A 72,089-nucleotide genomic window follows, 5' to 3' on the forward strand; every position below is an offset into this window, starting at 1 on the left:
GTGACTTCTGCATAGATTTATGGTCAGTGAAGCTCTTTGCACAGTGTTCAAAGCTTTTGTATGATGTCACAAGACCACTTGAAAACAAAACTCAGTGAGAATACAAATGGAATGCTGGCATGACCAAAAAAATTGGTCAAATTCACAAGATATGCTGGTGTCGAGACACTAATTGATCTTGATATCATCTTGGGCAAGGGCAAGTGTAATACTGATCACGTTTTCTTCTGTAATGAGCATTGTAGAAAGTAGAAACACTTCATCTATAGGATTCATGTACAGAAATATATCCGTGGAATTCTTGCTGCTGGGGATGAAACGCACATGATAAAACCCAAAATAGATAAAAATTCAGTTCAGCCTGGCTGACAATGATAACCCCAGTAACATCGGGAAAGAGCAATATATATGAGCTTCTCTCTTCAATGTCATCAAGTAAACAAAACTGATGTGAAAAATAGCTTTGTAACCTCAACAGTATGGTTGAAACTAACTGACATGAATCTCAAAGAAATATTTTCAATTATCACTGACACACAAAAGGCCAAATTCAGAGTTCGAGGTCTCGAGGAATTGATCCTTGGATCAAATGGTCTACTAGGGGAACATCTTTATTCATGCAACCGTGATGTAGTTTAACAAATAATACACTGTCATGTGACACATGGTTTAAGAAGATTGGGTATTTGAAACCATACTTGTTGAATAAATATTTATTCAACAATAGGACCCTAATACAACTGCCTGATGAACGAAGCAATTATGTGTAGTCAGATCGACTATCACTGTTTCACCATTTTCATTCTTCATACCTTTCTGTCTCATTGGAAATATTTTTTCAAAGCAATAATCTTGACACATGATGATATGGGCCTTCAACATTCCCCAGCATTTGCTAATACGAACGTTCAAAATACCTCAACATTCTTGATTCTGATTGAAATGGGATTTTCAGCATGCCCTAACATTTGTTTCTTGTTAATCTGAGCCTTCAAAATACCCCACATGGATCTGTCTGAAGGAACCTTTAAAATGCCCCAACATTTGCTGATACAGATGCTAAAAGTGTGCTCAACATTACTTCTTGTTGAGATGAGCCTTAAAAACTGCCCAAATATTCATACTGACATGAGCCTTCAAAATGCCCCAATATTCTATTTCTGGTTGAAATGGGCCCTCAAGATGTCCCTCTAAATCTGTCTGAATTGGGCTTTCGAGATGCCTCAATATTCTGCTTCTGATTCACTCTCAATGTATGTTTGATTGGAATATCATGATCCTCATGAGGTCCAACTTTGACAATGCACTGTTATGGGTACTTGTGGCTTTATTCGTGCCCCAAATCTGTTTATCTTGAATACTCTCATTCTGGTGTCACTGAACAGTAGTGTTGTCAAGTAACTGGAGGAATTCTCTTCTTTTTGTCACAGAATTAAGAAGTACTCAATCATTCTGACAGAAACGTCTGAGATATGTGTCTTCTGAATGAGGTGGCCATTTTCTGGATCTGGAGGGATTTAGTCGGAAATAGCGGTATAAAATCGCTTGGTAATCCATTCCAGGCTGACACAGTGGCTTATCATCTTTCATTGAAGGCTATCTCTGAAATATACTTTTAAGTGGTAGAGAAGCCAATTTTGGTGAACAGTAATCTGATGCAATAGCAAGACTACATATACAGTGGTACAAGCTCATCAAAATCCACACCCATGCAACATGTTAATTCTGATAACAACTCATCTGATTATGAAGCGATCTTTCAAGATGATTTTACAGATATTGATAGTTCTTTCTGATACCGAGGAAATCCTGAATACTGATTCTGATGAGGAGAATAAACTGTTATACTTGACAAAAATAGGATATTCAGAGGCTGAGGCTTCAATAGCCATGGAGAGATATGGTCCGAATTCATCAATTACAGAGTTGACAGATTTTATATGTGCTGCTCAAATGGCTAAGGGTGCTGACACACTTCTTTCAGTAGAAGATAGGAAGCAATTATGCAATGACCCCAATTACAAGCAAAGACGAAACTCTGGCTATGATTTTTTTGAAAATGAAGAAACAGAGGAAGCTTGAAAAGAAGTTTCTTAATGAAGATGATCATGCAGTTCATCTTCCTAATCTAATGATTGGTTTTGGGGTTTTTACCGAACCAGATCAGATAACTCAAAGAACACTTCCAGAAGATGCTATTGGGCCTCCTTATTTCTACTACGAGAACGTGACACTTGCTCCAGTTGATGTTTGGACCGAAATGTCACGGTACTTATACAATGTAGAGCTAGAGTTTGTAGATTCGAAGTATTTGTGTGCTACTGCACGGCAAAAAGGCTATATTCATAATCTGCTAATTGATAACAAATTTTCTCTTGTTCTGTTTTCTTCACGCACCATACATGATGTTTTTCTATTGTCAAAGAAAATGGTGGCCTTCTTGGGATCCAAGAACAAAATTGAACTGTTTACAAACATGTACAGGAAGTGTCAAATTGACAGAGATGATCTGTAAGGCTCTTGAAGCTTATGACGATGAGCCATCTTTGAGTGTCCAAAAGTATGTTCTTGATGAGTGCCGAAAATGGAATCTGGTATGGGTTGGAAGAAATAAAGTTATTCCACTTGAACCTGATTAGGTAGAAATGCTTATAGGTTTCCCTAAAAACCATACATGAGGAGCTACTAGAGACATGTTCTCCGGTGATATCAATGTCCTATCTTTTTTTTGGATCAGTGATGCAGAGGTCGCATTCTACTGTCTTGGCATATCTTTGAAAACAAATGTGCAAGAACTGAATGATGATCAGTTGGAGCAATTGATGAGTAGATTTTTCGAATTCGACCTTGTTGTCGGTGGCATCCAGCGTAACAACCTTACTGGAAGAAATAAAATTCATCATGATGAACTAGAAGATTTTTGTTGGTGCATTTTCTTGCAATGACTGCTCCGACAACTGTCTCTTATGCTGCTCCAATATATCACACTCTTTTCGAATCATGGAATGGTTTAGTTGACAGTAAAACTGGTCATCTTCAACTTTTGGAATCCTGTAACCAATGTTACCCTATATAAAAGGCCTATAAGGGTAGATTCTATTTCAATGTCTTATTTTGTGCCATAAGTCCTCAAATTCAAATTCAGCAATCTTCTGAAGGACATAATGGATATCATCTTGACAAAGAAAATGATCGGCATAGAAGAAGTAGCAATGATGTATCAAGACTTGAGCCAGCATCACGGTATAACCAGAGTGCAGGTAGTGACTTGTTCATGGCTCTATGATGTAATCTTCTAGAGAACATAAATTGATGGTTGGGGAAAATAATCTGTCTGGTGGTGCTTATCGCCCTCAGCATGAGATAAACAATAATCTTTCTTGATGAGCTGCTAATAATGTCATAGGAGAGTGTCACAAGTTCAATTCTCCAGACTTTCTGGCTTCTTGGACCACTTGCCTTAAAAAATGTGAAGTGCTTCATTATTCTGGCCTCGTTCATTCTTTTTCTACAACAGAGGTAGAATAAGCAACAATTGCTTCAAGGACCTTCCTCATTTGAGACTGTCCTGTTTGAAATTTTTTTTCTCCTTTCTTTATTGAAGAATGAAAGAATTTTGTAAAGTATTACCCCTTCCAGGTTCACAATATAATCAAATCATAAACAATGAATTTAAGAAATCAACTATACTTTTAAATCATTCAAAAATCATAGTCCTATGGCAAGTGTCAAAATTATTGACTGATTTGAGGTGTAGGTTAATTTTGGTAAAGTAGGTTCTTTCAAGTTGGTTCAGTATGTCGCTTTGGGCTTCCACTAACTTGAAGAAATGGTTGTTATGCTCATCTTGTAGAGATACTTCTTGATTCCAGAATCTCAGGAACGTCTTTTGGGATGTTCTGTGCTTCATTTAAGAGCTTAAGATCATCTCTTATGTCGTTTGTTGCACCATTCAATATTCGAGCCGCCTTTTTAGGTTTTCAACTCGAATCCTCCTTTGGTTTCAAGATGTTATTTAAAAATTTACATCTTGAACCCCCTTTATCATTTTTCATATAATGCATTAAAGATTTTAAAAACCAATTTTTGCAAATAAGAATCAATCTTGAGAGGCGGAATGAAATCTGAAGATATTCTCTTTTACTTAGAAATCCATGTATGATTAGAATGAACTTTTCAGGTACGTAACGTAGGCCATGGCTTATGGTTACGAAAGAAAGGGATAAAAAGACCCAAATAAGTGTTTAAAGGTAATCAAACCAAGGATCAATTTATTCTGATGCCTTCACCTTGCCTTGTTTAACTTGGATCTGCTTTGTTGGGGATTTTTTCATCATCTGGATCCCTCTAGACTGCCAAATTTTGGATTCATTTCCATTTTCTCATATCTCCAGCATTTCTTGCTCTTCTTGTTTATACTTGATCAACCTTGTAACTTGAGGCTCAATAAGTCACCCATCTTGATTCAATTTTCCTTTTTTTTTCTTTTTTTTTTCTTTTTTCATTCTTCTTTCTTTGCTGGATGAGTATAATACTTCAATTGCTTTGAGCATCTCCTTTTCCTTTTGCATTTTGGAGATTTTCCATTATTCTTGATTGGATTGATCTTCAAGCACTCTGTATTTGACATACCTTGTAGTTCAAAACTTTCTTGACTTTATGGAAACTTGTCTTCGTAATAAAATTGTATTGACAATCTTTATTCTTGTGAGCAAATATCCTTCACTTTACCCCCCAATGTAGAGGGTGATCCTTGGTTAGGGTTGAATTAGAAGAAAAATCATTCAGGCTTAAATGATGACAACAAAGGATATATATATATATATATTAAAGGATAAATGAAACAACGTCGTTCATCATCTCATACACATAAACCTTTGTAAAAAGAGGTATCTCCAGGGGGATGAATATTCAAGATTAACTTTATTTACATGAAAACAATGTAATTAGTGGATGATATATTTATTTCAATCAATCACCTCTTCTTTGAGCATGTCCCAATCACTTGAAATCATCTTCAATAAGTTGGTCCATGATGCCTCATCTCATCTCTTATTGTAGGAAAATTCACGGATAACTGAAAGTTTGGTTCTTTTGAGGTTTTTTTTATGATGGCATTGTATTTGGAAGGTCAAATGTGTGACTTTTGAGGTCATATATATGGTGGAAGGGGTAATACCATAAACCAACCAACTCTATCCGAGAAGGTAAACATCTAGAGTTGGTGTCTCAAAAATAGGTAGAGACATTTCTTCAGAGTCTCAGATAAATGTACGGTCAAAATTTGGTTTTAGTAAGGATCAAGTAATTGGCATTGGATGGAAGGTATAATTTTATCACTTGCCAAAGATATATAATTCTTGAAAAATTAAAAGAATATTTAATCTACTTGATACTCAATAATCTCAAGATTAAAAATTGATTCCTTGCTCATAACCATAAAAGCAACACACATTTATTTATTGCATAAAAGCGGAGAAAAGAAACAAAAAAACAAGTTCAAACAAGATGCTGAAAATAGAAAGTACTACAGTGGTAGATAACACTTCCACTTGTTTATGCATCATTACTCCTCTAATGTCGGGTGTGTACTTGGCCCAGGATTTTTATCCTTATTTGCCCCCCATTTCTTGATCATTTCTTGTGTCAAGACTCCCTTGTCGATGAGCGTCTCTATTTCCTTTAACAGTGACCAACAATTCTCTGTTGAATGTCCAGATACCCCCAAGTGAAAATTACAGAAGCTATTTTGATCATAGCAATGGGCATAAGGCTTTGGTGACACCTTTACCAATCTTGGTGTAATATATTGACCTTTAACCAAATGAGGGTATAGGTCTGAGATAGATTCTTGAAACACCTTCAGAGTTTTTCTCGCTCGCGAGGCTATCACCTTCTTTGATCGTTCTGAACGACTGAATGCTCTCATGTTATCGAGGGGGTTCTGGGTGCTCATTTTAGCTATAATCGGGGTAGTGTTCACCAGACTCCTTAGATTTCCCCTTGGGACCAAATCTTGAATCTGTCTTGAATTACCATGCTCTCTAATTGGTTCTTGATCATCAGACACTATCACATCGAACTCATCATTATCATTCAGAACCTTATTCACAGCCTTCACAGCGTGATCCTTTAAGGGTTTCTCTCCATGGAGTACAACATTTATCAGGTCCATTAGTTTTGTCATTTGCTCTTTTGAATTATTATGGGATTTTTTTACTTGATCAATCATCTCTTGTTGAGTCTTGATAAGTTGCTCTTGTAGTTTCTCAATTCTACCAACCATTGCTAAAATCTCATTCATGGTTCTTATCCTTGTTTAGGAAGACCAAGTTAGCTCCACTTTGATTTCAAAAATTCTGTCATGGAATCCTCCACGAATTACTCTCATGTTTTTATGTTTAAATGTTTGTAAAATAGTTTAAAACCAAATGTAATTATGTAAAAATGAAAATGTAAATACAAACATAAAAAATGAAAATGTAAATGCAAATGTAAATATGTGAATGTAACAATAAAAATGCAAATTGTATAGTACAAAAGCAAATACAAAAGTATAAATGCACAATGAAAAATGCAAAGATGCAAAATGCAAATGCATGTATGAAAAGGTGTTTACTCAAGAGTGATCATCTTAGAACAGATTTCATTGAACACAAAAGTTTCGGTACTTCAAACAAAACTTTACATATAAGGATATCTTTCACTCCTAACTTCTCCAAAGCCCAGTTAGTTTCCATTTATGCTCAAAAAGTTGAGTCTTCAGTCTGCTTCATCTCCTTGTAAAATTAGCTAAATCTACCACTTAAGAACCATATTATTTGTCTGGACTGCAACTTCTTCCATGGCATTCTCTTTCATCTTCTGTGTCATTTCTCGGAGTTGCTCATTTTCCCTTGTAAGAGAACCTTTCTGTCCAAGAAGTTCTTGAACAAGATCTTCATATATGTTGCAGTTCTTTTTTAGCTTGGTGACCCCTGTGATCCACTCTTCTGGGGTGTTTCCTATGCCAGCATTTTGAAATGCTTGACTGATCTTCTGAAAATCTTCATGCATGGTTTTTATTTCTGTTCTCAATTTCTTGTTTTGGTCATTCAAGTTCTTCGAATAACATGCTTGAGCTTCATAAAAACCTCCTCTACTCTGAATTCCCTGACTGATACTCTTACCATATACTGCTTTTGGTATCAATCTGGTAGGATCTTTGTGGAGTACTTTTGGTATTAATATAACAGGATCTCTGTGTGCAGAACTTCCCTCGATCCTCGTAGTTTCTTCAGGATATATTTCCTTGTCCGCATCATATTTTGTTTGATCATAAAACTTTTTGTCCATTTACGATTTCTTTCCAATATGATGAACAGTCTTTTCAGTAAACACCTTTTGGTTATGCCATGATCATGCAATGCAAACAAAAGAAATCAATATGAACAGATTAGAGCAATGTAACATGCATGAAAAAATAAGAAAAAAATAGAATAGTTAGTACCAACTAATGGAAAAAAATCTATCTATCAAGGTATAAATCTTAACCTCATGTTTTCAGTTCCATGCTTTGTTTGGAAAATTTAACCTAACCGCATGATTTCTAGTTCATATGCATTTATTCAGGAAAAAGAAAAGGAAATAAATTAAAAGCTAGAGCTTATTTCTCATTTGTGTATACCTACTGACAAAATTTCGACATGGTTTCAGATCGGGAGAGTTTCTAGGGTTTATTATATGCAGGTTTTCAGTTCTAGGAGTAAAGGTACTCGAACTATCCTTGTTGATGCTCCCTTGGGCTGTCAACCCTTAATCCTAGTCCATTACAGACTTAAGCGGATCGAGTTCAATTCGAGGGGATACATTTCTCTATGCCTGACACGGAGAATAAATTCTCATGAAGACATAGAGCATATGAACCCCGAAAGTTACTTGCTAGATCTGACACGGAGAATAAATTCTCACAAAGACATCGCTTTCACTCACACTTAAAAAGAGACAAGCTTGATTAGAAAGATTATATTATGTAATGCAAGTGTTGTGTGTGAGGAGAAATGTTCAAACCTCTAATAAATAAATAAAATAATTAATACCTGAATAAAATAAAAAAATATTAATAAAATAATATAAAAATAATAAGTAATAAAAAAAATTTGAAAGAAAAGAATTAAAAATTAAATATATGAATTTTTAATTTCTAACTGATAGAGATAATTTACAATTGGTTTTAAAGTTTGACTAATCTCCAGTGGAGTCGCCAAGCTGTCGTAACCAATTTTTGTCCGGGCACGAAATTTTTGCTTCGGCAGGAAAAGTGATATGAATAAATGGTTTTAAAATGTTTTGGGAGTCGCCATCGGCCTTTTGGGTCAGGTAGGTCGAATACATAAAAATTATCTTTTAAAAGAGTTTTTAATAAAACATCAGTTAAAAGATAAACTGATCTGCGTATAACCAAAAATTCATTTTTTTTAGAAATAAAAAGGGATTCGTGGTCGATTACGTTTAGGGAAGGATTAGCACCCCTACAACGTCCAAAATTGGTACTTTATTAATTATAAATTGTCTCTATTATTAGAAATTTAAAAATTCGAAGATATATTTAATTTATAATCCTATTTAATTTAAATTTATTACTATAATTTTAAGAAAATTTATTAATTTATATATATAAATAAGATATTTATTTATTTAGAAATATCAGAAAATGGCTTCTAGGTGCTTTAAGACAGATCTTTCCTTTGATATTAAAAAATAAATAAATATTAAAATATTTATCTAAAAATAATAAAAAAATAGATTAATATATACAATTTTATAAAAGTAAAATATTTATTTATTTAAAAAATCAGAAAACGGACATCTAGTTGCTTTAAGACTGTCCCTTTCTTTGATATTAAAAAATAAATAAATACTATTATAAATTTTTTATAAAATTAATCAAATAATATATATTAATATGATTAAAATAATAATAATAATTACTAATTTAAATATATAACAATAAAATAAAATTGCAATGTAATAAAAACAAATAAAATTAAAATTATATGATCAAAATATAAAGTATTGAAAATTAAAGATCAAATTCGAAATATTAAGAAATCTATATCCTAATAGTTTAATTTAACCTTAATTATTTATTCAGGGCTAAAATAAAATTTATAAATTTTTTTTGGATAAATCAAATTTTATTATCCAAAGAACAGTGTTCTGCTACAAAACAATCAATCAAACAATACAAAAGAATTATACACAACTGTTACAAAAGCAAAGATTGATTAAGTAATACCCCATGCATTACAAAGGTTAGAATTAATTCTATCAGCTCTATTAATATTTTTACCCTTAAGTTGGATTCGCACAACTTCAATAATAACGTTGAGCAATTCATTTATAGATCTGTGATGGTCTTTGAAGATTCTGTGATTCCTTTCCTCCCACAATGTGTAAATATAGGTTGTCCAAGAAAGCTTTAGAATTGTGGTGAGTAAGGATTTCCCTTTCCAAGTTGAAGAAGCCCAATTTACCATTTATTCCCAAGTTGAGGAAGCATTCTTCATACCATTAAGGGATAGGACAGAGCTCCAAAGTCGAACAGCAAGAGTGCATTGGCAGAAAATATGGTTTCTTGATTCTTGTTCGTCTCTGCAGTTAACACAGGTCCCGTCTGTTGAAATTCCTATTTTGAGCAGCCGATCTCTAGTAGGTAATCTGTTTAACAAAGACATCCAAGCAATCAAACTGAATTTAGGAATGTGCATGGGAAACCAAATAAGATTATGCCAAGGAACTTTCTCCCTTTTGATACGGATAGCCTCCCAAATATCTCTTTGTCCAAGAGAACTTGAAGAGGAGAAGATGCTGAGGGTAGTAGGACGCAATTTAAGAAGTCTATTAATACTCCAGCTCACATTAGAACCTGCAACAAAATTCCAAAAATCTTGATCTTTGAAAACATAAGTTTTTAACCAAGCCACCCAAAGCGAGCCATGACCCGCTAAGATTTTCCTAATAAGATCAATAGAACACGCTTTGTTCCAGATTTTAGTGTTCTTTAGGCCAAGTCCACCTTCCGCTTTAGAGAAGCAGATAAAATCCTAGCTTACTCGAGCACCTTTGGCAGGCTTGTCGTCACCTTTCTAGAAAAATCTGGAGCAGAGTTAGTCCACTTTGGCAAGAATAGAATGAGGAAGGATAAGCTGTCTGCACCAAAAATTCGAGACGCTGAAAAGGACAGAGCGGATAAGTTCAAGTCTGCCAGCGTAGCTCAGATTTCTAGTAGACCAATGGTGAAGCCTCTGTTTAATTTTTTCAATAAGCACGACACAATCCTTCTCAGTAAGTTTACGAGTAACAAGGGGAATACCTAAGTATCTCACAGGTAAGCAACCTTTTTTGAACCCAGAAATATGTTGAAATAGGTCCACTGATCTAGGAGAACAACCAGCAAAAAATATTTCACATTTGGAGGAATTTAGGTGGAGCCCAGAGATTTCATAAAAAGGTCAAGAACACTTAAGACACCCATAATAGAGTCAGCATTCACCTTACAGAAGATCATTAAGTCATCAGCAAAAGAAAGATGGGTAAGGTCAATCCTTTTACATTTTGGGTGGTAACCAAACACTCCTTTGGCAGCAGCCAAATTAAGCATCTTAGATAAAACATGCATGGCAAGGACAAAAAGAGTAGGGGAAAGAGGATCACCCTGCCTTAATCCCCTAGCTCCCTTAAAATAACCAATAAGAGAGCCGTTAAAAGAGATGGAATACCTAGCTTGAGTGAAACAAGTCTCAATCCAAGCAATAAATCTTGGAGGAAGATTGAGGGCTTTGAGAATAGAGGAAATAAAGTCCCAATGGAGGGAGTCAAAAGCCTTATGAAGGTCAATCTTCATGGAACATCTAGGAGAAATAGATTTCCTACCATAACCTTTGACCAATTCTTGGGCGAGAAGGGTATTATCAACAATGCTCCTACCCTTGATGAAGGCAGTTTGGTTTAAAGAGATAATATCAGGGAGGATAACATCCAATCTTTTAACTAAAATTTTAGTGATGGCTTTGTAAAAAACTGAGCAACAGGAGATAGGTCTGTAATCTTTGACAACTCGAGGATTTGGAACTTTGGGAACAAGGGCAATGACAGTGGAATTAAATCCAGAGTACATGAAGTTGTTATGAAAAAATACTTAACAGCAGCCAAAACGTCGTCTCCCACAATAGACCAAGCCTTCTTGAAGAAACAAGGAGAATAACCATCAGGGCCAGGGGCTTTATCGTTCCCTTGGCTGAAAAAAACATCTTGGATTTCTTTATTAGTAATGTCCTTAACAAGAGCAGAAGCAGCATCAGAAGGGAGAGAAAAATTCAACAGCTCTTTAAGGGAAGAAGGATCAATGCTTTTAACCCTGTTGTCAATAGATCCAAGCAAGTTAGAAAAGGAAGAAGTAACTTCCTTAGCCATATCATCGTAAGATTACAAACGATTGCCGTTATCATCAATAAGAACCCGAATGGTGTCTCTCTTGCTCTTAAAAGCAAGAATAGAATGGAAGAATTTAGTGTTCTTATCACCATTTTTAATCCACTGAATTTTTTCCTTTTGTTTAAGGAACAAATTTTCAGCTTCTTCAAGAGTCTTCAGCTCATCTTGAATGATAATCTCCTTTTCAATATCATTCTCACCTTTTAAAGTGCGGAGTTGTTGCAATTCCAACTCCGCTCTTTTAACTTTCACTTTATTAGAGAGGTTATTGAAGTTTTCTTTGTTAAACTCTTTAAGGGCTTCTTTGAGTCTTTTAAGCTTAGTAAAGAGGACACACATAGCATTACCAGGAGCATTAGGGAGCCAGAAGTTCCTCACAACATTCAAGAAGTAAGGGTGAACAGACCAAAAATTTAAAAATTTGAACGGTTTAGGTCTATTAATAGGAGACTCTTTGGCAAGGTTGACAATAGCCATACAGTGGTCAGAGATACCAGGAGCTAGGAATTCCACAAAAGAGAGAGGAAAGGAAGAAGCCCAGTAAGAATTAATTAGACCCCTATCAAGCTTCCTAGCAAGGAAAAAATCCTTCTGCTTGTTACTCCAAGTGAAAGTAGGACCAAAGAAAGGGTGATCAAGAAGATCTAACTCTTGAATAGTATCTTGGAAATCTTTCATATCAGCATTAATATAGTGACCGAGAAAATCATGATCAGAACTTTCATAAGACTGTAAGAAAGTATTAAAATCACCACCAATTATCCAGGGGAAATGACAAACAGAAGAATTTACATGTTTTAATTGGTTCCATAATTGCCTCCTAACAATTCCATCGTTGCTACCATAAATAGCAGATAAGAAAAAAATGGAGCCATTGTAGGAGCCCTTAACAGTGATAATTTGGTCAGAAATAAAAATAACATTGAAATCAAGACCTTTTTTCCAAAGCAGCCAAATTCTACCATTAATAACATAGTCGTAGTTAGAACATACATTCCAATTAGGGAATTTAGAATTTAAAATTTTCTCAGAATTTTCAGCTTTAACTCTAGTCTCCAATAAGCATAAAACGTCTACTTTATTCTGAGTAGCTCTATGAATCACTTTTTCTTGTTTGAGAGGATTGTTAAGTCCTCTTATGTTCCAAAAGCTTAAATTCATTGAGAATAAGAAGATCCCATTTCACCCCCCACATTTAGACTTTTAGATTTTTCAACTAGGTCTTTCTTTTTTGATTTTATTTCATTTACCAGATTTGCTACTCCCAAAGAAGCAGTTCTTACTTTTCTTTGTTGGTTATCTGGGGATGTAGGGATGTCATCAACAGAGGTTAATAGCTCGAATCTGTTTTTAGAACCAGCGAGAGGGACTTTAGAATTAGCCTTTGGAGGTCTTCCTCTACACTTTTTAAAAGGAGCAGATTGAGCATAAACAACTTCTAAAATTTCAATGTTTTCAGAAATGGTTTTAGGATTTACAACAGCAGAGATACTAGAAATATTAGAAGTAAAGTTATTTTCAGTAACAGCAGATTGTATCTCATTGCTAGTGCTACTTTTATCACAATTAAACCCATCAGTTATAGAGGAATTTGAAACTTTAACATCAGAGTTCAGATAATTACTAGAGGAATTAGCAGTAGAAGAGTTAACATGGCAAGGTTTTGTTTGGGCTGTTAGTTCATTAAGGTTAGAAGCAACAGCAGAGGGAAGATCAGAACCCTTATTTGCTGCTGCAATAATAGAACATTCCCCTATATGAATAGGAGAAATTTCAGCAACTATGGCAGGACAGACAGCATGGACATTGTTAGTAATATTAGGATCCTGTAAAGCTTCAATTCCTTCCACTACAGGGGCTTTAGAGTTAGAACCAGAAGTTTCTCTTCGTTTCCAAACTTGGCTAACAATAGATGAAGGGATTGGTTTCACGCACCCTTTTTCACTATGACCGAAAACTTTACACTTTCTACAAGCTTGAGGTAGCCAAGGAACCTCAACTAGAACCGATGAGGTTTGTCCATCTTTAAGCATAACATCAACATAATTAGGAATTTTATCATTAGCCCCAATTTCGACACATACTTTAGCAAATTCCAATATGGATTTAGACGCAGTTATAGTGTCCATGGAAATGGGGACACCTATGGCACTGGCGATATAGCTAATTCCAGTTCTAGAAAAAAACTCGAGGGGGATATTGAACAAATGAATCCAAACTGGAATTTTTGACAGATTAAAGCTTAGGGTTTTAAGATTTGGTTCCCATTTCCTTAGAATTAAGGGATTATTATGCACATGCCACGTACCATTCTCAATCACCCAATTCATAGCATTTTCAGAAGAGAAGGAGAATATGAACAGATTGTTACCTGCTGTACTGACCTGTAATCGGGAACCCTTAAGTGCTTTGCTCCATAGAGTGTTTAAAATTCGTTGGATTATGGCAAAGCTAGGAGAAACCCCAAGAAATTGTCCCACTAACGATAGTTTCCATTCGGAAATACCGGCTTCTAAAATCTCAGGAGGATAGAGGACGATCAGTTTACCTTCGAGAGACTTCGGAGGATAGAAATCGAGATCTTGGCCTTGTGTTCCCCCGAATAACTTCCTCCAGTCCATCAGAGGACTTGTGGAAAGGGAGGATTTGATTAAAAAGAGTTAACTACTGAGACGAAAAGAAGGGAATCGCCGGAAAACCGATCGGAATTCTCAGAGATCAATAAACCCGCTATCGTACACCCAGAGAATCCTACTATCGTGCGCCCCAACGGTTCTATTTGAGTAGAAAATTTATAAAATTATGAGGGACTAAATGCGATATTTATCCTAAATATATTATTTAATATAAAGGACTAAAATAAATAAAATTAAAATTAAAGAACCAAATTATAAAGATCTAAAATTGGATTCAGTGACTAAAATATAAAGTTATAAAATTATAATGGCTGTGGAAAGGGTTTTACCCTTGTCAAATTACACACAAGTCCTCCCTTAAACGACGCCGTTTAAGAGAGGGTATAAATACCCTATTATGGCTGGCCCGAAGGGCCATCTTCTCATTTCTCTCTTTTCTCTTCTCTCTCTAACTGAGAGAGATTAGAAACTCTCTGCCCTCTCTCTAGGCTTCTGTCGCCGAAGAGAGACCGATCATCGGCCGGCCGCCTTGCCTCGGCGTCGGCAACCACCGTCGGCCACCACCCATGGTGGCCGGAATGTATAAAATTACCTCACTTTCAAGATCTAACAACCCCAAAGCAGAATATGGCTTTCTTTTCTCCTAAAATCCCCAAGAATTTCCTAGATCTAGGTTTTATACCTTCGGGTTTTCGATGTTTCGACGGCGGTTTTGAAGTTCCGTTGAAGGTAAGCCACTCCACTATCCTCTCTTTTCTTTTTGCTCCCTGTCGTTTCTGGTTTGTGCTCTGTTTTAGGTTTGCTGTTGGTCTCTCCCTCTGTCTTGCAGGGAACGGTGGCTTTTATAGCCACCTAGGTGCTCCTCTTCGGACTGGTTAAAGAATGTAAGCCTCGGTGAGTCACCAAAGCTAGGCTGGTGACTCACCGTAGGGATGGTCGTGGGATGCCATCTGGCGATATGGAATTCTCGTTTGGTGTCGTGGCAACGACGGAGCGACGTGGAGGCTGGATGAGGCACATGGCAGAGGCGGCGGCTGAACATGGCCCTAGGGTTATGATACCCTAGGGTTTTTTTTGTTGGAGTCATTTGGGCCGTTGGATCAAAACTAGATCCAACGACAGCAAGTTGAGGCGGCTGGATGATGATATGGAAACCCTAATCTGGTTTTAGGGTTTAGCTGGGCCATCTGGATCTGGGTTACTGTTGGGCTTGATGTATCCGAGTTGGGCTTGGAACTGTAATTGGGCCCCAATTTTGACCTGTTTGTAATAATAATAATTTTAATAATAATAAATAATAAATAAAATAATAATAACAATAAATAAAAAATGGGTAAAAAAAATTAGTATCTTCAACCTTAATTTGGAATTTTGGATTTAAACAATTTTAATATTTGTTAATAAAGGGACCCAAAAGGAGATATATTTAATAATTTCTAACCCCCTTGCCAGTAATTTATTATTATTTTTTATTTGAAACCTAAAATCTAATCCCCAAATTATAAAACTAAATCTAAAAGACATGTATAAACTACAGTTCTTCTATTAAATTTTACTGCTCCTAGCAATAAAATGAAGAATGAGTGCTTCAATGGGAGGAACATTAGACCCCGGAATAGAATTATGTTGTCCACACATACTGCAGTTGGAAATGAGCTTTTAGGCATTGGCAAAGCTACAAAGATCCACCAACTTCTTTTAATTATAGAAATAAATAATGCCTACAGCACATTTTACTTTTCCGAAGCCATTATATTCCTTTATTAAAAAATTGGATGAATTCAATAAATATTTAATGGTTTCAATATTTATATTATTATAAAATTCTAAAAGGGTTGCCTTTTGGATTAAGTATTAAAGTTAAATAATTTTATTAAATAGTAAAAGAGATTTGTATTTATATTTAATACAATGAGTTGCAAATGGCTGTAGTTTATCAATCCTAGGTGATCCATAAAAATAGCAGACCATGATTTCTGGCAATTTCAACCTGGTGCAAATATTAAAGATATTTGGGATATGACTCGACTGCAAAAGCAAAAGGTCTCTTGGCATAGGTTAATTTGGTTTCCAATGCATATTCATAAGCATAGCACAATTGCAACTCTTCTCGACAAGTTTCCTACGAGAGATCGACTTCTAAGAATGGGGATTTGTTCTGATGGTATTTGTATCAATTGTCATGGTTTTCAGAATCGGACCGGTTAGCGAATCGGTCATGCTATCGGTTCACTGGTTCAATCGGTCGAACCGGTCCGATCGGTTGGAAGAATTGGACGACGTCATAATTATTTAAAAAATTAAATAAAAATACTAAAAATATTTAATAAAAATAATTTTTTATATCACAAGTCGTATTCAAAGCAATTCATAACATATATAAGTTAAAAACCATAAAATCAAGTGAAACAAAATGATTCAAATTAACTACAACATAATATTTAAGGTAAAACATATTAAATAATAAATATAATTATATAACTATAATAAAAAAATAAATTTGGGCTAAAAAATCATAACAAAATGATATTGTTTGATTAATTTTTTTTAAAAAATAATCTCACATGACTAAGAAACATAGAAGAGCATCCCAGAAGTCTAAAGAGTAAAAATATGTTAACAAAACAATCCCACATGGCTAAAAAACATAGAAGAACATCTCAACTAACTTCTATAAATAATAAAGGTAATCTGACATTCAAAATCATGGAGCCTTTTGGTGAGCATAGAATAAACTATTCTTTCACTTCAATCAAGCTCGAATTTTAGGCTTCAATCGAGCTTCTATTTTTTTTTTGAGTTCGAACCTTTTCGAGTTCAAGTTTCAATATTATATTTTGAGTTCGAGTTGAACTTGATAATTTTTAGCTTGTGAGTTTGAGTCGAGTTGAGCTTACTTTTAAAATTTTCAAGTTAGAGTCGAGCTTAGCAATACTCGAGTTTGACTCGGCTCGTTTAACAAATGACGTCGTTTGGTTTAATTTTTTTAAAAAAAAATTGGCGGTTCAACCGGTTCACGGTCCGGTCCGATTCGAACGGTTCAACGATTCTGTCCGATTCAGTAGTAGCGGTTTAACCATATTATAATGAACCGGACCAGACATCAATTCTCGATTGAACCGACCGATCCGATCCAATTTTCAAAACACTGTCAACTGTAGCACCTTCCAAGAGTCACGTGATTACCTCTTCTCCCATTGTTCTTTAGCAGTTTACCTTTGGACCTCTATTTTGCTTCTTAATAAAATGAATTTCACTAACTTGTCTTGGGGTGAAATAATTGCTTGGGCAAGCTCATCTTAGAAAGGAAAGTCTCTTATTATCATCATTTTGAAGTTTTCATGGTCTGCTTTCATCTACACATTATGACAAAAATGAAATTGTAGAATTTTCCTTAAACGTCGAAGAATTGTCGAAACTTTGTTCAAAGATATCATTGATTTTGTTGCTATTCGACTTAGGGGCAAATCTATTAATAGACTTGATAGTATTAACTTTAGCCTTTGTAATGCTTGGGGTATAGTCTAACCAATCATTGTTTTGTATCTAGGTTGTTCATAGTTTTCTTTTGTTCGATTGATTGGTTGATAGGTTGTAGCATAACAATGCTATTTTGGGTAATAAATTTTGAATTATCAAAAAAAAAAAATAGCAGCAGTCCACCACGAGAAATGATACGGTTAAAAAAATTGTTATCGATTTTATTATTATTAGACGTTTTACCAGTTTTATTAATAAAATTGGTTAAATATTATCGGTTTTATTATTTTTTCTACTGATTTTATTATTATTTGACACTTTAACAAAAATATTAAAAAAATAATAATATTTTAAATAAATTTTTATCAATTTTAATATTTAAATAATACAAAACAGATAACATTTTTTTAATTATATATAAGGAGTGCCGTAGAACTTTTCCTCCACCACCTCCCCAATCCTTTGATAAATAAAAACCGCAGCTCATCCATCCATTAATTTCTGATATCCCTCATTTGCCACAAAATCTGCCGTTGAATTTTTTTCATCCGATGGACAGCAACAAGCAAGCCGAGTCGTCTTCGTACCCTCCCACTTCTTCTATTACCCCACCTCCCGCCATTCCGCCGGCGCCCTTCCACCACCTCCTCCAGCAGCAGCAGCAGCAGCTCCAGATGTTCTGGTCTTACCAGCGCCAAGAAATCGAGCAGGTAAACGACTTCAAGAACCATCAGCTGCCTCTCGCTCGCATCAAGAAGATCATGAAAGCCGACGAAGATGTCCGTATGATCTCGGCTGAAGCCCCCGTTCTCTTCGCCAAGGCCTGCGAGCTTTTCATTTTAGAGCTAACCATACGTTCTTGGCTTCACGCCGAGGAGAACAAGCGACGGACGCTTCAGAAAAACGACATCGCAGCGGCTATTACTAGGACCGACATTTTCGATTTCTTGGTGGATATTGTTCCCAGGGACGAAATTAAGGATGAGGCTGGTTTGGGTGGGATGGTGGGTGCCACCGCTAGTGGTGTGCCGTACTTTTATCCTCCCATGGGTCAGCCTACCGGTGGTCCTGCTGGCCCCGGCGGGTTGATGATCGGGAGGCCTGCCGTCGACCCCACCGGTGGTATGTATGCCCAGCAACCCTCGCAGGCTTGGCAGAGTGTTTGGCAGACGGCGGGGCCTGACGATGGATCGTATGCAAGCAGAGGTAGCGGCGGTCAGGGAAATCTTGATGGACAAGGGTATGTGGAAAATTATTTTCTTCGATTTCGTAAAATTCTTGCTCTTATTTCACCTAAAGTTAGTTCATTCTTAAATTCCAATCATTTTGTGGGATGGGGAACATTTGCTAGAGCAATGTTTAGTTTGTTGTTTGAGATTCTAGCTTATTTTATAGGGGTCTGAACTTCTGATAACTAAATGCTTCCAATGCTTTGAACTTTGGTTAGAGATGGAACTGCTTCGATGAGTCTAGCTGAGTACAATCCTTGTAGGTCTTGTTGGCTTGTTTATGTTTTCCAAAATGTCTTGGTTGCCGTCGTGTTTCCGATTTCCTAGTCGAGGACTGATTAATGAGATTGGTGGTGGGTTATGGTCTGATGGTTGTAGTATGACTATGGTCATTGTAGGTCTTGATGTCTGGTCTGTTTTTCCAATATTTCTTGATCAGCTATGTTTCGCTAGCTGAAACTGATTAACAACATTGGTGAATTTGTTTGTTGTTATGGTATGAAGATCCCATTTTGTAGCTTAAGTTGTTCATGGGTTACAATGCTTTTGTCATTGATAAACATGAACTTAGCTTTACAGTAAGCCAAGCTACTAGGCACTAATGGTAGTGATGATATCACACATATTTCATCATAGCACATGATTCTTATGAGTAACTGAAGTTAGCCTCGCTTCTATAGATGCTTTAGTTATCTTTGTCGATGAAACATAACTGTTTTCGATTCAGTAAATATGGAGATAGTTTCCATCTAGGAAAGCTTGGAAAGAACAAGGAGAACCTGTTTAGAATGAGAAACTATGTTAGTCGCGTCCCTACATGAGAGGTTAAGACATAGGAAAGCTTGACAATAGGAACAGGAGAGTTTACTTGGAACAAGTAGTCTAGGGCATTTCTTGACAGAATATAGATGACACCAAATATTTTCCAATGAAAATTAACAAAAATGGTAACTATATACCATCTTGACTTTGTTGGTCAACAAAAAGTTGGTATGGGCAAGAAAAGTGAAGAACGGGTGGGAATTTATGTAGGGATGGGGCACGTGTGTTAGTCATTCTTGAACACTGGTTGGTTTTTGGTGTTTTTTTTTTATTTGTAATCCAACAACTATGCTAGTGCTTGTTGTATTTTTGCTTCCTTCAAACCAAATTGGTATTTTTCTCAACTGCAATCAGGATAATATAGTTAATCTCATTGGCATGTTTGTGTTTGATCACTGACTTGCATATTATATCATACTGTCTGGCGTTTCTTTTAAATATAGCGTTGTTTCTATGTTATTATTTTTGCATGGTAAGAATGCATGGGTTGTTTATTTCCCTTTGGTCATATGGAAGTGTTATCCTTTCATCTGTGATGCAATCCCGTTGTATTCTTGCTGCCTTTCTTAGATATTTATCTTCGTGTTCAAAGGGCCAGGCCTTGGTCATGGCTTTTCAAGATTCGGGGTAGCATGGCCCGAACTACTACTTTTTTATTGTCGACCTCTGAATATTGTTAAGTGATGATTTTGCTAGTGTTTAAGCCACTTTGGAAGGATGTTTTCATTTTAAATATCCAAAAATGGAAACTCCAGGTTTTTGGAAGTACATATCCTGCCGTTATGTTTCCATTCGAGCATGAATTGTTGGGTTATCTATTAAAAGAAAGAGGATTAGTTTGTCGCACGATTTACCATTGTTTCACACTGGCCATTGTCTGAACTCTTTGTAATTTTTTTGTTTTGTGCAGCTAAGCAATTCATTGGTCCGATGTGGATGCTCGATGGTGTGTCAAATTGCGTGATGCTGCTGGGTAATCAATTGGGAATTTTGGTTGCTTGTGATTTATGAATGTGGACCTGCTGCCATTGTTTCTGGAAAGCTACCTTTTAAATGTGATTTATAAGACCCTTAACTAATTTAAGTGCAGCAAAACAAATAGGCTTTTGCTGCTATGACTTTGCCTAATCAAAATTTCTTCTAATGTTGTGCAGTTCTGGGATTAATTATCCCACTTGTTGTTGTGCATCTTATATATTTTCGTATGAATGAACATAATTTTCAAGTCCATTATTTTTGGAGACCGACTATTAGTAACAACCTATACTTGCTTTGATGTTTTGTTTTTGTCGAAGTAGTCTAGTCCGCCACCTACATTCGATGCACAATTTAAGTCCAGAGGAACATTGTTTTTTTTTTGGAAGGTCAAAAGAACATAGTTGGGAGTTCTCTTTTGCTGTCCATATGTTTTTCATTGTAAGAAATTGAGAATCATTTATGCTTATAGCTTCCCCATCAGCAGCAGCAGTAGTTTATGCTATCCAGATTTGGGAAGTGTCTTGATCTGAATGTATACTGAGCTATATTTAATTTTAGATGCTTTTCAATATATTTCATAAAGTAAAGCATCTTAAGATTTGATAGAGCTTTTAGCTAGATTTTTTTTATATTCTTGACTTTTCTCAATATATTTCATATAGTAAAGTAATCTTCAGTTTTGATGGAACTTTTAGCTAGAATTTTTCCTTATATTCTTGACATCTCTCAATAATTTTTTTTTTTGAAGAAATGGCGGACCTTGTTAAAAAACCCTTCTAGTCCTAATAAGGGGATAAGAGTTCCCAAATTCTATTATCGGGAAATCATGTCACAAGATACATCAAATGTAATAATCTCTCAATAAACTTAAAATACGAATAAGATGGACCTTTGACTTTATGTTAGAGGGTGAATTTTTAATGTGAATTTGACTTTAAGAGGGTGAATTTTAAAAAATTATAAGAAGTGAAGTTATAAAATTTTAAGAATGAAAATAAATTATCAATAAAAATATTTTAAATTTAAATATAAAAAAATTTAAAATTTTAGAGACTATTGCCATGTGCTTACTTAGGTCTATCCTTACGTACAAATAAATTAGTGGATGACTGGGGCTGTTCACTTGAGCCTGTAGGTTGAAGTTTGGTTCGAGTTTAAGTTAAACGAAAAAATATTTATAAAGTATTAAATTAATTAAGAAAAAAGTAACCGGATCACGGTCCAGCTATGGTTTTTTTATATAGGAAGAGGCCTAACATCTAGGCCGAATCACCGTCTAAATATATGGAATGTTCTCTAAGCCGGGCGAAGGTGGTAAGAGGTCCATAAAGGGGCCCATGGGCTCATGTTCGGCCGAAAATGGCTTCCAAATTTGACTGAGAAAGTAAACTCTCAGACGACGTTTTATGAACTACGCCTCTGAAATCGTCTCTCTTATAAAAGAAAAATATTTTGGAAATCTTGTGTATTCGGTATTTAACATTCAATTTTGGTTTAGACAGAGAGAGATACAAGAGAAATGGAAGCCCTTGACAACGTCCTAGATCCTTTGAGAGACTTTGCCAAAGATAGCGTCCTCCTCGTCAAGCGTTGCCACAAGCCCGATCGTAAAGGTATCTCCCCCTTTCTTCTTCCCTCTTACTTGTTTTGGATCTATTCGAATTTTTGGGTTTTCATTCCTTCTTTTTTAAGGATCTTGTTTTATTTTCGTGGGAATGTTTGTTGTTTCGTTTTCAGAGTTCACGAAGGTGGTGTTCCGTACAGCGACTGGTTTTGTAGTGATGGGATTCGTCGGATTCTTCGTTAAGCTCATATTTATTCCTATCAACAACATCATCGTCGGCTCCGCTTAGGTAATTTGCCTAATCTGATTTTGCATGCAAGTTTTACATTTAAAAAAAAAGAGTGGATGAATATGAATTCGAGGAATTTTTACCTTGTTTATAGCAAAAGATTTATCATCAATCTGCCATAAATGATCAGATTTTGAGTCAACAGCTATTTCTATATTACTAAAATGGATGTCCCTTTTTCCCATATGTATAGGGTAAGGGAGAGGTAAGATAGTAGGCTGCTCCCAACACCAGGTTGAGAGCAGCTTCCGTGAGAGACCTCCGAATTATGAAATGCCCTCCGTGGGACTCGATCCCACGACCTCAAGGTTAAGAACCTTGTGCTCTACCAACTGAGCTGGATGGTCATTTCAGCTATTTCCATATTACTGAATCGAGTTATTTTGCTTACAAGTAAAGCTTATTGGAATATTTAGCCTAATTTAGCCTAACCCATTGTAATTTGTATACGAGTGACCCTTATCAAAAGCTATGCTATTTTAGAAGAACTAGTAGGCTTATTGATTCTCCAGTAGACCCTTTGATGGATTTTCTCAAATGTCATGTCTTTTGTTCCATGTTCTTGCAAAGGTTGCATGTTCATTCCTTCTTTGTTAAACTCTAGCATTTCACCTTATTCTTGGTTGGATTGAATTGAGGATTAAGACTTCATCACATCTTTTATTTATCTTGTTGATCTGGGTGTGTTATCTGTAGCACTGCTGATGCTATGAAGTTATAGTTTTTGATGCTTGGTATTTTTAGTTCTTAGAAATTCATGGATATCAAAGTTTAAATTTAATGATTTGATTTTTGATATATGAATTGCAGGGGGATATGAGCAGTTGGATAAGTTGCAAATTCTGATCAAAGAAAAAATGTTACAGTGTAGCTCTTCCCTTGTCATTTTACATTTTATTAGTTGAACCAATAGTCTTGAATCTTAGTTTTTGAGCAATTTGTAATAGATTATGGTTAATTTTGCATCGACTTTTGTGTTTTCTTTTTTATTTGTAATAGATTATGGTTAATTTGACTCGATACACGTGTATCCTCACCGCCCACCACGATAACCGAGGGGTAGACACCAGACTGATGCATCAAGTTTCCCGAGCTTCTTTGTAGGTTCACTGAAGCTAAATTGTCCATTTCCAGGATTACCTTCCATTGCCCAATCTTCCAAACTTGCAGAATGGCACTCTTTGTTTGCCCAAAATCACTTCAATTGTTCTTGCGTTTCCACAAATTCAAGCAAAATACCCAAATAGAATAATTCCTATCTACATTTCTATGGACTAAATAAGTAAATGGTTTCCACTCCTTAACATCAGTGCTAAAAAAACTCCACAAGTTTATCTGGTCTCACTAATCCATTCGGAGACAATGCCATTGAACATAACTAATATCCTCTATATTTTTTCAAGTTAAATTTTGTTCACACTTAATTACGGTATAACAAAAACCTAATTGAGAGGACCAGGGTTTACCACTAGAATCAGAATGCTCCTATTATTGCCTCTATTGAATAACTAGGCTTCTTAGTACCCCTCAATTCTCTAGCGTTTTATTGGGGCATCTTCTGTCTTCTTTGGATTTCTTTTTCATAGTCCCTCATAGCTTCGGCTATAGATGATTACTTGAGGTCATGTCCTTTTAGATCTCATAGGACGTATAGGGGGAGGGCTCGACAGAGTGGTGTCAAGGAGACTAGACTTAGAGTTTGTTCGTTGAATGTAGGCACATTAAATGCTAGGCTACTGGAGCTGACTGACGTACTTAGTAATAGGAAAATAGATTTTACATGTATTCAGGAGACTAGGTGGAAAGGTGCTTGCGCCAGAGAGTGTAATGGGTACAAGTTGTGGTATTCAGGCGTAGATAACACTAGAAATGGGGTGGGTATCTTGGTATCATCTAGGCTCAAGGAGAATGTAGTAGAAGTTTGTAGATACCAGGATAGGATCATGATGATTAAGTTTTTATAGGAGTGGAAGTGGTGAATGTCCTTTCAGTGTATGCCCCACACGTTGGCCTAGGGAAGTGGGAGAAACGTTGCTTCTGAGATCAGTTAGATGATGTACTTAGGAGCATTCCGGAGGACCAAAGAGTTTTCATATGGGGAGACTTCAATGGCCATATAGGTAGTGCAACCGACGGGTATGATGGAATTCATGGGGGTTTTGGTTTTGGTAGTAGGAACGATGAGGGGCGTACGTTGCTTGAATTTGCTACTGCACACGATATGGTGGTCACTAACTCATTCTTTAACAAGAGAGATGTGAACTTGATTACGTTCCATAGCGGGGACATTGTACCCAAATCGACTACATCTGGTTCGAAATCAGGATTGATGGGCATGCATTGACTGTAAGGTGTTCCCTGAAGAGGCATGTGCATCACAACATAAATTGTTGGTTTTGGTGTTCCGCGTACGCCATAGGCGGAGCACTCATAGGAGGGCTAAACTTGGTAAACCTATGATTCTTTGGAAGAACTTACATAGAGGGACAGTTGATGACTTTAGGAGTAAGGTTTTATCTAATACAAGTTTTGGAACTACAAACTCAAATAATGCAGATATGTTATGGAAAAATATGGAAATTCCATCAGAGAGGTGGGCAAAAACACCCTTGGGTTATCGACAGAGAAGGTCAAGGAGCATAAAGAATCGTGGTGGTGGAACGACGAAGTCCAAACTAAGGTGAAGACAAAGTAATATTGCTTCAAGGAGTATCTACAATGCAATGACGACGAAGAAAGATCGAGAGCTAAACAAAGATACAAGGAGGCAAAGCAGGAAGCCAAAAAACGGTGGCTAAAGCAAAGTATAAGGCATATGAGGAAATGTACAAGAGATTAGACACCAAGGAAGGACAAAACGACATCTTCAGGCTAGCAAAATCCAGGGAGAATATGAAAAAGGATCTAGGTAGCATTAGGTTTATTAAGGACAACAATGGTGTTCTTTTAGTGAAAGATCATGATATTAAGAGGATTTGGGGCAGTTACTTCTTTGGTTTATTTAATGACGATGCATCTCCGTGCAGAGATAGTACCGTTGATGGGTCAGTCGACCATCATACTACGGACAATGACTGCCCTAATAGTAGGATTGGGTTTGAGGAAGTCAAAATGGCTCTTCGAAAGATGGGGAGGGACAAAGCTGTCGGTCCATATCAAATTCCTATCACTGTGTGGTTGGCCCTAGGAGAAGAGAGAGTTAAGTGGTTAACCAACATCTTTAATATTATTTTAGAGACTGCCAAGATGCCAGAGGAGTGGAGAGAGTCTACGGTGATACCAATCTATAAGAATAAAGGAGATCCCCAACGTTGTGGCAACTACAGAGGTATTAAACTACTCAACCATACCATGAAGCTATGAGAAAAGTTGATAGAGGCTAGGTTGAGACAGGTTACTAGGGTTTCGAAAAACCAATTTGGCTTTATGCTAGACAGGTCTACTACGGAGGCAATTCATCTACTTCAACGTCTTATGGAGAAATATAGGAAAAAAATAGAGATCTTCACATGACGTTCATTGACCTTGAGAAGGCGTATGATAGACTTCCCTACGATCTGGAAGACCTTGGAATCGAGACGGATCCCAACTGCTTATATTCGGGCGATTCGTGATATGTATTGTAGATCTACTACATACGTCAGGACTATAGTTGGTGACACCGAGGCATTCCCGGTGGAAATCGGACTCCACCAGGGGTCGACTCTTAGCCCTTACATCTTCGCCTTGATTATAGACGATATCTTTTGTGCGACACCAGACGGGGTTCCATGGTGTATGCTTTTCGCTGACGACATTGTCCTAGTTGCTGAAACAAAAACGAAGCTGAATAGTAGACTGGCTACTTGGAAGACTACTTTGGAAGAAAAAAGTCTAAGGATCAATATTGAAAAGACAGAGTATTTATGTTCAAACTTCAGTGGGAACCAAAACATGAGGATGTAGGAGTATGCATAGGAGGACACATTCTCCCATTAAATGATTGTTTCAAGAACCTAGGGTCTATGATACATAAAGATGGGGGTGTGGAAGATGATGTTACTCACCGTATTAAGGAGTGATGGCTAAAATGGAGGGCTGCTACTGGAGTTTTGTGTGACAAGAAGATGCCTTTAAAACTTAAAGGAAAATTTTATAGAATGGCAATAAGACTAGCACCGCTGTATGGATCAGAATGTTGGGCAATCAAGAAGGATCACATAAGGAGGATGAAGGCCGCAGAAATGAGAATGCTTCAATGGGCATGTGGTAAGACTCTGTGGGACATGACACCAAACTCTGCTATTAAGATGTCCTTGGGGGTGGTGCTTGTATCCAAAAAATTGAGGGAGGGAAGACTACGGTGGTTTGGGCATGTCCTTAGGCGACAACCGTCGGATGCGGTCAGGAGGTTAGAGTCGATTATAGTCGACGGTGCCAGAAGGAGAGGACGACCAAGGCGGAAGTGGGAGGACTACTTGAGATTTGATTTGAAGGATTTAGCCCTTACCGAGTACATGACCTCTGATAGGAAAGTATGAAGACTTAAGACCAGGGTAGCCGAGTAGTGCAGGTCACACCCATAGGGTGTATCATCTCAGTCTTCTTTTAATGCCTTTGTAGTAATTTACATGACTTTTTATACGTTTCTATCAATGGAATTTATGAAGGCTTAGAACTAGGGTAGCGGAGTAGTGTTGCCTTTGTTTAGGTTTTAACCCATTTAACTTTATTCCTTCTCGTAGCTTGCTATCGTTGACTTGTGTGTATCATTCTCTTCATGTTTCCTATTTTTAAATTTTGTTGGGTCTTACATTTTTACTATTGCAGAGATTTTTACGTAGGGATTTATTTGCAGGAATTACTTCCCATTACAGACGCGCATATAAAGACTGTATTATGAAGACTGTTCAACTATGTACTTATTTATTTATTTATACATGCATTTCATTTTATCTTTATTTTTAATTTTCTGACTGCTGGAGTGTAACATCCTCTATACCGAGTTAGTGACTAAATTAGAAAGTTACAAAATTTAGTGATTAAAGTATAATAATTGAATAGTTTGCATTTTGGTATATGATTAAATTGCAAGGAAGATGGAATTGGAGGATAGAATGGTCATTGAAGGGAAAATAATTAAATTTGGTTAGATATATATGGAGGCCACGTGTAGGAGAGGAAGAAAATATTCAAGCTTCCATACTTCTCTTCTCCTCCTTTCTTCTCTGTACGTGTGAGCCAAGGTAAGGGTAAGAATTTTTATTAGTTGGTTATTAGCTGAGATTTAAGTTTGGTTTTGATCCTTAGATGCTAATTAAGCTTAAGGAAAGTATAACTTGCTTCAAAACAACAAGATGAAAGGGGTATGAAGAATTAAATATTATGAGTTCTTGAATGGAATTTTGAAATAGAGTTCATAATAAGAATTAGAGGTTGAATTTGACTTGTCATCGACTTAATTAAGATATACTAAGTGTTAGAATTAGATTTAGAACAAGTTGGAATTTGAGTGAGATTCTTGAATTCTATGTGGAGGAATTAATTTTTAAGTTTAAGAGGTATTGAATGGATAATAATTAGTTTAAGTAGGTGTATGCAAGTTAGAGACATAAAAGGAGGTGAAATAGGAAGTGTTGAGAAGATTATGAAGGGATTTTTGTGCTCAAAGTAACAATTCTGGGCTGTGTGCATCGATACACATTCAATGTGTACCGATGCACTCTCAAATAAATGAACATCGAATGCCATTAGTGCATCGATGCATAAGGAGTGCATTGATGCACCCCCTTAAAATACAAACATCGAATAGGATTTGTGTACCGATACATAGCTAGTGCATCGATGCACACGTTAAAGAATGCATCGATACACTGTAGAGTGCATCGATGCATACCTTCATTAAAAGATGAAAATAGCTTCTTTTTAGCCTAAGGAGTGATAGTTTAGAATATATCAATTAGTATATTGATATGTATCAATGTATTACTCTGTAGATATAGAACGTAATCTTGTTCAGAACCATCAAAGGAGTAGGATCGAGTCAAAGCAAGCAAGGCTAAGGTGAGTGCCTATCCTAGATAGAATTGTATTGAGATAAGACTTGTGATAAGTCTATCTCTTATAATTGAATTTATGATTCTATATTCATGCACATGCATACATATATATGTGTATTAATGTTATAGTGATTCATGTATAATTCATTCATGATTTAACATGATATTATATGAATGAATGCCATTGTCAGAGAATCCTTCCAGGTATGTGAAATAATGGAAATGATCATATGAAGTGACTTATGTGTTTACATGGACAGTGATGAAAGAGATGTAAAATGAGAAATGTATTTATAATTAAGCCCATGTTATTTAATATGAGAGCTGTAGGTATAATTGGCATGCCAAGAGTCGAGGGATATCAGTGGTCCTTCGGGACAAATATTCAGTGCCCTAGTGGGATTTTATTCGAGCTTTGGTGACAACATTGTGCACAACCTCAGTGTACTCGTGTACATTCTGTTCTCAATAATGTACATGGACATTCCAAAGATAAACTAAAGGAAATTCTTATGAAACATAATTGTTTATTCATGCATATCCTACTCATATGTCATAGTGTGGTATTTACATGTGCATCACAATGTCTTAGTTGATTGATAGTAATGTATGTTAGTGATATTATTATCGTATGTTTATTTTATGCATCACTAAGTCTATGACTTAGCGTGTAAGTGATTTACACATAGGTACAAAGAATCTGGAATAACAAAAATAGGAGTGGCAAGAACAGCAACACTGCTAGAAGATCAGATCAGAAGTAACTGATAAAATATGTATTTTATTGTGTATAGTGTGTTGGCATGTAAGAAAAGTGTCAGTTATGAATGCTCTGATCGTTTTGGTTATTTTGGTCAATTTATGTAAATAGATTACCTTTATTTTAATGAAAGTTTTAATTTTTCCTTGAATTTTGTCAAGAGTCAAAGTTTGAAAAGTCAATGTGACACCTCAGACTCGTATTCGGGTCGGGTACGGGTTGGGGGTGTTACATTTAATGGTATCAGAGCTACGGTTTAGTCGATTCTCGGCATAAACAGAGTCTAGAGTGTCCTATAAAGTATACATGCCAACAAAATAGTGAAAACTTCTGATATGATATAATAGTAAATATGTTGTTTTGCTAATAGAACGATATGGTTAATTGTTATAGATGTCCGGACATGGTAGTTCTATAAGTGAAGCGGGAGATGACAAGCCCGCTGAAAGCAGTAATTCACCCGCCCTGGCCAGACAGAGTGAAGATCAGGCACCCTCTGGAGTGCCCTTTGAGTGATCAAGATGTGTTCTTTAGAACATTGGATGCGGTATTGGCGCGTTTCCAACCTTCTGTTACTTCAACTCCGAGAATAAATATTGTAAAGGAGTTGAAGGGTTTAGGAGCACCAGAGTTTAGAGGTGAAGCCGAAGAAAGTCCTGTTGCTGTAGACCTTTAACTTAATGACATGAAGATCATGCTTGAGGGACTTCATTGTCCCGATGCTGATAAGCTAGATGGAGTGGTTTCCTTGCTGAGAGGGCAAGCAAGGATTTGGTGGACCAACGTTACATTAAAAATGATAGTAATCAGTTAACATGGTCCTTGTTCTTAGAGGAATTTAAACATAAATACATCGGAGATCAATTCATCCGACAAATGAAGTAAGAGTTCATGAACTTGAAGCAATGGAATCGTACAGTGTATGAGTACGAATGTGAATTCAACAAGTTAAGCCGCTTCGCTGCTGAGTTAATTCCTACAGAGAAGGATGCTTGCGAGTGGTTTGTAGAGTGATTACGTCCTCGTTTAAAAGAGATGCTTATTGTGTTGAATTATCTTCATTTCAAGAAGTGGTGAATCATGCTAACGCTCTGGAAAGAGCTCAGAATGAGAGGTTTGGAGATTCTCGAGCTTAGACTTCGAAATGATCGGGTCATCATCGAGTGCTGCATTATAGATCAGAGTCAGTTGCATCTTTTGTAAGGGGATCAAATCAGATGAGGGGTCGACAGAATAGTCAGTGGGATCTTGGAGCTGAGAGATCTAACTTGAGCCAAGTCAGACAATGTTCACATTGCGGAAAGAATCACTCGGGGATAAGTAGGATGATTTTGGAGCCTACTTTAAATGTGGGGACACCGGGCATTTTGTTCGAGATTGTTCCATGTTAGCTAGTGAATATGCTCAGCCAGAAAGGTTTGCCTCGACTACCCAGAGGGGAAGTGGTAGAGGCCGAGGAAGAAGTCAGTCAGAGTCCTCTACTTCACAAGAGATACATTCTACAGCTCGTGTTTATAATCTCAAGACTAGCGAGGATCGAGATGACCCAGAGATAATCACAGGTATTTTTCAGTTGTATGACAAGAATGTGTTTGTACTGATTGATTCAGGGTATACTTATTTTTACATTTGTAGTAAGTTAGTAAAAGAATTGAATATTCTGTTAGAAACTACTAGCAGTGAGGTATTAGTGACTAATCCGTTAGGACTCAGTGCTCGGGGAAATATGGTGTGTCGAGGGTGTCCCATACGGATTCAGGGAATTAAATTCCCTGTTAATCTGATGGAATTACCCTTCGATGAATTTGAGGTGATACTGGGAATGGACTGGTTATATCGTTACTACGCTAATGTTGATTATAGACTGAAAAGAGTAACGTTGAGAAGTTTAGAAGGTATAGAAGTTGTTGTATTTAGTGAAGAATGGAATCCATTGGCTAATGTAATATCTATGATGTCGGCAAAGAAGTTATTGCTACAGGGATGTCAAGGGTTTATTGCTAGTAAAGAGAAGGGGATTGAAGAAATTCCTATAGTCAGAGAGTTTTCTGACGTTTTTCCTGCAGAGTTACCGGGTTTGCCTCCAGATAGAGAGGTGGAATTGCATATTGAGGTAATGTCAGGAACTGTACCTATTACCATGGCACCATACAGAATGGCCCCAAAAGAGTTACAAGAATTAAAGATACAATTACAAGAATTACTGGACAAAGGGTTTATGAGACCTAGTGTCTCACCATGGGGAGCTCCAGTTTTGTTCTTCAAAAAGAAGGATGGATCCATGCGTCTTTGCATTGATTATAGACAACTTAATAAAGTGACCATAAAGAACAAGTATCCCCTCCCCCGAATTGACGATTTATTTGATTAGTTGAAGGGAGCTTCCGTGTTTTCAAAGATTAATTTACGTTCTGGTTACCATCAATTGAAGATTCAAGATAAAGATATTTCAAAGACGAAATTCAAACAAGATATAGGCATTATGAGTTTATTGTTATGCCATTTGGAGTTACGAATGCACCAGATGCTTTCATGGATCTCATAAATAGAATATTCCAACCCTATTTGGATCGATTCGTAGTGGTGTTCATTGATGATATTTTAGTGTATTCAAAGTCAGAATAAGAGCATAGTTCACATTTAAAGATTGTTTTACAGATTTTGAAAAAAAGAAGCTTTATGCTAAACTCTCTAAATGTGAATTTTGGTTGAAGGAAGTGCGTTCCTTGGACATGTGATTTCTGCAGAAGGAATTTGAGTGGATCCCCAAAAGATTAAAGCTATTTTAGAATGGGAAGTTCCAAAGAATGTGTCAGAAGTCTGGAGTTTTCTGGGTTAGCTGGTTATTACCGAAGGTTTGTTAAAAACTTTTTGATAATAGCATTACCCTAACTAAATTATTGAGGAATGATATAAAATTTGTGTAGAATCTGGAGTGCCAAGAGAGTTTTGAAAGGCTAAAGAAGATTTTGACAGAAGCACTAGTCCTAGTTCAACCTGAGTCTGGCAAGAACTTTGTAGTGTATAGTGATGTGTCTCATAATGGCTTGGGATGCGTGTTAATGCAAGAGGGTAAAATGGTAGCGTATGCATCGAGGAAATTAAACCGCACGAAAAAATTATCCTACGCATGATCTAGAGATGGCTGCAGTAGTGTTCGCACTTAAGATCTGGCGTCACTACTTGTATGGTGAACGTTGCTACTTGTATACCGATCACAAGAGTTTAAAGTACTTGATGACTCAGAAAGAGTTGAATTTAAGACAGAGGAGATGGGTAGAATTTTTAAAGGATTACGATGTAGTGATCGATTTCCATCAGGAAAAGCAAATGTGGTAGCGGATGCCTTAAGTCGAAAGACGTTTTCAACCTTACGAGCTATGGATACCAAACTATCATTAAGAGAAGACGGTGCCATATGTGCAGAATTGACTCTCAAGCCATCATGGTTAGAACGAATTAAAGAATTGCAAGCTAGAGATGAAAAATGTTCAAAGAAATTACAGCAGATAAAGAATGAAGAGGTTACGGATTATGAAATAGAAGCTGACGAGACCTATATTATCAATGGAGGCTAGTGATTCCAGATGATGATGAGTTGAAAAAGACTTGTTAACGGAAGCTCATTGTAGTCCATTGACATGCATCCTGGAGGAAACAAAATGTATATGGATCTAAAAAATTGATATTGGTGGCCTGGAATGAAGAGAGATATTACGGAATTCGTATCCAAATGTTTAACGTGTCAGCAAGTTAAAGCTGAGTATCAAGTTCCGTCAGGATTATTGCAACCAATTTCGATTCCTCAATGGAAATGGGATAATGTAACAATGGATTTTATAACGGGGTTACCTTTAACTCCGAACAAAAGAGATTTAATATGGGTGATTATTGACAGATTTACTAATTCAGCTCATTTTATTCCGGTACGAGTTGACTTTTCCATGGATAAGTACGCCGAGCTATATATTAGGGAGATTATACGTCTACATGGGGTACTTGTCTCTATTGTTTCAGATCGAGATCCTAGATTTACCTCACGGTTTTGGAAATCATTACATCGAGCGTTGGGAACTCGGTTGAACTTTGTACAGCATTTTATCCTCAAACTGATGGGTATTCCGAGTGAACAATCCAAATTTTGGAGGATATGTTGAGAGCTTGTGTTATCGAGTTCAAAGGATCATGGGAAAGATACTTGCCACTTGCCGAGTTTGCATATAACAACAGGTATCAATCAAGTATTAAAATGGCACCTTATAAAGCTCTTTACGGAAGAAGATGTCGTACGCCTCTAAATTGATTCGAGCTTAAAGATAAAGAAGTTCTTGGTCCTGAGTTGATCCAGGAATTGAAAGAAAAAGTTCAAGCGATACAGAATAACCTCAATACTGCAGCTGACAGACAGAAATCTTATACAGACTTAAAAAGAAAAGTCTTTGAGTTTCAAGTGGAAGATAAAGTGTTTTTAAAAGTGTCCCCATGGAAGAAAGTTTTAAGGTTTAAACGTAAGGGAAAACTTAGTCCTAGATTCATCGGACCGTATGAGATCGTTAAGAGAGTTGGACCAGTGGTATATCAACTGGCTTTGCCACCTGAGATGGAAAAGATTCATGATGTCTTCCATGTTTCAATGCTTCGGAAGTATCGATCTGATCCCTCCCATATTGTGACTCCAGAAGAGATCAAGATTCAACCGGATTTGACGTATGAAGAAGAACCGGTTCGAATCTTAGCTCATGAGATTAAGCAACTAAGGAACAAGACTATTCCATTGGTCAAAGTATTGTGGATGAATCACAAGGTAAGCGTGAAGAGGATATAAGGAATCAATATCCCTATCTCTTCGTGCAAAAAAAATTCGAGGATAAATTTTCTTAAGAGGGGAGATTTGTAACATCCTCTATACCGAGTTAGTGACTAAATTGGAAAGTTACAAAATTTGGTGATTAAAGTATAATAATTGAATTGTATTGTATTTTGGTATATGATTAAATTGCAAGGAAGATGGAATTGGAGAATAGAATGGTCATTGCAAGGAAAATAATTAAATTTGGTTAGATATATATGGAGGCCACGTGTAGGAGAGGAAGAAAATATTCAAGCTTCCAGACTTCTCTTCTCCTCCTTTCTTCTCTGTACGTATGACCCAAGGTAAGGGTAAGAATTTTTATTAGTTGGTTATTAGCTGAGATTTAAGTTTGGTTTTGATCCTTAGATGCTAATTAAGCTTAAGGAAAGTTTAATTTGCTTCAAAACAACAAGATGAAAGGGGTAGGAAGAATTAAAGATTATGAGTTCTTGAATGAAATTTTGAAATAGAGTTCATAATGAGAATTGGAGGTTGAATTTGACTTGTCATTAGCTCAATTAAGATATACAAAATGTTAGAATTAGATTTAGAACATGTTGGAATTTGAGTGAGATTCTTGAATTCTATGTGGAGGAATGGATTTCTAAGTTTAAGAGGTATTGAATGGATAATAGTTAGCTTAAGTAGGTGTATGCAAGTTAGAGACATAAAAGGAGGTGAAATAGGAAGTGTTGAGAGGATTATGAAGGTATTTTCGTGCTCAAAGTAACAATTATGGGCTGTGTGCATCGATACACATTTAATGTGTACCGATGCACTCTCAAATAAATGAACATCGAATGCCATTAGTGCATCGATGCATAAGGAGTGCATCGATGCACCCCTTAAAATACAAATATCGAATAGGATTTATGTACCGATGCATAGCAACTGCATCGATGCACACGTTAAAGAATACATCGATACACTGTAGAGTGCATCGATGCATACCTTCATTAAAAGATGAAAATAACTTTCTTTTTAGCCTAAGGAGTGATAGTTTAGAATATATCAATTAATATATTGATATGTATCAATGTATTACTATGTAGATATAGAACGTAATCTTATTCTAGAACGATCAAAGGAGTAGGATCGAGTCAAAGCAAGCAAGGCTAAGGCGAGTGCCTATCCTAGATAGAATTGTATTGAGATAAGACTTGTGATAAGTCTATCTCTTATAATTGAATTTATGATTCTATATTCATGCACATGCATACATATATATGTGTATTAATGTTATAGTGATTCCATGTATAATTCATTCATGATTTAACATGATATTATATGAATGAATGCCATTGTCAGAGAATCCTTCCAGGTATGTGAAATAATAGAAATGATTATATGAAGTGACTTATGTGTTTACATGGACAGTGATGAAAGAGATGTAAAATGAGAAATGTATTTATAATTAAGCCCATGTTATTTAATATGAGAGCTGTAGGTATAATTGACATGCCAAGAGTCGAGGGATATCAGTGGTCCTTCGGGACATATCAGTGGTCTTTCGGGGCATAGTGGTCCTTCGGGACAAATATTCAGTGTCCCTAGTGGGATTTTATTCGAGCTTTGGTGACAACATTGTGCACAACCTCAGTGTACTCGCGTACCTTCTGTTCTCAATAATGTACATGGGCAATTCCAAAGATAAACTAAAGGAAATTCTTATGAAACATAATTGTTTATTCATGCATATCCTACTCATATGTCATAGTGTGATATTTACATGTGCATCGCAATGTTTTAGTGGATTGATAGTAATGTATGTTAGTGATATTACTGTCGTATATTTATTTTATGCCTCACTAAGTCTGTGACTTAGCGTGTAAGTGATTTACATGTAGGTACCAAGAATCGGGAAGAACAGAAATAGGAGTGGCAAGAAAAGCAACACTACTAGAAGATCAGATCAGAAGTAACTGATAAAGTATGTATTTTATTGTGTATAGTGTGTTGGCATGTATGAAAAGTGTCAGTTATGAATGCTCTGATTGATTTTGGTTATTTTGGTCAATTTATGTAAATAGATTTCCTTTATTTTAATGAAAGTTTTAAATTTTCCTTGAATTGTGTCAAGAGTCAAAGTTTGAAAAGTCAATGTGACACCTCAGACTTATATTTGGGTCGAGTACGGGTTGGGGTGTTATATGGAGGTCTTCTATGGAAGTTGCTCTCAACCTGGCGTTGGGGGTAGCCTACTACCTACCTCACCCTTACCCCATTGCATATGAGAATAGGGTTTTGTTGTGGTGGTGGTGTTGTGAGTGCTTAGCAGCCTTTTACCAAGGCTATGTGGCTTGCCATTTTTTCTCGGCCTCAATCTTTATGTTTTGCTATTACTTGAAATGAGCTTTCAATTGGAGACTCCATAACCTATTTTACCCATACTTTTTTTAGCTTATATGTCGTGAAGGACATAAGCTGCTACGGGTTTGTCATTTTAAATCGTACTTGGTAGAAAATCGATAATTAAAAATATATAAATAATAACGTATTAAGAGTTATTGATCCACTAGAATTCTAGATTCACTAGAAGTACTTAACTTCCTTTTCCTAGAGCCCCCTCTCCCTCTCTTGTAGATAAATTAAGATTAGATCTATAATTTGTAAAAAAAATATTATCAAAATATTTTGGACAAATTACATTATAAACCATTCTAATATTTGTATTGTTTTTTTTCAGGTTGGTGCATGCTTGGTGAATCAAAATGGTATAATTCTTGGTAAGATTTTTGCTTGAATTGCAATATTAAGAGTTGAAGTTAGCAATACTAGGCAACCATTGTTGATGGATATTGTTTTTTTCCCCTTTGGTCAGGCATTGGCTATAATGGGTTTCCTAGGGGTTGTTCTGATGACCAGCTTCCTTGGGCAAAGGTTTGATATATGTTATTAATGAATAAGCTTACGAATACCATCATTTCTAGGTCTAGATCCTTAAATGAGTTCTTCTATGATGTCTCAGATGTCCAAATATAGGGATCCATTGGAGACGTAGTATCCGTGAATTCTAAGCTTTTTCTTGAACTCTCACTCGTATGATTCGGGATTGATGGCTTAATACTTGTGTTTCTTTCTGCATTGCAATTAGTCTTTAGTTGTTATTCATGGTCTTTCATCTGGTGCATTAATCAAACTGTATGCTCTGAACCTTCGATAATGAAAAATCATTCTTGTAATGATAATACTTAGTTTGATATTTATTTTTGAATCATCTATTTTAGGTATGTTTTCATGCTGAAGTCAATTCTATCTTGAATACAAATCATGCATCCGCAGCTGGCCAAGTCAGTTACTTGAGTTCTCCATGATCGCTAAAAGCACGAACCAACATATACTCCAAGTGAAACATAGTAAAACTTTATAGATTTACTTATGTTTTCTTCGGATTTTTCTTGCAAGTCCTTAATTGGCTTCCCTTTAAAGGTTTACTAGCAATGGCACTGAGAGGATCTTTCTTGTGAAATTTTGCAGAAGTTTTATGTGACCATGTTCCCCCGTAATTAATGTGCAAAGATAATCATTCAGGTTTGATAACAATGTTCCCCTTCATGCTTCGAACCGAACCGTCAACTTTATGTTTAGTGAATAACGAGTTCGTATAGATTTTGTTTCTCCTTTCATCAACATTAATGTTTACCATCTATGGATTTGGCTATGTTGCAGTCCCACGTCTCAGAAGTCATATATTTTATAGAGAAAAGACTTAATAGACACTGCATAACAAGCAGCTATCAGTGTAACACACCAAAAAATCCCTAAATTAAAACTCTAAATTTTTTGAAATTTTGACGTAATTCCTAAATTGAAATCAGTGACCAATTTGTAAATTTATAAAGATTGAAGTCGTATTTCCAAAACCCTAAAACGTTCAAAGTCCAACTCTACAATTAACCTAATTTTATTTATATCAAACTCTAACCAATTGTTTAAAGCTGTGCGGGGGCCTAACCCCCGACCCCCTTTCTTTCTTCTTCTTTATGCTGAAACCCTCACCGCCATTGGCTTCTTATCTCTACCCGTCTCCGGTTGGGTTACTTAAGGTAAACATCGATGCAGACCGTCATATTTAGGACTCTTTGAGACCCCGTCGTCGCCGTTGGAGTGGGATATTTGAAAACCCACAAATCTTGGTTCAGTTTCGCCGCCTTACGTGATGCTACGACTGTGCGTGGCTGCTATCGGGTTCGGCTGGCCTCACCTTCGTTGGAGAAGGCCCCTACGACCTTGGTTCTCGTTTGGTCGGCCTTGGTAGGCCGAGATTGGCCTCTGTTGCACCTCTAACCCACTCTCTCCGCCATTGTCGGCTGTTGGAGGTCGTGACTGATCTGAGCGTGCCGTCGTCGGACTCGTGTAACCACTGTCATCAAATCATGACGATGACAGCCTCTTTTAGTACACTGACAGATCGCGTTATTCGAACCAAAACTCCACTGTCGATTCCTGAATCGAACTGGAATTTTCTATTGTCGTTATTAAGCTGTTACTAATCTAGAAATTTATATTTTGGGACCTAAATTCGGGCATTTCGATTTGTGCAAGAATTAACGAAACGAGAACCGAGTTACAGCCTCTTCCTCCGTTACCCACAAACTTCAAACCGAACTGTTTAGCTTGTGTCGACCGCTAGTGTTAATTGACAAAATTTAGTACATTAAATACGTAGTTGATTTTAGAATAATTTATTAATTATTCTATAGTGTTATTTGTCGTGAAAATGTATTTTTCGGAGGAGTTCTTATTTGGACTGAATTAGATGGAGGTGAGTTGTCTGATCCTGTGAATTCTAATTCAATCAAGCGATACTACACATGAAGAAATAAAAAAAAAAAAGAAATAATAATAATAAAAAAATAATAAAAAAATGAAAAGAAAGAAAAACATGACCAAAGATGAAAATCTGGAAACGAACCCCTTGAAATCAAATGAGGATTCAAGTTGAAAATCCGCAAAGAACAACTTGAATATTCAGGATTAGACTAATAGATGGCCAAATCCACTTGAAAATTAATGATTTATACGCTTGATATCAAGGTTACTTGGTTTTTGTTCTTTTTCTAATATTTGTCTTCTCCTTGAAAGAAAAATCGATTCAAAAGGATACCAACTTCCTTATCTTTTGTTAATAAAATCGGTTGATTACATTTTATTGCTTCTTTTCATAAGCATCATGTATATAAAATATTGATTAATAGCAGTTTTCTGTATAAAAAGATTATTATGTTTTACTTTGAGAAAAATTTAAAGATATAGGGATTTCAAAACAGGTGTTTACTAGGAAGCAAATGAATCTACCTTTCAATAACTCATTGTGATTGATCAAGAGATGAACAAAAGTGGTTTCAATCCATCAAATCTTTTCAAGAAATTCGTCAAAATGAAAGCAGTCTTGACGTGACCTCATCTTCAAGGTGAATTTGAATCAGGGGTATGACTCTAAGAGAGGAAAAACATTACTTAAAATCTCAAAGAGGCCAAAGAAAGGTATGACTCTAAGAGAATGAGAATACAAGGAATAAGAAGTATGCAAACTCTTCGAATCTTACTAACACAAGGAAAAAAGTGTGTTAGATGATGTAGAAGAACAAGGAAGAGGAACAACAAAAGAACAACAAAAGAACCTAAGGCAATAAGAGTCAAAGAAAAGTTTGGAAAAATCTAAACCCATAAAAAACTACATTGATGGATCAAATTGATAAACATTTTTAGGGGGTTTCCGATCTCCAAAAATTCTGAAACTCTTTTTGAACGTCTTCCAATGAGTTTAGTTTGGATTTGGGAAATTTTAGCACCAAAAGCTTTCTGGAAAATTCTAAAAAGTTGTCAATTACAAGTCCTCAAATTTGCTGATCAAATGCATGATCAACTTGAGCAATGCTTATGAAGGGGTTTTCGATCTCCAAAAATTCTAATTTTTTTTGGATGTCTTCAAATTGATATTGTTACAATATGAAATTTTTAGCACCAAATTCTTTCTATAAAATTCTGTTCGCTGTTGTGAGTACTATAAATGGTGCGGATATGTATGCAAGTATACACAATTGAACAAGTAATAAAGTGATGAGTGAGTATCGTTCTTCACAGGGATTGGGGGAAATCAAATAAGTTTGTCACGACACTTTACTCTATCACCTAAGTAAAGTTAGAGATGGCATATATACAAATGGTAATGATGTGGCAAAATGAATGGATGGTATGAAAATGGAACGATGACAATGTGGTAGCAAATGAATATGTTGTGGCAAAAGGAATTGTGTGTACTGCAATCAAATAAAAATGTAAAGGCAAAATAAACTGTAAATACTGGATTTGATTATAAGGACTTTAGACTCCTCACACGACAAGCTACTATGGGAATGAATGATAGGAGTTACTTAGGAAATTTAAGTCTACTACTCAGAATGGTTTTACTTCTATGCTTTATATGCCCGACAGAGTTTACTAAGGGTGCCCTATGCTATCTCTAGTTAAGGGACTCGACAGATTGAAGATGCCTTGGTAAAACCGATTGGCGTTAGCTACTGCAAGGATCCTATTGGTCCAGATAACAGGAAATTTCTTGGCAATACATTTTTGCGGCAGCATTAACATCTAACATATCGCTTATACACAACTTAGTTTAGTCGAATGAAATCCTAGCCTTATCTCTAAGGTGGATTAGGCCTAGTTATTATCTAGAACCCCTTGCTTATGTGGTTCCTCCTTAGTTTCTCTCGAACACTAAGGATGTGCTACCTAGGCATTCTCTCGAACACTAAGTAATCTCCTAAGGAATGACTACTCTCGTAACTCCTACAACCTTAAGGCACTAAGCTTCATAAACAAAACAGAATATAACATAGAAAAATAATCATTCATTAAAGCAAAACTTAAATATCCAAAATAAACTCCCACCAAATAGGATTAGTTCATGGTGGGGTTCGAAATAAGCAAACACAAAGCAACTTAATCTGTTCCTTATAACCCAGAAGATAAATATGAAAGCAAGGAGAAAAGGGAAGGAGGAAAAGCCTTCGACGCGCACTGCCGGAGCTTCTCTCGACCACCACGAACTATCCCATCGATCTAGCTCCTCTTGGACGTCTAGTTCGCCACTCCCTCTAGTCTGTCAACGGAGGAATGCCACAACAAAAATGAATTACGGAAAAAGATATAACTTTTTCTTTGAATTTTAGGTTTGGCGGCTGTCTAAAAATCTCCAAGTCTCCTAAAAAAGTCAGGCTTCATATTCTATTTATAGGGGAGAATAAACCTAGGGTTTAGTGTTAAAATTACACTAGCACCCTAAAGTGCATTCCTTTTATGTGAGAGCGCAAAGATGGTAATTGTCCCCTCCATTATGGTTGATTACAGAAAGCACTTTTTATGCCATGACAGTTGGCTCTTACTAAAAATATTATTCTTTCGTTTTGACCACTCTCGAAATGCCAACTGGTTCGGCATTTGCATTCTGCTCAACAGTCTCCTTATGTCATGGCATTTCCCTTTTGCTTTTCCTTGCTCCCAAATCATGCATATCACCAGACAAACACCTTCCCCATAAAGCACAACCGATTACAAAATAAAATGCTGCGGCAAACAGAATTTCACCACATACAACTATATGCTCCTAAATGCATCTATATGATCCTATATGAGCTCTAAGACAGTCAATAGCTTAAGTGAAAAGGTCCCAAATATGTTATTTTTATAGAGTTATCACACCCCTTAACTTAAACTATTTTTTTCCTCAAGCAATGGATAGTATTAAGCAAAATAAAATACCATGACAAGTTCAGAAGCAGAATAGTTATATGGGATAGAATTTCAGCCCTCAGAACATTTGGCTTCAACATTCTAGACTGGTTTGAGAAATCAAGTATTGTCCCATAGGGCAAGATTCTTTGTGTGGGTGTGTGCGTGTTTGTATCAAGCCCATGCTTAACAAACCTAAAAATTTTCTACGCAAGTTTTCTTGTTTTGTCACGACATTTACAATTTTTACTCCACATTGTTTTCTTTTCCTTTTTTTTAACACTGCTACGAGGGGAGTCAGCCCATCACACCTACCATCCTACACTCTAGGTGGAATGGAGCATACCTTCCACCCCGAGCTAGTCAAGTAGAGTCATACCGTGACTATTTTCATTCATTCATATACCATAGCTTCTATTTATTTATTTGGAGTTTGCAGGAAATGTCATGGCATAACGGAGTGTCCCTCTACAGATATGCCGAAGCATTTATTCACAACTTTAATTTTTTTTACAAAGTGGGGTTTTCATCGTTTATGCCAAAACATACAAGAATTCTCTTATAAAAAATTTCTAAGTTCCTTAAGCATGAAAAAAACATACAATCATGTATTCAAGGGTTTCAAAGAAGCAAGTCCTAGAGTTGGTTCTATTATCCTCAACAGTCATGTACATTCAATCCTAGCCATCAAGAGTTCATCATCATCGGACATCCTTAATTTATTCCAGAAAACATATTCATCCACTTACTAATGTCATGAGATATTAATTCTACTAATACTATCATGCAATGATTTAAGAACCCTACCTCCCCCAAACTTGAGAGAAGCATTGTCCTCAATGCTAAATAAAAAATAAGGAAAAATCTAAACTACATGCTATGAAATTCAATGCAATGCAAGGTACCTTGACTTCATGCTTGTGGTGGTGCGGGTCGTGCGACGTGTACGCTTTTGTAATTATGTGGGGCTAGAATATTCAGAATATGATGTGGTACAGTTGAAATCTGGATGGACCCTAACCTTGCAAAGAAAAATAAAATAATAAAATAAAAGGAAACTGAATAAAAACAGTAGCAAAATAAACATTTATTTATGCACAAGAGTAAATATAAAATGTCACGGCATCTTTAAGATGTTGGGTCAGTATCAACTTCATGCAAGAAAGTGCAGTCTTGTCACGCAATGGTGGGACTCCTTGGTATGCCTTCAGGCGCTGGCCATTGACTTTAAAGATGGACCCATCGTCCATGTTCTTGATATTCATAGCGCCATACGGGTAAACATGGTGGACTTCGAATGGTCCCGACCATCGTGACTTCAGTTTGCCAGGGAAGAGTTTGAGCCTAGAGTTAAACAGAAGCACTTTCTGTCCAACATGAAAATGCCGTGGCAAAATAATTTTCATGCCACTTCTTCATTTTTTTCCTTGTAGAGCTTGGCATTTTCATATGCTTGTGCTCGAAACTCTTCCATCTCATTCAGATTGAGCAATCGTTTCTCCCCAGCTAGTTGTGCGTCGAAGTTCAACTTCTTGATTGCCCAGTATGCCTTATGTTCTAGCTCAACTGGTAGGTGACAGGCTTTTCCATATACCATCTTGAAGGGCGACATTCCCAAAGTTGTTTTAAATGTCGTCCGGTATGCCTAGAGCGCTTCATCAAGTTTTGGGGACTAGTCTTTCCTTCGGGGGTTCACCACCTTCTCGAGAATCTACTTGACTTCACGATTGGACACTTCAGCTTGCCCATTTGTTTGTGGGTGATATGCCGTGGCAATTTTATGTTCACTCTGTATTTTTGTAATGCCTTGGCAATTAGCTTGTTGTCAAAGTGGGTGATAATGCCTTATGAAGGAACTTGAGCACCGTCTTTGAGTCATTCCTTGGTGTCACAATCGCTTCAACCCACTTGGATATGTAGTTCACCACGAGTAAAATTTTTAAGTTTCCAAATGAAAATGAGAACGCCCCCATAAAATCGATGCCCCAAACATCGAATAGCTCTATCTCTAAAATATTTTACAGTGGTATTTCGTGTCGTCTGGAAATGTTCCCAGTACGCTGGCATCTGTCGCAGGCCTTGCAAAATTTGTGGGCATCCTTAAATAGCGATGGCCAGTCGAAGCCTGATTGGAGGACCTTGGCAGCAGTCCTCGCACCTCCAAAATGCCCTCCACAGGGTGTTGTGTGGCAATGGTGTAAGATATCGCGTTGCTCCTCTTCGGGGACATACCGTCGAATCATTTGATCGGCACATTGCTTGAACAAGTACTGCTCGTCCCAAAAATAGAACTTGGCATCATACAGAAACCTCTTTTTTCCCTAGCTATTCAATTCATATGGAAAAACCACTAACAAGAAAATTAACGAGGTCAACGTACAACAGAATTGCCGTGGCATATAAAATTTTCTCGTCAGGGAAATCTTCTTTAATATAAAAAATGTCATGGCATTTAGAAATGTTTTCTAGCCTAGATAAATGGTCTGCAACCTGGTTCTCTGTACCTTTCCTATCAACTACCTCTAAGTAGAACTCTTGCAATAGTAATATCCATCTAATGAGTCTAGGCTTGGCATCTTTCTTGTTCACTAAGTATTTTATAGCTGAGTGATCGGTGTGAACTACGACTTTGGTGCCTATCAAGTATGGCCTAAACTTGTCAAATGCAAATACCACGACAAGTAATTCTTTCTTAGTGGTGGTATAGTTTAATTGTGCCTCATTTAAGGTACGACTATCATAATATATAACATGAAAGATTTTACCTCTACGTTGCCCAAGTACATCTCCCACGGCAAAATCATTTGCATCACACATTAATTCGAACGGTGTCGTCCAATCTAGGAACCTCGATCGGTGCAGAGATAAGTCTTGCTAAGCTCTTTGGATGCGCCATGGCATTTATGATCGAATAAAAACGGTTGGTTCTGTTGCAGCAAGGTGCACAAGGGCTTGGATATTGTGGAGAAGTCCTTGATGAATCGTCTATAAAATCTAGCATGTCCAAGGAAACTCCGAATGCCCTTGACAGAAGTTGGTGGTGGTAGCTTCTCGATCACCTCGATCTTGTCCTTGTCAACCTCAATGCCCTTTGTAGAAATCTTATGGCCTAGAACAATGCCTTCGGTCACCATGAAGTAGCATTTTTCCCAGTCCAGCACGAGATCAGCCTCCTCGCATTGCTTCAGTACCTTCGCCAAATTGCCGAGGCATTTTTGAAAATCATCTCCAAAAACTGAAAAATCATCCATAAAAATTTCCAGAAAGTCCTCAACCATGTCTGAAAATATGGCTTGCATGCAGCACTGAAAAGTTGTCGGGGCATTACAGAGTCCAAAAGGATTATTCGAAAGGCATACGTGCCATAGGGACACGTGAATGTTGTCTTCTCTTGATCCTCCTGTGCGATGTCAATCTGATTATACCCTGAGTATCTATGTAAGAAATAATAAATGCCTTGACAACAAGTCGATCCAACATTTGATCGATGAACGGCAAAGGGAAATGATCATTCTTGGTGGCTTTATTGAGCTTGCGGTAGTCCATGCAAATCCGTCACCCGGTGACCGTGCGTGTAGGTATCAACTCATTATCCTCACTCGTCACCATGGTTATGCCTCCCTTTTTTGGCACGCATTGCACGAGACTCACCCAAGAACTATTAGAAATAGGGTATATTACGCCAGTGTCAAGCCATTTGAGAATCTCCTTCATCACAACTTGCTTCATGATTAGGTTTGTCTACGCTGTGGCTCTATGGATTTGCTGTAGCATTCTTCCAACAGGATTTTGTGCATGCAAATTGTTGGACTTATTCCCTTGAGATATGTCATCGTCCATCCTAACGCTTTCTTATGTTGTGACAAAACACTTAGCAAACTCGATTCTTGGTTAGGAGTAAGGGCAGAGGAAATAATCACAGTAAAGTTTCGTTACTACCCAGATAAGTATATTTAAGATGATGTGGCAAATTCTTAAGCTCTAGGGTAGGTACATGCTGTAATGAGGCTTAGGAGGAACAAACTCGTCAAAGTTAATAGGTTCAAAATGCGTACCTGGGCTAGCTTTGAGGAAGCTAGCCTGTTGTTCCTCGATAGAAAAATCATTAGGCTCTCCAGCCTTTAAGTCTTCGAATAACCCTCATCAGGTCCCAGCTGAATGAAGTTGTCCTGGCAAAATTGATATGCTTCTTTAATGATTACTGTATCCACTTCTAAAATGTTTTGGTATTCTTCAGAATCATCCATGTACTTGAGGGATCGAAAGACATTCACAGTGACATGTTGATCGGCCACTCTCATGGCAGTTCGCACCTCTCGCAGTCGATGAGAATACACCCGGTAGCTAGGAAGGGTCTCCCCAAGATGATGGGTGCTGTGGAATCAACCTCACAATCCAGAATCAGAAAATCAACAGGAAAAACAAACTTGTCAACCCGCACGATGACATCTTCAATTCACCCTTCAAGATGCACATGTGATCTATCAGCTAATTGCAAGATGACAGATGTAGGTCTCGCATTTACTATCCCAAGCTTCACAAAAATTGACTTAAGCATCAAGTTCACGCTTGAGCTAAGGTCACATAGTGCCTTCCCAACAAATTTGTTTCCTATCAAACATGGGATGATAAAACTACCCGGATCATGTCTCTTCGGTGGTAGCTTGCTTAAGGATGAGCAAAATTCTTTTGCCTTGGCAATTGTCTCGTACTGCTCAGCCTTTCTTTTCTTGGTCACAATCTCCTTGAGGAACTTAGCATATGTAGGCATTTGTTCCATAGCCTCTAGAAAAAGAACATTGATTTGAAGTTGACTCAGAATGTCAACAAATTTTCTGAATTGAATATCCTCGTTATACTTTTCAGTCTTTGTGGAAAAGGAGGTGGGGGTCTGGCTTCTTGTACTGACGGGGTGGGAATAGAATTTGCCTTGGCATTTTTGTTTGCTCCCTTAGTCACTTTACTTGATGAACTCTCACCCTTATCCTCTTCCTCTGGTGCTTCTTCTAGCACTTCTTGATCAGCTTGTACAGTCTCAGATGGTGAATTATCCTTCGATCTTCCCCCATACTTGTCTTCGACATTAATTCATATACCACTTCGTATAGTTAGCACACTACAGTGCTCTTTGCCATGAGGTTTTGTGACTTTAGTGTCACTCGGCAGATGTCCTAGTCGTCGTTCTTATAATGCCACGATAATTTGACCAACCTGATTCTCCAATGTCCTCAGCGACGAACTGTGGCTCTGAAGCAGAGCCCCTTGGTTTTTTATAGATGTTGCATGGTCTTGCAGCATTGTCTTCGTTGTTGCTATGAACTCTTGCATTGTGGCCTCCAAAGAATTGGTGTTAGATGAAGATGGCCCTCCCTTGTTGGAATTATGCCATGGCATATTTGATTGAAATCCCTGGGAGTCATTGAAATTCTGCTGCGAACCTGGTTGATGGGCATTGCTGGTTCCTTGGTTTCCCCGTGAAAAGTTTGGATGTTGATGCCATCCAGGATTATATGTGTTAGAATAGAGGTTGTTGTTGCCTCGGTTGAATTTGCCTACATAATTGATGGATTCTTGATTGGTCGGGCAGTCACTCTCATTGTGATTGTCGTGGCATAATAAACATATTGAATGGGTTACATTCACTTATTTCACCTCACTTGGCCTTTGCATATTCTTCAACATGTTGGTGATAGCAGCAAGTTGGGCAGACACGTTATCCTTAGAGTCTAGCTCGAAAGCTCCATGTGATTTGCGCCAAAGTCTAAGCCTTATGGATGGGGACTGATAATCGTTGGTGGCAATCCTATCCAGAATGTCAAATGCTTCTGTTGGTGATTTGTCAAGTAATGTCACATTTGCCGAGGCATCTAGCATCATCCTCGTGGGTGCATTAACTCCATTGTAGAACATCACCACTTGCATCCAATCTTGAAAATCATGATTCGAACATTTACGAAGCAATGCTTTGTATCGATCCCAGCACTCATACATCGACTCTTCATCAGCTTGACGAAAAGAAGCAATGTCGTTCCTCAGTTGGGTGTTTATGTTCGGAGGATTATACCGCAGCAAAATTGTTTTGCACAGATCAGTCCACGACTCCATTGAACCCGCTGGAACGCCACTCAACCAAGCTCTTGCTCGGTCACGTAGGGAATATGGAAATAGCTTCAATTTCATAACATCTTCGTGCACTCCTTTTTGGCGAAAAGAATCACACACCTCCATGAAGTTACGAATATGCTATCTGGCATCTTCATTTGGCATGCCCCCGAATTTCCCTATGGAATTCAGCATATTGAACATCATAGGTTTGAGCTCGAAGTGGGATGCCTGAATTTCTGGTGCCACTATTCCAGGATTTAAGTCATCTAAGATCGGGTTTAAGTGATTACGAATGGCATGAGGTCGGGCTGTATTCCCAGCATTTAGATTTGCCTCGACATTCTGATAATCCTCATGACCAATGCCTTGATTTCCGATTTGATACATATTTGCACGTTGAGCATGTCTTCTTTGCCTAAAAAGCCTCTCGATCTCATGTTCAACTGGTTCTAATAGCTCGTCCGAATGTCTTCTGGTCATACACCGCGAAAAACCTGAAAAAGATAAGGAAAATAAAAAGTAAATCTATCTAAAATAAATAAATAAATAAATAAACAAGTAAAATAATAATACTATGACAAAACAAATTAACTTCCAGTTGCCAATCCCCGACAACGGCCCCAAAAACTTATCCGATGTTTATGAGTACTATAAATGGTGTGGATATGTGTGCAAGTATACACAATTGAACAAGTAATAATATGATGAGTGAGTATCGTTCTCCACAGGGATTGGGGGAAATCAAATAAGTTTGTCACGACACTTTACTTTGTCACCTAAGTAAAGTTAGAGATGGTATATATACAAATGGTAATATTGTGGCAAAATGAATTAATGGTATGGAAATAGAACGATGACAATGTGTTAGCAAATGGATATGTTGTGGCAAAAGGAATTGTGTGTACTGCAATCAAATAAAAATGTAAAGGCAAAATAAACTGTAAATACTGGATTTGATTATAAGGACTTTAGACTCATCACACGATAAGCTACTATGGGAATGAGTGATAGGAGTTACTTAGGAAATTTAAGTCTACTTCTCAGAATGGTTTTACTTCTATGCTTTATCTACCTGACAGAGTTTACTAAAGGTGCCCTATGCTATCTCTAGTTAAGGGACTCGACAGATTGAAGATGCCTTGGCAAAACCGATTGGCGTTAGCTACTGCAAGGACCCTATTGGTCCAAATAACAGGATATGTCTTGGCAATACCTTTTTGCGGCAACATTAACATCTAATATATCGCTCATACACAACTCCTTTTAGTCGAATGAAATCCTAGCCTTATCTCTAAGGTGGATTAGGCCTAGTTACTATCTAGAACCCCTTGCTTATGTGGTTCCTCCCTAGTTTTTCTCGAACACTAAGGATGTGTTACCTAGACATTCTCTCGAACACTAAGTAATCTCCTAAGGAACGACTACTCTCGTAGCTCCTATAACCTTAAGGCACTAAGCTTCATAAACAAAACAAAATATAACATAGAAAAATAACCATTCAGTAAAGCAAAACTTACATATCCAAAATAAACTCCCACCAAATAGGATTAGTTCATGGTGGGGTTCGAAATAAGTAAGCAAAAAGCAAGTTAATCTGTTCCTTACAACCCAAAAGATAAATATGAAAGCAATGAGCAAAGGGAAGGAGGAAAAGCCTTCGACGTGCACTACCAGAGCTTCCCTAGGCCACCACGAATTGTCCCAGCGATCTAGTCGGATGCCTAGTTCGCCACTCCCTCTAGCCTGTCAATGGAGGAATGTCACGGAAAAAACAATTGACGGAAAAGGAGAGAACTTTTTCTTCGAATTTTTAGGCTCTTGGAGGCTGTCTGAAAATCTCCAAGTCTACTCAAAAAGTCAGGCTTCATCTTCTATTTATAGGGGAGAATGAACCTAGGGTTTTGTGTTAAAATTACACTAGCACCACCCTAAAGTTCATTCATTTTATGTGAGAGTCGGTGCAAAGATGGTAATTGGCCCCTCTATTATGGTTGATTGCAGAAAGCACTTTTTATGCCATGACAGCTGGCTCTTATTAAAAATATTATTCTTTCGTTTTGATCGCTCTCGAAATGCCAACTGGTTCGACATTTGCATTCTTCTTAACAGTCTCCTTATCTCATGGCATTTCCCTTTTGCTTTTCCTTTCTCTTAAATCCTACACATCACCAGACAAACACCTTCCCCATAAAGCAACACTGGTTACAAAATAAAATGTCGCGGCAAACAAAATTTCACCACATGCAACTATATGCTCCTAAATGCATCTATATGATCCTATATGAGCTCTAAGACAGTCAATAACTTAAGTGAAAAGGTCTCAAATATGACCCTTTTACGGAGTTATCAAATTCTACGAAAATTTGTCAAGGACCAGTGCTAAAATCTATCGAACAATATTGAATGATAGATCAGAGGGGTCTATTGATGTTTGATTAACCTAAATTTTAGATTGTAGATCTATCTTAGTCTGAAGAATGTTTTTGTAAAAAATTAGCCCCAAATTTATTTGTTTGCAATTTTTTTAAAAAATAAAAAAAATAAAAAAATAAATCCCTGTGTGGTCTCTCTCCCTCTTATCCTTCCATATCTGATAGTAGCGAAGGGTCACCATCGGTTAAGTTTTGTTTAAAACAGGATGAAGAACTTAATGGTGACGACCATGTAACGTATAGACAACTAGGGTCGTTGAAATCATCGAAAAATAGCAAAGGAAAATCTAGAAATTTGATGACCATTCGAGACGCTTTTCACAACGATCTATGCAGTTTCATAGTGGATGGGGGATTGGGTTTTGGTCGTGATGGCGAGACAGTTTTGATGGTCTCAACTGTGACAACCATATATCGACGGTGGTCAATCAACAATGAAGGAAATAAATTTTGGAGTTTTTTAGGTTGTTTTAAACTATAATATTAAGTTTAAAAAAAACTAAAATATTTTTTGAAATTTTATGTGTGATACATATTAAATAATGGTCAAATTTAATGATCGTTATGGTCCAGACACCTAAAAGTGTAAAGTTGAAAACGTTAGACACTTATTTTTATTAAAAAACTCTTTAAACACCGAAAGTTAATTTGAGGTATAATTTCTTTTTCTATGATTTGATTCAGACTGATTTCTACCGTATTCTCCATAAAATTGTTCATGGTCTTTTTTTCGTTCTAGAGATTGATTTATTAGCTTAACCTTTCTTCTTCATTCAAGAAAGAAAATGGCATAATGACTAGAGTTTAGCGAGATGTTTTCATATGATTTGATTCCAACTTATTTTTATCGTATTCTTCATAAAATTGTTCATGGTCTTTTTTTTCGTTCTAGAGATTGATTTGTTAGCTTAACCTTTCTTCTTCATTCAAGAAAGAAAATGTTATAATGACGAGAGTTTAGTGAGATGTTCTAGTCATGGATGAACCTAAACAGGGGCGGTAGGGTAGTCGCCCTCTTAAAAATTTAAAATTATCATATATTTAAAATTTATTTTATTTATTTTTATTAAGAATTTATTATTATCTCCTTAAATTTTTTAAGTTTAAATTCGTCCTTCTAATATAATATACTGTGTCTATCTCTGATTCTAGTGTTTCTCACTAGTCTTATTTTAGATAAGTAGGAGTATTAATTTGTCTCTTGTAACATAAATAACAAAATAAAATTTCATGAAAAAACAAACTAAAATATGAATTCATCAAATGGATTGAAGGTTAAAAAAACATCGCCATTTTAGATATTTTAAGTTTGAATAATATATCTGTAAGATATATGAACATTATCAATAAATTAAATTTTTTAAATAAATATTATTTTATAATCATCTTGTATTATTAAAACAAACAAAAACAAATAAATAGAATGTAATTTCAATTAAGGATAATCTTCAACTATATCACTGAAGACTCGACGCGAGTATCACAGTGCATGTAATTCAAAATGATATCTTTTACAAATTCAGCTTTCAAAAAAAATTAGAGAAACACTTTCTAATAATATTTTAAAAATTAATATCAAACTAAACCCAATCACCGTCCATGTAATTCAAAATGATTTGTTTTATACAAATAATTTCTGATATGATCCGACTAAAACGCAATGTGGTTTGAGTTTTTTTTTTAATTCTCCTTCTTCCAAATATCTGGCAAAGGTAGTTGGCAAGTAGTCGGCAAATGCTGAATTTAACAGTAAAATAATGGCGGATCTCTCGATGCTGAGAGTTGTTCAAAACCCAATTGTTTTTTGATTTCTTTCTTTCTTTATAAGAACATGGAACCAACTCAACCGAACAAATCTCTCCCTTTTAGCAACAAGAAAGCTTCATCTCCAAAGTTCTAATCTTCCCAAAAGGTACTTTTTATTTATCTTCAAATTTCAAGCATGGAAGTCTCACTTGCTCGTTACCAATCCATTTCATTCGATCAAATACGGAATAATTGTCGTTTTCCTTCATCAGTCCACAATGTATTCACAACAAAACCTTTCTTTTCCGGCTATTGTTTTCGATTCAGTAGGAGAAAATGGGGCAGCTCATTTGATACAATTAAGTGTTTTTCTCTCGAGCAAGGGCTGCAGCCGCGGCGGCCCAAGCCAAAACCTCCTAGGAATACTAACCCTGAGTTGAAAGAAACGGAGGAGACTCAGATTAAAAGACCCAGTGTTGGGCTTTGTAGTCAGATAGAGAAGTTGGCTTTGTGTAATAGGTATAGGGAAGCACTTGAATTGTTTGAGATTTTGGAACTTGAAGGTGGTTTTGATGTTGGTTCAAGCACATATGATGCATTAGTGAGTGCTTGTATTGGGTTGGGATCCGTTCGAGCAGTAAAGAGGGTCTTTAATTACATGGTGAGTAATGGGTTTGAGCCAGACCAGTATATGAGCAACAGGATGTTGCATGTGCATGTGAAATGCGGGATGATGATCGACGCACGTAATATGTTCGATGAAATGCCGGAGAAGAATTTGGTTTCGTGGAATACCATCATTGCTGGGCTGTTCGATAGTGGGGATTACTTGGAGTCATTTAGATTGTTTCTACTTATGTGGGAGGAGTTCTCTGATTGTGGATCTCGAACTTTCGCAACGATGATCCGGGCATCCGCAGGGTTGGAACTCATTTCGGTAGGAAAGCAGTTACATTCGTGTGCGGTCAAGATTGGTGTAGGTGAAGATATCTTTGTGTCTTGTGCCCTGATTGACATGTATAGTAATTGTGGCAGCATTGAAGACGCTCAATGGGTTTTCGATGACATGCCGGAGAAGACTACCGTGGGATGGAATTCAATTATAGCAGGTTATGCTCTTCATGGTTATAGTGAGGAAGCGCTGAGTATGTTTTATGAGATGCAAGATTCTGGTGTTAAAATGGACCATTTCACGTTTTCGATGATTATCAGAATTTGTTCGAGGTTAGCTTCAGTTGAATATGCTAAGCAAGCTCATGCAGGTCTGATTCGTTACGGTTTCGGGTCAGAAATAGTGGCCAGCACTGCTCTTGTGGACTTTTATAGCAAATGGGGGAGAATAGAAGATGCTAAACACGTTTTCGACAGGATGCCTCGCAAGAATACAATATCTTGGAATGCTGTCATTGCTGGATATGGTAATCATGGTCGTGGAGCTGAGGCTGTGGAATTGTTTGAGCAAATGCTTCGAGAAAAAATGAGACCTAACCATGTTACTTTTCTTGCTGTGTTATCTGCTTGTAGCTACTCGAGATTATCTGAACGCGGTTGGGAAATTTTTCAGTCCATGGGCAGAGATCACAAGATCAAGCCCCGTGCAATGCATTATGCATGCATGATCGAGTTATTAGGTCAAGAGGGACTTTTAGATGAGGCCTTTGCATTGATAAGAGCTGTTCCCTTCCAGCCTACGGCAAATATGTGGGCTGCACTGTTAACTGCTAGTCGTGTCAATGGGAATTTGGAGCTAGGGAAATTCGCAGCCGAGAACTTGTATGGAATGGAACCTGAAAAGCTTAGTAATTATGTTGTTCTTATGAATATCTACAACCGATCGGGCAGGTTAAAGGAATCAGCCGCTGTGTTGCAGACATTGAGAAGAAAGGGCTTACGGATGCTTCCCGTCTGCAGTTGGATTGAAGTTAATAAACGATCGCATGTTTTCCTCTCCGGAGACAAATCCCATGTCCACACAGATGAGATTTACCGGAAGGTTGATAGCTTGATTCACCAAATTTCAAAGTGTGGTTATGTTCCGGAGGAAAAAACTTTGCTTCCGGATGTCGATGAACAGGAACAGCGTGAATTGTTGTACCACAGTGAGAAATTAGCAGTAGCTTTTGGTCTGTTAAATACCATGAATAGATCATCACCTCTGCAAATCGTGCAGAGCCATCGAATATGCAACGACTGCCACAATGCTATTAAGTTGATAGCTCTGGTTACTCGACGGGAAATCATTGTGAGGGATGCTAGTAGATTTCACTACTTCAGACATGGGAGCTGTTCGTGTGGTGATTATTGGTGATGCTAAAACTTATCATCCAAGGCTCTAGAATTTTTGTCACTTTGATATTTTGTGTTGTATGGTAGTTAGTTTATTATTTCCCCGTCACCCATTTTCCCTCTTTTATTACAGATACTGTAATTCCACATGCAAGAGATGTAATTTTCAAGTTCATTAATTGAAAATCAATTCTTTTTTGTGCAAGAAACTCTTAATGCCTCCAAGTTCAAGCTGTTGCATCCTTCTTCATTTCACTCTCATTCGGAGGCATCTTTTTTTGTCATTTTCATGAATATTCCATCTTCTACGTTGAATGATGCAGCTGTTGAAGGTAGGACTCAAGTCAACATCATCAATGCTGGAAGAAGTTAGATATTTACCTACTCGTGCTTTGCGGATGATCTCATGGTTTTTACAAGAGGATCAAAGGATACAATAAAAGTAAGTTTCTTTAGTTTTTCTGGTTTGAATCAAAATCGAATCTTCGAATTTGGCTCCGAATATCCATGGAGGAGTTGCAGGAGATCCAATAAAGTTACTAGTTCCGAGCTTTTGGAAAGAGAGATTATTTTGACATTGCAAATATCATGAGGATGTTTGGCTCTTCTAAATTTCGTTATTTAGTTTTTCTTAGAGACCATCATAGCATAGATGGAATTCATTTTTCATAAAAAATTAGAGACGTATTCAAAAATATTTTTAAGAATAAAAACAAATATATTAATAATTTGAAATTTTCATATAAGATGATCACAATTAAAAAATTATGATAAATATAATTAATAAAAATTAATAATTATCTAAAAAAGAATTTAAATTTTAGAGTTAACACTTATTTGATCATTGATAATTTAATCTATTGATTAATTAATATAAATTAAATATTAAAAAATTTATTATGGAACGATTAATTGATATCGGAATGAAGTAATGGCAAAGATGAAACATCAATTTCAGAGATTAGGTAGGGTGTTAGTTTGGTTCAAAACGGAAACGGTATTAAGATAATTGCATTACGCTAAAGGATGACGAAATTCCATCTGCCAATCAATCTTGGCGTAGACTATGCTTTTGTCACACAACTTTGTTTTCATTTTTATTTTAATCATTTACTTTTATAAACATTTCAAATTTACAATCAAACTTTCAAATTTACATTTTTTGTCACTTCCATTAAGAGTTTAACGCGGTTTGAATTTTTTAGATAAAATTATGAACATGAAATATTCCTTTTAAACGAAGGAAGAAGTCGAGAAAAGAGAGAAAATAATATACATCAGTTTAAATATGATCGGATGATGAAAATATCATATCAAATCAAGATAACATCAAATCTTTTTTAATTAAGAAAAGCAATCAATTAATTAACTTACAACATGAGGACAAAGGATATTTCTATCTAAAAATAATTGAATATAACTTGACAACGATTCATAAATTGATAGATTGTCATGATAAGAGTCAAGAGGTTTGACAGGATCATTCGTAAGTATGTCATCTTCTTATGGTATTCGATAGAAGTCTGTCACCCATGCTTGTTGACGAATAGCATGAATGACTCGAACTAAAGAAAGTGAACTAGAGCATGCATGCGAGTCTTGCATGAGCTTATATGCCTCCTTTCAATCGGTTTGAATAGTACGCATTTTAAAGCCATAGGACTAGGCTATTGAGTTTTTTTTATTCCAAACAAAAAAAAAATCAAACTAATAATAAATAAGGAGAAAAGATGACTATTATAATATCAACTATGTCGTAAAAGTTGATTGATGACGATCGAACGATAATAAAAAAGATATTATTCATAGGAAGAATACATTAATATTATGTCAACTTCATAAATAACACTACCAAAACAATATTTTCATGGTACAGTTACGCAACTAACTGTTTAGGTTACAAAATAAAATAAAATTTGAAAATTGAGTGGTAAAATTGAAAGATTTTAAAGTGGAATGACCAAAACATAAACATAGTAAACATTTGAGTGATTAAATAGATAGTTTGCTCTTAATTTTATATCTATCTCAAAGATTTTTTAAGGCAGGTGGTTGAACTGATATTTTTTGGGGAATATTTGTTAGGATTAGGGATGACACTTTAAAACCTATTTTAGGATTAAAATTTAAGAGACTTGAATAAATTTATTTTTTTTATTTTTAATCGGAAAATAATCACAACACACACTATTTTTTACAGTTAATAATCACAAGAAATAAAAAAATTAAATGAAAAAAGTAATGATATGAGAATTTCAGGGTAAAAATGCATGTACTTGGATTTAAATGCAGTAGTAAATCAAATATATAAAATCCCTAATTTCAAAATTTATTACTAATTATTATCAATCATTTTCGGTCACTATCTCCATCACCGAACAATCATTCACTCACCGAACAATCATTCACTCGATAACGTTCATGACCGACCATCATTATTATCATTACCTGAAACTTTCATCCCTGCAACTTTCTACTATCCTTAATTCTAATTAATAACCATCACCGCCGAATACCGTAATCAACCGCAATAAAGATTCGTGTTCACACCTAAAATCAAATCCATGAAATCCATATATATAGGTGGATCTATCCCATGCTAAACGTCTATAGCACCATGATCTACTAGGGGTGTGCAAAATTACCCGACCCGGTTGACCCGACCCGCCGACCCGCCTCTAAAAAAACCGGGTAATTCTCTAAAAAAATTACCCAGCCGGGTCGGGTACCCGGCCCGACATTTTTCGGGTCAGGACCGGGTCACAAAATCTAGTTTTTCCGGGTACCCGGTTACCCGAGTACCCGGTTAGTTCTTTTTTTTTATATATAATTATATAAAATATAATGAATTATTTATATTATGGATTATTATATTTTGTATTTCGAACTTTTAAATTTTATGTTCGGATATTAGTGTATGTAATTCGAAGTTTCAAATATTTAAATTTGTGTATATATTTTTTTAAATTAATAATTTGAAAATAAAAAAATTAAAAACCGGGGTATCGGGTACCCGATTCCCGGGTATCCGCAAAATCCGGGTACCTGATTACCGGGTACCCGTAACATCCGGGTCGGGACACGAGCCGAGAAATCGTCGACCCGAAAGTTCCAGTACCCGAAAATCGGGTACCCGGATTTGCACACCCCTATGATCTACCATATACCCCACCATGGTGAACCTAATGGGACACAACTCCATTAACCTGTAATTAACCATAAATCAATATATACCAACCTCATAAGTATTCTATATTAATAACCCACTATACGAATAGTAGCAGTTATAATATATGAGTCAACTATGACCTTTGACTGCATTTCAAAATTTCAATAATGTAACGTGCATATATATATATATTTAAAAATAGTAACGGGATTGGATAAAGTGGTAAGCAATTTGATATCGTTTAAGTAAGATTTCAAGTTTGAGTCTTTATGTATGTAGAAAATCTCTATTGGGGGACTCACTCATCAAAATCAAGTGTGTAACATGGATCGATCCGAATTAATCAAACAAAACCTTAAAATCAAGATGACAACAGCAAAATCTTCTAAAAGAATATTTGAATTATAGGAGCCTGCAAAGGTTTACATATTTAATGGTATATATTACAAAAAAAAATCAAATTTACCTTACACATAAAAATTGGTTAATAAATTATTCCTTTTAAGTCAAAAGCCTGAACCAACACGTGATTGACAAATAAAAAATAAGAACGGAGTTGGAATATGATAAGATAAATTATTTAATTTTAAAATAAACAAGATATTTAAATATATTTTAAAATTGAAGGGTCCTAAAACATAATTAAACCAAAAAAACTGAAACTCGAAATTTTATTTTAAAACTAAACTGTTCTAAAATATAATTAAATCAACGAATTTGAGAACGGAAATGATTTAATTATAATGCTTGTAAAAATGTCAGAAACTTAAAACCAGTTAAACTATCAATGTTTGGGGAGAGGGTAATTGCCCCTCCCACCTTCCACATAGTTCGTCCCTACATATTCACCAAAAGTATACGTAGGATGATCCAGGGTTTGAAGATAATTAATTTTAGAAAATTTCAAATTTTTATATATTTTATATAATTTTTTTTATTAATAATTCATTCTTTTAATTACTTTTAGTTAAATTATCTGAACATTGCTTTTCTTAACTTTGTCATATTGTAACACCACAATGTTATATTTTAAATATTTTTATTTTTAAAATTAGTTTAATATATATTTTAAGTTTGGAGAGATGATTGTATAAACTTACAAAAGAAAAATTAAGGTTATTTACATCATCTTTAAAAAAATAACGGTTAAGTAGTTTAAACAAATATAATTTAAAAATTCAATGATGAAATTTATAAATTTATAGTTTAGAAATTAAATGTCAAAAGTTGAATGACTAAATAGATAGTTCATCCTAAATAAATATCCTAATTATCGTGCCATAGAAAAATTCCTTCGCTAAATTTTTTGAATAATGCAATTAAAAAAAATATTTGCTCGAATAATGCACTTGAGAGATTATTTCGTGAAATAGGGTGAATGTTACAGTGAATCCCGAAGACGCAACCCGAACCCCTTGAAGACGCATTGGAGTCCATGCGTCTTACCCTGCTCCCCTCGAAGACGCATGGCAATCCATGCGTCTTCCTCGTGCATGCAACGTCCACCACCAGCCCCACCGTCCACCACCAGCCCCACCGCCCACTGCTTAGTTCCACTTGAAGACGCATGGATTGTCATGCGTCTTTCCCCATACGACACCCTTCGTTTTCCTTACGTTGCATGGGCGTCATGCATGGACGCCCAAAGATGCATTGGCGCTCATCCGTAATACACTCATTCCCCATTGCCATGCATGCAACCTCGAAGACGCGCAACGGTGAACACCTAACGTAAACCCTGCATGAGAACCCCTCGAAGACGCATGGCTTTCCATGCGTTTTCCTCTATGCATGCTCGTGGCCCCCTTCATGGTAATTGGCGTCATACGCCCGTGAGGCCTCTACATGCATGGCTGCAGTAGCAGAGTACGAGGATAGAGGACATGGGGAGGGGGTCGGTTCCTACGAAAGTGCGTCTCCTGGGTCCCCTGGTGTGGCCGACAAAGTTGCATGGCATGCCAGTGACGTAGGTGCAGTAGGTAGCTGACATTTAAATGATAAAAGTGTAACCCATACTCCTATCATATCCTAACCTATACCCTGTAAGAACAAGTTGAACATTAAAAAAAATTCTTTCTACAAGGAGCAAAAGCAATTGCAATTCAGAAAATTGATACAGGGAGCAGATGTAATTATAAAGGAGATTAACAGATGGAGCATTTCAGAAAATTTGGTGTGTTTTTTATTTCGTTATTCTAATTTGAGTATGTTTTGTATGGTAAATTGGTTTAAATTTATGTTATTTTGTCCGAAATTAGTCTAATAGTTTGTTAATTTTTTTTGGAAGAACGAAGGTGAACTAAGTTTGAAGAAATTTTATTTGAGGTATTTTATTATTATTTTTAAATATTTTTTAATGTTACAATTGTTGTTATATTTATTTTTATAGTGTTGTTATATATATTAGATTTTATTCTAAATACAAATTTTGATGTTGTGGAGAAAATGAGCTACAACCTTTTTCACGATTGTCCATTATAATGGACATATTATGGAAAATGAGGTCAGGGTTGTTTTCTGGTCTGAAAGACCTATAAATATGATGTTCAAAAGGGACATCACATTTGTAGAAATGAATCAGAGGATAGAAAGGAAAATCTGAGCTACAGTTGATGCTTTGAAGTATAGGTTCATGGTATGTCACAATCCAGTTAGATATGCCGCAGTACCAGTTGAAAAAGATGATGGTATTGGAACCATGATTGGATTACATGAGCTAACAAATATTTCAGTTATTGAGTTATTTGTTAATGTGCGTAACATATATGATATTCATAGGTCATCAAGAAATGTGGCTGGAAATTCATCTCAAATGGTTTTCGGAAGTAAGTTTGAGGACCCAATATACATATTGATTAACAATTTTATGGTGCTATTGGAAAGTGAAAATGAAGTCGGTGGAACATCCGCAGTAGCAGAGTACGAGGAGAGAAACATATATAACTCGGAATTGATTTTTGATATTGATGCTGAAAATCGATGGGGAGAAATTCATGATGATTCCAGCGAAGATGAAGAAATTGAGGAACCCGTTTTAGCCGATGATGATAGTTTTGGTTGTGGTGGTGCACCTAACCTGGTCACTGATGAAGTTCCGACACTATATCAACCTACTCCTCACATGTATGAGATCGATTATGATGCGATGAGTGCACCCAAATTCCCATACATGCCACATATACCTCCAAACTATATAGCTAAATCATTCAAAAATTCTGGTGAATTTTCGGTTGGGATGTAATTCAGAGGAAAAGATGAAGCTACGCTGGCGATTAAAGAGTATTGCATAAAAGGCCATGTTGATGTCCATATTGTAGAGTCCAACCAAAAAACCATATATGCGAAGTGTGTTAAATATGACCCAGAGAGCAAGTGGAAGATCAGAGTGTTCAAAATTCAAAGGCACGATGCTTGGGTCATCACAAGGTACAATGATCCTCACACATGTTTGCGAAACTCAATCGAATAAGACCACCGAATATTGGACTCTGATATAATATGTGATTACGTGAAGGTGTTGGTTGAGAAAGATCTAAGAATCCCTTGTTCAATGTTAGTTGTATCTATTCGAAGCCAATTTGGATACCAAGTAAAATATGACAAGGTTTGGAATGCAAAAATAAAGGTAATGAAGATGACATATGGAGATTGAGATACATCGTACAATGAGCTATCACATTTGTTACAAGCAATTCATACCGGGAACCATAATGAAGTCTCAAACCATGCATGCATATGACGAAGAATGTTAACTTGTTCCAGGGAAGATAATATTTCATAGACTCTTTTGGGCATTCAAGTCATACATAGAAGGATTTCCATTTTGCAAACGTATGGTTCAAGTAGATGGTACGTGGTTGTATTATCAATATAAACATGTATTATTAATGGCAGTTGCATAAGATGGTGAACGAAATATCTTTCCAATTGCATTCGTCATTGTTGAAGGAGAGACAACAAAGGCATGGGATCTTTTTGACCAATCTACGTAAATATGTCATTCGAGAAGATGGGGTTTGCTTGATATTCGATTGAGGAATAGGTATTTTGGCGCCAATTGAACGACTAGGAAGTCGTTGGATATCTCCGCATGCAAATCCTACATTTTGCATCCGCCATATTGGTAAGAATAGTATCGATTAGTTTCATAATGCCTGCATTCGTAGAGAGATAGTAAGCATGAGTAAGTTTTATTTTCAACATGTATGTATTAATTTATGTGGTTTTTTAATTGAGCTTTAACACAATATATATATATTATGAAACAAGATACGAACTACGACGACCAAATTTTGATAAGAGATTGGAGAATTTAAAGATATTTTATGATGATTAGCATGTATGGAAGTGAGCTTCGAAAATATCGCGAGAAAAATGGTCGCAAGCATACGATGAGGGTTGGCGATACGGAAACATGACCACAAACCTTGCTGAGGCCATAAATTCAGTACTAAAAAGTACATGTCATCTACTAATAGCTAGTGTGGTGAAGAAGACATACTTTAGGTTGGCTAAGGTTTGGTCCAATAATGGCAAAGAGATTGAGTGTCTCAAAAATAGAGGTTAAACTTGGGCTCATACAGTGGTGAAAGCAATGGAATCAAATGAGCGATTGGTAACCTCAATGCTTGTTCATAATTTCGACCGAGTTGATCATACTTTTGTTGTGTCATGCATACGTCGTAACGAAGGAAGAGAAGGCCAAACATTTAGAGTTGATTTATGACTTAAATGGTGTGATTGTGGTTGCTTTCAGGCATGGAGTTATCTATGTGTCATGCAGTCGTTGCATGTATGTATGATGGTGCAAGCGCATACAGTTATGTTGATGAGTGCTTTCACCTATATAGGATATTAAATGTCGACAGCTATGCGTTCAAACATATCCCAAATGAATCATATTGACCGAAAAAGGATCATGACGAATGTCTGCCAAATCCAATACTTCGTAGAAGTCCAAAGGGTCGACCTGAGTCCAGTCGTATTCATATCGATATGTATTTTCATACTAGAGAGAGGGGTCAACCAAAGATATGCGGATTATGTAGGGGTGAAAATCATTCAAAAAGAAATGTCCTAATCTACCAAGATATATGCTTTATAAGTAGTAATCATATATGTATTTCTATGTATGTATATATTTAAATTTTTTATAATAATTAACTTGATTTTATAATAATTTATGCATAATAATTATCTTTATTTTTTTTTAATAATTTATGTATATATTTGATTTTATAATAATTAACTTAATTGACTTAATTTTATAATAATTTATGCAAAAAATTAACTTTATTTTGTAATATTCTTATCTTAAATTATTAAAATTTTGAATTTATGTTAAAAAATTTCAAAAAATATTTACTAATGTTTACAAAATAAAATACTAGCATAATTTAAATATTTAATTTTAACATATAATAACATTTTATTTATTATTACTTTTTAAACAAATAATAATTGAGTTTATAATTGTTGTCGATGTCGGGGTGTTGTCTAGTGAAAATGTCAAGGCGAACGTCTATGGCGTTGTGGTCGTTGCTGTTTCTCAAGACTATGATACTCATCCTCCTCATTCATTTGGGGCATATCAGCTGGTCTTGTAAATATATACCCACCACTATGCTCTCCCATTCCACTAGTTTGTTGTTCTATCCCTCATGGAAACGTAGACTGACAAATAGTGATATTTGACATCATAGATGTCATTTGGTCAAAGTCATACGTCGATTCAAACATGAGAGAGTAGTTGGGTGCATGAGGAGACATCAACTCCAGTATGTATGCCGTAACAGAAGAATCATCATACAACTCTATTGTTTCTGCTTCATATTATTGAGATGAGCTCCCAATTTCACTCCATTAAATTTCTCGGCTCTACCAAATTTTCTCTTATATTTTTTAAACTGTTGCCTTTCTCCCAACGTCGTCAGGTACGACTTTCCATGCTCGCAATAATATTGAAGGTAAGTCGAAGTTTCAAAATTAAATTCACCATCTTCCATTGGAGCAATAGGTGGCACATATGAATCTTTATTGTTCCAATCATTAAATTGGTTCGCGTGCTTCACAACCCAATTCAAGTTGTGCTTACCTAGTCCATCTAATTTGTGCAAGTGGTAATGATCCCATGAAATGGGTGAAATAGGTTGGTGGCACTTGAACTGCCTCAACACTCGATCCGCAAACAATATCTCAACAACAACAAAATGAATCAATGGTGTAATAGCAGCCCAAGTTTCATAACCCAACAAAACCCGAGGCAGTACACACGCTAAAACTTCTTACTCCAGGTACGGTATCCAAACAAACTATAAAATTAATATTTACGAAAATTAATTCATTACTCAAAATTATAAAATTATAAATAAAGAAATAAATATAAATAAATAATTAAAGTTAAATAAATTAATTTAAATTAAATTAAATACTATATTATATTATATTATATTATATTATATATTATATTATATTATATTATATTATATTATATTATATTATATTATATTATATATATTATATATATTATTATATTATATTATATTATATTATATTATATTATATTATATTATATTATATATATTATATTATATTATATTATATTATATTATATTATATTATATTATATTATATTATATTATATTATATTATATATATACATTTTTTTGCTATAAATCAAAATACTCGTTCTTTCTATTTTATGCCCCCATCTGTAAATCAAAAAAATATTTGTTACTTCTTTTTAATCATGATAAATAAATTCTAATTAAGAATTTAAATTAAAATACATAAATGAAATATTACCTCCCAGCAAGAGGAAAGTCAATTTATGTTCGACTAATCGGTGTTAAAAATAGAAGTCTGTGCCAAGCCCAAGATTGTAGCAACATCAGACATCCACTGATTTCTGCGGTATTAATATTCTTGACGATTACTGACGCCTTACACATCTCACGGTACAAGAACGCCAATATCGCAGATCCCCAACTGTACTGACGCGTATTCTCAAAATTTCTCAAAAACGGGAGATATTGCGTGTAAACCAGATTACTAGATTTATCCGACATCAAAACTCCCCCAATCAACTGTAAGATATATGCTCGAGTTGTATATACAATTTCTTCTTTGATACTATTTTCTTGGAGTTTAAATTGATTCTCCAACCACGACAACCTTAAACGCCACCCTTTTAAATCTGGGCTTAATGCCGTCTGCCCAAGAAACTCATTGCAAAGTGTTTCCACGTTATTATAATCATTTCTCATCACCACCGACATCCCATTTGTTGGAACCCCAAGTTGTAAGGCCACATGTTCTAGGGTTATTGTGCATTCTCTGCAAGACAAATGAAATGTATGTGTTTATAGCCTCCAACGTTCAATCAATGCACTTACAAACCCATGACCAACTTATACTCCTGAACAAATGTAACATAATGAAATCTAGCCTCTTCCAGGTTATCTTCAATTAAAGGGTGTGAGGTAGCGAAAATATTAATCCGATGACGAAAGACTCACTGCTCGTTTTCCTACAATTATAATATTCATGAAATTAATATCAATTAATCACTAAAATAAACATTAATATTTTTAATATTTAATAAACAATTATAATATTTTATTAAATAATAATAACACCATCGCTCTCAAATGGCTAGAAATATGTTGAGCTTCAAGATGAAATAGTTGATTTTGTTATGCCATTTCAACGAATCTATACAACAAAATTTAATAACATTAATAATTTAATAACACATAAAGCTACTACTTCTTGGAGGGAAATACTGAATAAAAAAACAAATACTACTAACTACATCTAAGTATTCAACACAAATAAGAAACAGATACAACTAATTAAAATGAATTGATTTACTAGATTAAATGTTCAATAATGACAATATTATAACGATTTCAATTTAAATATTACATTTAATATAAAAATTAATTTAATCTAAAAATAATCTACTAAGTAACTAATTTAATTTAAACAAGTAAAAATTCGTTAAAAACAACAATAAGAACAAAAAATTACCTTGTTTGAATCTTCTTCTTTAAACCTAACCTATTATATATTCTTTTTTAAATTCAAGATAGTTTATTTTTTTAAACTAAATTTCATTCGAACTCAACAATATTAATTAATTAATCACTTTAATAAATCGAACAAATTAAAATTTATCGTCTATATTATTCATATTATTTTATAAATAATATAGATTTTAAAAACAAAATTAACTAACCGGGTTAAATTTGTCGATAATGAATCACGAACCGATTCTCTTCTTATTTCTTTTTCCTTCCTCTTTTTCTCTTCTTTCTTCTCCTTTTCTTTCTTTCACTCCAGGTCTAACCCTCCCTCCCTACACCTCATATATATATTTAAAATCTAACCCTAATGCCTCCAACCACAACCACAACCGTCCAACTCTACTCCCACCATTATTGATCCATTATTGCTGCAATACTTGCAACATTATTGATGACATGCATGCATGTAGATTCATATGGCATTACGCGCCATTATTGTTGCCATGTATGTAGAGGATTCACGGACGTATGACGCCTGCAAGGGGCCACGAGCCTTGTATGCAAGGGGAAGACGCATGACAATCCATGTGTCTTCGATGACTTTGTCTGGACTCGACAGTGACCGCGTCACGAGTGTTGCGTGTAGGGGGCCACGAGTGTTGCATGCAAGGGGAAGACGCATGGCAATCTATGCGTCTTTGAGGCGTTTGTCGGCACTGGCCGGTGGTCTATGGGGCTAATGGTGGGCGTAGTATGCACAGAGAAAATGCATGCGTATTCGAGGGGAGCAGGTAAGGCATATATACTCCAATACGTCTTCCAGGGGAGCAGGTAAGGCACATAGACTCCAATACGTCTTCAAAGGGAGCATGGTAAGTCGCATGGACTGCAATACGTCTTCGAGATTCACTATAGCATTCACCCTATTCCACGAAATAATCTTTCGAATACATTATTCGAGTAAATATTTTTTTTCTAAGTGCATTATTCAAAAAAATATTAGCCAAATTCCTTCCTTACCGAAACCGTTGTGGTTTGTCTTCTTACACAATATCTAATTCTTATTCTAATGTATTCTCGGGCAAAGCGCCCATAAAAAAATCCTCCGACGTTTCGTTGCTTTCTCTTTGAACATCGTATTTCCTTTACCTACCCAAAATCTTCACTTCCCCTTGTTTCAGTAACCCAAAATCCTTGTACAACCCAAACCCTGAAAATGGTTGCTTTCACTTCATTTCAACACTAAACCACACAATCCCCAGATCGTTACTTCTTACAAAAAGGCTCAAAAAAGGAACCGGAGAATTGGTCTGAGTGAAGGGTCAAAAGCATCGACTATGGGGACGACCACGACGAACCTTGGAGTGGGCAGCGAGGACCGGGTCATGGCCACGGCTCAGCAGATCTTGAAGAGTCTCAACACTCCAAAAGAGGTTCGTGAAGACATGCTGTTGATTTTCTCGAGTTTCGATAACCGCTTGTCTAACATCACGGATTTAATCAACGAAAATGCTGATACCACCAGCGGCCGCTTTGACGCCGCCGAGAAAGTGATTCTCCGGTGGGATTTTTCCTCTTCTTCCTCCAACGCTGAGGCTTCTCGCCACCCTCTCCCTTGGGAAGACTCTCCCGATGAAGCCGCCGAGTACCTCGCGGCTGTCGATGAAATCCTTCAGTTGGTTGTTGATATGTCGATTCGGTCTGATAACAAAATAATGGACCGGGCCGAGACGGCTATTCAGATGGCTATGTCGAGGCTGGAAGACGAATTCCGGCTTATTTTGATTAGGAACACCGTCCCGCTTGATTCGGAGAGGCTTTACGGTTCCATCAGGAGGGTTTCACTTTCCTTCGCGGCAAATGAAGGGGAAATCGGTGAGGAATTCGAAAGTTTCGCAGAAGTTGATAGCGAAAGAGGGTTCTTTCACGACCGAGGACCGAGTTTTGGTGATGATTTATGTGTGGATTTGATAAACCCTGATGCTGTTGTGGAATTGAAAGAGATTGCTGAGCGGATGATCAATGCCGGGTATGAAAAAGAGTGTGTTCAAGTTTATAGCAACGTTAGGCGTGATGCTTTGGATGAGTGTTTAGTGATTCTCGGAGTTGAGAAATTAAGTATTGAGGAAGTTCAGAAGATTGAATGGAAAGCTTTGGATGAAAAGATGAAGAAATGGGTTCAGGCAGTTAAGATTACTGTTAGGGTTCTTTTGAAGGGGGAAAAGAGGCTTTGTGATCAGATTTTCAGTGGGTCGAATTCGATTAAAGAGATTTGTTTTAACGAGACCGTAAAAGGGTGTGTCATGCAGTTGTTGAATTTTGGGGAAGCAGTGGCTATTGGGAAAAGATCATCTGAGAAGCTGTTTAGGATCCTGGATATGTATGATGTGTTAGCAGATGCATTGCTTGAGTTCGAGATGATGTTCACAGATGAATATATGTGCACCGAGGCAAAGGGAGTGTTGGCTGGATTAGGGGATGCGGCAAAAGGGACGTTTTTGGAGTTTGAGAATGCTGTGAAGAATGAGGTTTCGAAGAAACCTATGCAGAATGGGGAGATTCATCCACTCACTCGTTATGTGATGAATTATGTGAAACTGCTTGTGGATTATAGCGAGACTTTGAATTCGTTATTGGAGAGTGCCGAGGATGAAGCAAACGGATTGCAGAGTGAGGATGTTGAGCTAGAGACAATGACTCCTTTTGCCAAACGGTTGCTGTTGTTAATATCCTCTTTGGAATCCAATCTCGAGGAGAAGTCAAAACTTTACGAGGATGGTACATTACTCTGTATCTTTTTAATGAATAATAATCTGTATATAGTGCAAAAGGTGAAGGATTCTGAGTTAAGAAAGCTTCTGGGAGACAATTGGGTTCGAAAGCGGCGTGGCTCGATACGCCAATATGCTACAAGTTATCTGAGGGCTTGTTGGACCAAAGCTTTATATTGTTTGAAAGATGAAGGAATTGGTGGTAGCTCGAATAATACCTCCAAGGTAGCCTTGAAGGAAAGATTTAAGAACTTCAATGCATGCTTCGAAGACATATATAGGATTCAGACAGGTTGGAAGATCCCAGATCCTCAACTTCGTGAAGAGCTTCGAATTTCTATATCGGAGAAAGTACTTCCAGCTTATCGCTCCTTCATGGGGAGGTTCGGGAGTCAGCTAGAGAGTGGAAGACATGCTGGAAAATACATCAAGTATACACCTGATGACTTGGAAAACTATCTATTGGATTTGTTTGAAGGAACGCCGCTTGTTCTTCACCATATGAGAAGAAAGAGTTCGTAGGGTACTGGACTCTCGTTACAGGTATGCTCTTTCCGCTCATCAAGGACTAATCGGAGCAAGAGTGCTACCGATATATGTATTTGATGTTTCTTTTTTCTGTTTGATGTTTAAACACAGGTTTTGTGAAAGCTACTTGTCACCCCTTTATATACTGTATCTTGTACATGTTTATAGTTTATAGTTTCGACATGTGGATTTTTCTTGTGGTTCATATATTTTATTTCTCTAATCACCATTAGCATGGCAGTATTGTTACCTCTCCATTTTGTCATCCTTCATAGACCCATTAGTATCTTTGAAAATATTGCTCACAATATTCATCAGCTCCTGGACTTCTATCTGCTGGAACAAAAGCTTCTCCTTCTGTGATCTTAATACAAGGTCTAATGGCAATGTTTATGTGTTTAGAATTGAGACCAATAAATATATTATGTTGCTAATACCTTCCGGTAAGATTTTACACGAAACTTTCTTATAACATGATGAATAACCAGTTATGTCTATCTTAAAGGAATGGCTACATCTCTTGCACTTTTATTTCTTTATTTGTTATAATGTGTTGCCGATGTTTCCGTAAATTGTAATTGTGTTAGTATTCAGTCGCAAGAAGGCACTTAAAAGCATAATTCAGATTTATCCATGTTATTTGCATAAGCGCTATGAGAGTAGGACCAATATGTTGTCTGTGGATTGTGAACTCTCTGGTCCTATCTTGCAGATGTTTTAGCCGTTTTTTTCTACATAAATGTGTTAGTATAAGGTAAGGCATGACTGCTTAAGAGTCTCTTTCAAGGTTTTAGGGTGTTCCATAATAGAATAAATACATCAATGGCAGCGCACTTTGAATAGGTATAGGTATAGGAATTGCAGAAACTTCCTTACATGTAGGTTATATAATTGATTATCGCTTCTTTTCCTCATCCGAAATCTTTCACGTTTCATGTATATAATGTGTTCTAGTATCATGTTTGTTTTTTTCCCGTGGAATTGTTCTTCCAGTGCTTGCATTGGAAAGTAGTGGAAGCTTCCTATGGTTAATTGGTTGGAATTCTTTTGATTGCTTAGCAGAAGGAACAACAATCTTGCCTTGAAATATGCTTTTCTAGTTTTGTTTTTTCTAGAATAGAATTGATGGAAAGTTGAAATTCCTCTACTGTTGGGGCGCTGCCAATCTAGACTCTTGTCCTCCAGAGTCAACCCAACGATAGATAGGCGACTTTTGAATCAACATAGCAGCCATTTTTGTAACTTGAATTCAACAAAAATGATCCAAGCCCTCTATTCAATTTTGTGAAAAAAGACGTTGAAAAACTTCTAATTGGTTTTCTTAGTCTATGGGGTTTAATGCATGATAGGATGTCGAGCGTCACTGTTTATGACCTCCCTTTTGGGATTAATGTTCCCACCTTTTCAAGGCGTGACAATTGCCTGAACCGAAAGATCAATATGAGAAAAGCTGAAAACACCATTGCATGAACCGAAAGAACAATCTGAGAAAAGCAGAAAACACCAGGATGACAACGAATGGGGCTAGCTAGGGCCCTGTTTCAAATCAACGGTGGGACGTAGATAAGCCAACATGTGTTTTCATACATTATTATGTTGTTATAACAAAGGAAAATGCAATGTCTTTGGTTTACGAGAAGAACTCAACTCGGATCTTGTTAGCTGTTCTCATTAGACAAGTCATTGGGCTATTCATGAATAGAAATTGCAGGGTCCATTTGAAATGAACCCTGATACATCAGTTATGAAAGAACCCTTGTTTTGGGTGGTCTATTGAAGATAAACTGAAATTTTGGGTGGTAGTGGCTTCATTTCCTCCTCTCTCATTGCTGGTTAAAGATCAATTTCTTTGTCGGCCGGTAGGGGTGAATTTGATATTTTTTTAGTTAATTTTTTTATCTGCGAAGTCACCAGATAACAAAATAGACAATTCAGATTAAGCTGGAGTCGAATTTAATGCCAGTTGATTAATTTAGCAACACTAACAACATGGCAAATGTGAAAGCAAATGTGAAATGGCCGCCATTTCAATGGCAAATGTGAAATGGCTGGCGTTTCAAAGACTATTATACAACGGTTTGATAGCAAAAAAAAAAAAACTATTAAGAACCATGTTTTCCTTATTCATTCACTGAAAGATACAGAGCTGATATATACACAAGTATACTCAACTAACTAAGCTAACTTTAAACAAAAATAACAAACTTATAACTGATATAACGGTTACACTAATTCCCCCCTCAAGATGGTGCTGCATGAATGTTTAACAGCCCAAACTTGACAATAAATTCTTGATACATGGGAGCACTTAGGGTCTTTGTGAAGACATCAGCCAGTTCATTGGAAGACCGAACATGAAACAAGCGTAGAAAACCCTGGTTAACCTCGTCTCGCACGAAGTGACAGTCAAGTTTTATGTGTTTGGTGAGCTCATGAAACACCTGATTGTTAGCAGGATGCAGTGCGGCTTGATTATCACAGAAAAGTTTCACATGATCAATGAGAATATTGAATGAAGAAAGCAAGGAGGCCAACCAAACCGGTTCACAAGTGACAACAGCCATAGCACGATATTCTGCTTCACAGGAAGATCTACTAGCAGTGGCTTGTTTCTTGGATTTCCATGACAGAAGGCTATTACCAAAATAAGTACAAAACCCTGTGGTAAAACGTCTTGTATCGGGACAAGACCTATAATCAGAATCAACGAAAGCATTCAATTGCATGGTAGAATTGACTGGGAAGAAGAGACCAAGGCCATGTGTTTGTTTTATGTAAGCTAGCAAATGTTTCAAAGCTACCAGATGTGGTGAACTGGGAGTAGAGATGGATTGACTAAGTAAATGACAGTGTGAATGATGTTAGGTCTCATATTCGTTAGGTATAGCAAGGTCTGATCAATCTTCGATATTCTTGAGGATCATCCAAAAACTCACCTTCATAGGCACTGAGCTTCAAAGAAGGAAGCATGGGCGAATAAGTAGGCTTCTTACCCAAACATCCAGTATCTTCAAGCAAATGCAACGTGCTTCCTTTGAGATAAGGAAATACCAGTCTTATTCCGAGCAACTTCAAAACCTAAGAAATAACGCAATGGCCCGTGTTTTTAATTTGAAATGTGTTTTTAGAAAAGCTTGAACCACAGCCAATAATTGCTCATTTTTG

General features: G+C 36.4%; 4 protein-coding genes across 5 annotated transcripts; all 4 read left to right on the forward strand.

Annotated features, from left to right (window-relative positions):
- Window positions 1-18,046: 18,046 nt before the first annotated feature.
- On the forward strand, window positions 18,047-45,657 carry LOC120187269 (nuclear transcription factor Y subunit C-1-like). 2 transcript variants are annotated; one of them, XR_005522272.1, is made up of 4 exons: window positions 18,047-18,831; window positions 20,553-20,825; window positions 29,682-29,689; window positions 45,646-45,657. XR_005522272.1 is itself a non-coding variant. In XM_039191021.1 (2 exons), exons 1-2 carry the CDS (start codon window positions 18,143-18,145, stop codon window positions 20,554-20,556), a joined length of 693 nt encoding a protein of 230 aa, XP_039046952.1. In that variant the 5' UTR covers window positions 18,047-18,142; the 3' UTR covers window positions 20,557-20,840. The 2 variants fall into 2 exon arrangements, 1 of the variants encoding a protein (XP_039046952.1); XM_039191021.1 differs by lacking the exons at window positions 29,682-29,689; window positions 45,646-45,657 and having other exon boundaries at window positions 20,553-20,840.
- Window positions 22,140-23,396, forward strand: LOC120187270 (protein transport protein Sec61 subunit gamma-1-like). The gene is made up of 3 exons (XM_039191022.1): window positions 22,140-22,233; window positions 22,358-22,473; window positions 23,284-23,396. Exons 1-2 carry the CDS (start codon window positions 22,140-22,142, stop codon window positions 22,471-22,473), a joined length of 210 nt encoding a protein of 69 aa, XP_039046953.1. The 3' UTR covers window positions 23,284-23,396.
- Window positions 45,658-52,042: 6,385 nt separating the features above from the next.
- On the forward strand, window positions 52,043-54,620 carry LOC120187210 (pentatricopeptide repeat-containing protein At5g50390, chloroplastic-like). The gene has a single exon (XM_039190984.1). The coding sequence runs from the start codon at window positions 52,340-52,342 to the stop codon at window positions 54,449-54,451; it is 2,112 nt and encodes a 703-aa protein (XP_039046915.1). The 5' UTR covers window positions 52,043-52,339; the 3' UTR covers window positions 54,452-54,620.
- Window positions 54,621-66,734: 12,114 nt separating this feature from the next.
- On the forward strand, window positions 66,735-69,129 carry LOC120187315 (exocyst complex component EXO70B1-like). Its single transcript, XM_039191054.1, has one exon. It carries the CDS (start codon window positions 66,963-66,965, stop codon window positions 68,916-68,918), a length of 1,956 nt encoding a protein of 651 aa, XP_039046985.1. The 5' UTR covers window positions 66,735-66,962; the 3' UTR covers window positions 68,919-69,129.
- The last annotated feature ends 2,960 nt before the right edge of the window (window positions 69,130-72,089 follow it).

Source organism: Hibiscus syriacus, unplaced genomic scaffold, assembly GCF_006381635.1.
Source record: "Hibiscus syriacus cultivar Baekdansim isolate YM2019G1 unplaced genomic scaffold, ASM638163v2 tig00113724_pilon, whole genome shotgun sequence".
Classification (NCBI taxonomy): domain Eukaryota; kingdom Viridiplantae; phylum Streptophyta; class Magnoliopsida; order Malvales; family Malvaceae; genus Hibiscus; species Hibiscus syriacus.

What these genes read in the sequence shown, in the direction of transcription:
- LOC120187269 (XM_039191021.1), top strand. Translation starts at nt 18,143, where the DNA reads ATGGACAGCAACAAGCAAGCCGAGTCGTCTTCGTACCCTCCCACTTCT.
- LOC120187270 (XM_039191022.1), top strand. Translation starts at nt 22,140, where the DNA reads ATGGAAGCCCTTGACAACGTCCTAGATCCTTTGAGAGACTTTGCCAAA. An exon ending in CCACAAGCCCGATCGTAAAG is followed by an intron (nt 22,234 to 22,357) that starts GTATCTCCCCCT and finishes TTTCGTTTTCAG; the next exon opens with AGTTCACGAAGGTGGTGTTC.
- LOC120187210 (XM_039190984.1), top strand. Translation starts at nt 52,340, where the DNA reads ATGGAAGTCTCACTTGCTCGTTACCAATCCATTTCATTCGATCAAATA.
- LOC120187315 (XM_039191054.1), top strand. Translation starts at nt 66,963, where the DNA reads ATGGGGACGACCACGACGAACCTTGGAGTGGGCAGCGAGGACCGGGTC.